Source organism: Drosophila miranda (assembly GCF_003369915.1).
Source record: "Drosophila miranda strain MSH22 chromosome Y unlocalized genomic scaffold, D.miranda_PacBio2.1 Contig_Y1_pilon, whole genome shotgun sequence".
Taxonomy (NCBI): Eukaryota; Metazoa; Arthropoda; class Insecta; order Diptera; family Drosophilidae; genus Drosophila; species Drosophila miranda.
The window spans coordinates 17,359,385-17,431,473 of NW_022881603.1; the positions used below are offsets into that span (position 1 = coordinate 17,359,385).

Below are 72,089 nucleotides of genomic sequence, written 5' to 3' on the forward strand. Positions count from 1 at the left end.
TGCCAGTGAGATCTTGCTTGGTATGTTTAAGCTATCTGAATCGAGTGCCTGAGCTGGTTGATCAGCTATTATCTGTGGTAATACGAAAGCTTCAATTCTTTGCGTAAAACCATTGTGAAGGGATTTCATGAGCACATTTACTCGTGCTCTGCTGGTCTTTGATTGACCTCCAATTCCTTCGATCCGTAATGTTGTGTCTTTTAGTTTGAGTGAAAACATTGATGCCATTCGTTCAGAGATCAAGTTTCTCTGTGATCCTGAATCTAGCAGTGCTCTGAAATTAGCAACCTGCCCGTTGTTGGCTTCTACTGCCACCTTTGCTGTGGCCAGAAGATTGTAACTATTGTTACTTGCTGCACCAACCGTCGGGCCTCTTGATTCTGTAGCTGCGCCTGATGCTGTTTCCAAATGTAGCATCGTGTTGTGCTTCTTGTCACACTTGAAGCAGTTTCGACCAGGGCATGCGTTTGTTTTGTGATTTGTTCTAAAACAATTAACGCACATTTTTTGTTTTTGTACCCAATTTAGTCGTTCTGATGGAGATTTGGAGCGAAATTCTTCGCATCCGTAGAGCCAATGGCTTGCTTTTTTGCAGAATGTGCATAAGGGTGCTCGCGTTCTCCCTGTGTTTTCTGACGCACATGTCGTGCCTTTTGGCTCTCTCCTTGATGCTGGTGGCTTCTTACTGGTTCCTAGAACCCGAATTCTTTGCTCCAAGAACTGAAGCATCGTATCCAGCGCCTGAATGTTCTTTGAGCTTCCCAATGATTGCTCATACAAGGCCTTATTTGTTACATCCAGTTTGTTTCTGATAATGGCAATCAATATCGGATCCCATGTAGATATATTGATGCCCAATCCCTTTAGTGATGCAAGGGATTCTATGGTTGTTATATACAACTCTTTTAATGACTTGGGATCGTCATTAATTGTTTGGTGATTGAGAAAGCGGTTCAGTACCGTGTTCGAAACATCTCTGGGATTGTTGTATGCGTCAACTAGTATTTCCCAAGCGGCTTCATAATTTTCTTCCTTTAGATCGATATGTCGAATCAATCTTTCTGCCTCGCCGGTAACGGTGGTTTTAAGATACCACATCTTTTTCACCGTAGGCATGTTGGTCTCATGCACTATGCATGAGAACAGATCGAAGAACTGGGTCCATTTTAATAGATCCCCATTAAACTTTGGGATGCTGATGCGTGGAAGATGCACGTTATCCGTGTTTGGTGTGGCTGATTTTGTCAATGCTCTTTGGACCTTACTTTCCAGTGTTAGGTAGGATTCCATGTCATATCCTCCTTCCACTGGGTCCTCGTAATTGTGAAGTGGACTTGGTACTTGGCAGCAATAAAGTAGATAGTTTATTGCTTGATCCCTTTTGGTGGGTTCGAGTTTACAAGTGCTATTGTCTATTCTTAGTTGCTAATGTATTTTTCGTGTCGTCATATTCAGTTACATGAAATGACATGGACAATGAAATTTATGAGTATTTTTGTATGAGATTGAACTGTATATTCCTAATATTCATTAAATACATGTCTGTGGCTGAACAAGTATCCTTATTTTCTTCACGACAATTATCTGGCTGATCAGCTTTTTCACAATCCTTACTCTCATTCGGGATATATAATTCCTTACTATCATTCAGGAAATCAGTTTTTCTTTTCCTACTTTCATTCGGAAAATTCAGCTTTTCGCATTCCTTACTTTCATTCAGGATTTCACATTCCGTACTTTCATTCGGGAAATTAAACTGATCACATTCCTTACTCTCATTCAGGATTCCACATTCCGTACTATCATTCGGGAAATAAAACTGATCACATTCCTTACTCTCATTCAGGATTCCACATTCCGTACTATCATTCGGGAAATTAAGCTGATCAGATTCCTTACTCTCATTCAGGAATTCTTGTTGACTTCTTTCCTTACTCTCTTTCGGGAAATCTGTTTCAAATTTTACTTCTCTAGAATAAAGCATATAAGTCCTGTATACGACAACATCTCTTGCAACAATAACTTTTCCTTTAATGACATCCCACAATTTGAGTCCATTTTGTTCATACCCTATCAAGATAGCTTTGAATGATTTTTCATCAAATTTCACTTTTCTAATTTTGTTGTTCACATACACGGTTGAACCGAACACTCTTAAAAACTTTAAATTGGGCTTTCTATTGTGCCACAGCTCATATGGGGTCATTTTACAATCACCAAGTGCTTTGCTTGGAATTCTGTTGATTAGATATGTTGCAGTTAGCACAGCTTCACCCCAAAAACTTTTGTCTAATTTTGCACCATTTACCATAGCACGAGCTTTCTCTGTAATGGTTCTTATCATTCGCTCCGAAACACCATTCAACTGAGGTGTATGTGGCACTGTCAAATGATAACTTATTCCTTTATTAACGCAGAACTCACGCATTTCATTCGACAGGTATTCTCTACCGTTGTCAATGTACAAATTGACAATCTTAAAATTAAAATGAGCCTCGCTCTTTGCTACAAAATCCTTAAATACATTAAATACATCTGATTTATATTTTAACAAATAGGTTACACAATATTGTGTAAATTGATCTACGAAGATCACAAAATAATTTTTATCGTCTAGTGTAACTGGTTTAATGGTGCCACATACATCTGAATGTATTACAAACAAGGGTCGTTTTATATAACTTGTATCTTTACATTGCTTAAATGGCAACCTAACCTGTTTCCCATTTAAACATGACTCACAAACTTCATCTGATATTTTTAAAGTAACAAGAAGATTACTGTCATTAAATAAATTATTATTCTTTATTTCAAGCAATTTTGCATTGCTTATATGCCCCAACCTCTAATGCCATTATCGATAATTATTTTTGTTCCTAGCATCTACACTGTTTGCTTGGAATTTGACTACAGGTATATCCAACATACCTGTATATTTAAAAACAATTACTCCATTTTTTGATATGGAGACACCACCACAGTCAAACTTAATTGACATCCCTGCCGGTTGCAGACGCTTGACAGACATGAGGTTTCCTGCTGCCTCCTTGCAGTAGAGCACATCCTCCAGTGTGATATTGTGTCCATTGTGCAGCCGCAAAATTCCACGCTTAGTGGCATATAAAAACTCGCCTTCTTTTGCCACAGAGATTTTAATTGGCTGCTCCAATTCGATGCAATCGGCGTACAGCGAGTCATCATTGATCAAATGATCCGTTGCACCAGAATCGAGTATAAACCCGAGTTCATTATTTATTTGATCACTCTTTGTCATTTTCCGCATCATAAATGCGAACCCGTGGTCCGATGCTGCAAGCTGAGCTTGTTTATTATGTTTATAATTTTCTTTATTTTGATTTAACCTTATAAACTGGTAACAGTCTTTTTTCATGTGCCCTTTTTTGCCACAGTGATGGCATTTAATGTTACTTCTAGCTTTTCCCTTAAATAATATCTTTTGCCGTTTGTTTCTAGATCCAAACTTTTTACGAATATTAAAATTGTTATTATTTCTTACAACTGCCTTCATGACTTTACTACTTGTATCAGTACTTTCATTTCTTAATTTGGTCTCGTAGTCGAGCAATTTATTTTTTACAAACGCTAATGATAGAGTTTCATCTGACAAAGTTTCGATTGCCGTGATGCAGCAAATGTGCCACTTTGTCCATCTCATCCATTTTAGCGCCCGCCCCTAACAACTCACTCACTGTTTCATCAAAAATAACAAAATGACTCGAAAGTGTCATTTCACTTGAGAGTTTGAGTGTTATTAAACGTTTACGTGCAGCTAATTGCGACGCAAGGCTTCTACGCTCATATATGGCGTCTAAATTCTTCAGGATATCACGTGCCGAAATGTCGCCTGCCTCGAAGTTTAGAAATGCGTCGCCTAAATATTGAATTAAAATGCTCTTCGCACATCGCTCTGCCTTTTTCCAATTATCATCTACTTCGTTAGGCATTATGTTATCGATTACTTGGAGCACCTCTAATTCAGCAAACAAAGCTCTGATTCTAAATTTCCATATACAATATTTCTCGCCACAAAAAGTCTTAATATGTTGCTAATTTCTTTCCATTTTCTATGTAGGTATATATTATACACACACACACTACAAAAAAAAAAAATTAGCAACATTTACCCAAAAAAAAAGTAACCACCGAAAAAGTAAGAAAACAATACGTAGTACATATATTGAATGAGGGGGAACGTTGTGAGTTGCTGCGGACACCGCTACTCTACAGTTATACCCGATACTAAGTCAGTATGGCTCTCCTCCGGCAGACGCAGCTAATGTTAAACGACACGACAAAGAGTGCGTGCGAGAGAGACAGAAAATCAGTCTGAGCGTGACGTCGGGCGCTGCGAAGCCAGTTCAAATTGATTTGTTCCTTTTGGCTATAAAAATTATCTGATCTGGTCCAGATTCAGCAATCTGATAGATATGATCATTATCTATGATTCTGCGTTTTTAGTTTTCTCAAATGTGCAATATTGTGGATGCAACAGATTTTCGTCCTTTGTGGGGGCGGAAGGGGGTGGGGCGAAATTCTGAGATATACGTTTTATAGTGAGATCTAACAGAAGTGCGGATACCAAATTTGGTTACTCTAGCCTTAATAGTCTCTGAGATTTGTGGATGCCCCAGTTTTTCGTCCTTTGCGGGGGCGGAAGGGGGTGTGGCGAAATTTGGACACGAAACGGTCAAGGACCGATATCACAGGAGTGTGGATACCTAATTTGGTTGCTCTGGCTCTTATAGGTTCTGAGATCCTTGAACTCATATTTTGCAATTGGCAAAACCGACCATGAAACCTGTGTGTTAGAGAGAGACAGAGCGAGAAAGAATGAAATTGTTTTCTTGATTCTGGCTATAATAATTATACGATCTGGTTGAGATCTTACATTCTAAAACATATAGTCATCCTCTACGATTCTATTGGCCACTTCATTACAGGAAGGTTGTCTTCCTTAACCAAAACTAATAATCCTTCAGGTACGTTTGGTGAAGCGGTCTTTCATTTATGCCGAGCTCGCAATTCTTGGAGGTATTCTGTAGACCATTGTTTCCAGAATGAATGCTTTAGGCGCGATACCAATTCCCAGCGCTTGACCAATGTTCTTCCTTGATGATCAGTATTGACGTCAGGAGGCGTTGTCAATGGTTCACCAATCAAGAAGTGTCCTGGGGTGAGCGCTGTTGTATCAGTGGGATCATTTGACATTGGAGTGATGGGTCGAGAATTGAGAATTGCTTCAATTTCGATTATCACTGTGTTTAGTTCTTCAAATGTCAATGAGGCTGTGTTGGTGGTTGTTATCAACAGCTTTTTTGCTGATTTTACAGCCGCTGGGAGGAATGAATTTAAAATCCACTTGCTTTTTGTTGCAATGATTCGTGATCAGAGCACTTGCCTTTGAGCTGAATATAGAGTCTTCTAATTCTTTAAGCTGGTTGTTTGCACCCACAAAGTTCGTTGCATTGTCGCAATGAATAGTTTGGCACCTCCCACGTCTGCTTAAGAATCGACGCAGGGCGGCCAAGAATGCATCTGTGGTCAGGTCGCTTACCAGCTCCAGGTGTACTGCCTTTGTGGAAAAGCAGCAGAACACGGCGATGTACGCCTTATCTGGTCTTTTGCCTCGGATCTTATGGTGGATCGAGATTGGTCCACAGTAGTCGACGCCTGCATTAAGAAACGGGCGTGCTTGTGTGACTCGTTGTGCTGGGAGATTGCCCATGATCTGGTGCATCAGCTTTGGTCTAGCCTTGGTGCATCTAACACAGCTGTGGATGATGCTTCTAGCCATTGTATTGTCATTGATAATCCAATATTGTTGTCTTGCGATTGCCCTTAATGCTTGAGCACCACAATGCATGTTCTCCTCATGTAGCTCCCGCAAAATCATTTTGACGATTGGGTCATTGTAAGGCAGCAAAACTGGGTGTTTTGCGTTGTATGGAAGTAGAGCTTCTTCAAGTCTACCACCAACTCGGATGAGCTCATCGTCTCCTAGGAAGGGAGATAACGATATGATCGAGCTCTTTCTATCCACAGTCTTATAGCGTTGGAACTGTTTTAACTCTGCTGTAAACTCGACTTGTTGTATGGTTCGCAGGATTATAGTGCGGGCGTGAGTCAGTTCTTCTGCGCAGAGCGTCGTGGTGTTCGCTCTGTTGGTTTTGTAGCAGAAGCGTAACATATATGCCACAATGCGTTGCAATTTGTGAAATGAGTTGCTATGTCTGCAAGTATATAATTCATCCCCAAGTGCGCTAGGTGTGATTGGCAAGCTTACATGTTTAGCTTTTCTCTCAAGATTGCTGGGTTCTATGTTGGGTGCCTTCGTCCAGTTGTCTCGAGATCCGTGCAGGAATAATGGTCCATATAACCACAGATTGTGATCTGCCAGTCTGCTTGCTGCGATTCCTCTCGACAGGACATCGGCTGCGTTGTTGGCCGATGACACGTGACGCCATTGTGACTGGTTTGTTAATGCCTGGATTTTGGCTATTCGATTTGCCACAAAGGTATGGTATGTTGATGACGATGCGTTTACCCAGGATAACACAACGGTGGAATCACTCCAAAACCATCCTGAAACCGTGTTAATGTCCATGTGCAGATCCTGTCGGACTCGGTTTGTGAGCTCGGCACCGAGGACTGCAGCACAAAGTTCTAACCGTGGTAGCGATTGTTTGGCTGTCGGCGCCACACGTGATTTCGAACAGAGCAGTCTTACTGACACTTGGTTGTTTTTGTATGTAGCGCGTACATATACTGCTGCGCCATATGCTCGTTCTGATGCATCTACAAATGTATGGAGTTCTTGGGTAACTGGAATTTTACCATCGTAGATATGCCGGGGAATTTGCATTTTGTTCAATGTTTGTAAGTCGTCCCGGTATTCTTTCCATTCGATTTGGTGTTGTAATGGTAATTCGTCATCCCAGTCCAGTTTGAGCTCCCAAAGTTGTTGCATGAAGATTTTTGCCTTTACTACCACCGGTGCAAAGAGTCCTAGTGGGTCAAAGATTTGGGCCAGTTCGGAACATACCACCCGTTTGGTGATGCGTGTAGCCTGACTTTTCTGTGTTCGTCCACACAATGTATCCTTCTTCGGCATCCAGATGAGACCCAGAGTTTTCACGCTGTAGTGCTCTAGTGTCTCTCCTAATTTTACATCGGTTACAATATCCTCTTTGGGGATTCCTTGGAGAAGTTGCTCATTGTTGGAGCACCACTTGCGCAATTTGAATCCGGACGGTAGCAATATCTTATTTAGTTCTTGTCGAACATGAATTGCCTCTGAAATCGTGTTTGCTCCAGTTAGACAGTCGTCAACATAGAAATCTGTTTTTAATGTTGTTGATCCTACTGGTAGTCTGTCATTGTATTGTATTGCCAAATGATCCAGAAATTTCGTTGCTAGGAACGGAGCAGCTGTTGTCCCATATGTTACTGTTTTCAGGCGATAGTCCTTATCTCTTCGGATGGATTGTTTCTCCAGACTATCGTCTGATGGAATTGATCCTCCGGATTCATCCACACTTGCCGGTACATCTTTTCTATGTCCGCTGTGAATACGTACTTATGAATTCGAAATCGTAGCAGAATGGACATAAGTTCGCTCTGAACAGTGGGTCCAGCCTGCAGAATGTCGTTCAAAGATTTCCCGATTGTTGATTTGCATGAGGCATCGAATACTTCCCGAAGCTTTGTGGTGGTGCTCTCAGGTTTGAGTACACAATGATGTGGAATGAAGTAGTGCCTTTTGGGAACTTTTGATGCTGGCACAATATTCATATGTCCTAGTCCTTCATACTCTTCCATGAAGTCCAGCTCTTCCAAGTTTCTGTTGAGCTTCGCCGCTCCAACGCTAGGAATCTTTTTGTTGCGGTTTCCAACGACTCCCACAGGGCTGAAGGGTGTTCGGAAAATGGGAGCTTTACAATAAAACGGCCGTCTGAAGCTGTCTGAAGATTTTCTATAAAATGAGCTTCGCACCGTGCTTCCACTGGAGTGCGTGGTTTGTCTTCCGTCTCTAGATTGTCCAGAGTCCAGAATCTTTCCATGAGCTCGTTTACTCCCGTTGCACAAATGGGTGAGGAATTGTGGGCAGATTTGACTTTTCCTGCCACAATCCATCCCAGTTTCGTGTTTTGTAGCAACGGGCCTCCTGTCCTTAGCTGCTGTTGATCTGGTAGCAGCAGCGAGTAGTAATGCTCGGCTCCGATTAGCATGTCGATTTTGCCTGGCTTATGGAAGTTTGGATCTGCCAGTGAGATCTTGCTTGGTATGTTTAAGCTATCTGAATCGAGTGCCTGAGCTGGTTGATCAGCTATTATCTGTGGTAATACGAAAGCTTCAATTCTTTGCGTAAAACCATTGTGAAGGGATTTCATGAGCACATTTACTCGTGCTCTGCTGGTCTTTGATTGACCTCCAATTCCTTCGATCCGTAATGTTGTGTCTTTTAGTTTGAGTGAAAACATTGATGCCATTCGTTCAGAGATCAAGTTTCTCTGTGATCCTGAATCTAGCAGTGCTCTGAAATTAGCAACCTGCCCGTTGTTGGCTTCTACTGCCACCTTTGCTGTGGCCAGAAGATTGTAACTATTGTTACTTGCTGCACCAACCGTCGGGCCTCTTGATTCTGTAGCTGCGCCTGATGCTGTTTCCAAATGTAGCATCGTGTTGTGCTTCTTGTCACACTTGAAGCAGTTTCGACCAGGGCATGCGTTTGTTTTGTGATTTGTTCTAAAACAATTAACGCACATTTTTTGTTTTTGTACCCAATTTAGTCGTTCTGATGGAGATTTGGAGCGAAATTCTTCGCATCCGTAGAGCCAATGGCTTGCTTTTTTGCAGAATGTGCATAAGGGTGCTCGCGTTCTCCCTGTGTTTTCTGACGCACATGTCGTGCCTTTTGGCTCTCTCCTTGATGCTGGTGGCTTCTTACTGGTTCCTAGAACCCGAATTCTTTGCTCCAAGAACTGAAGCATCGTATCCAGCGCCTGAATGTTCTTTGAGCTTCCCAATGATTGCTCATACAAGGCCTTATTTGTTACATCCAGTTTGTTTCTGATAATGGCAATCAATATCGGATCCCATGTAGATATATTGATGCCCAATCCCTTTAGTGATGCAAGGGATTCTATGGTTGTTATATACAACTCTTTTAATGACTTGGGATCGTCATTAATTGTTTGGTGATTGAGAAAGCGGTTCAGTACCGTGTTCGAAACATCTCTGGGATTGTTGTATGCGTCAACTAGTATTTCCCAAGCGGCTTCATAATTTTCTTCCTTTAGATCGATATGTCGAATCAATCTTTCTGCCTCGCCGGTAACGGTGGTTTTAAGATACCACATCTTTTTCACCGTAGGCATGTTGGTCTCATGCACTATGCATGAAAACAGATCGAAGAACTGGGTCCATTTTAATAGATCCCCATTAAACTTTGGGATGCTGATGCGTGGAAGATGCACGTTATCCGTGTTTGGTGTGGCTGATTTTGTCAATGCTCTTTGGACCTTACTTTCCAGTGTTAGGTAGGATTCCATGTCATATCCTCCTTCCACTGGGTCCTCGTAATTGTGAAGTGGACTTGGTACTTGGCAGCAATAAAGTAGATAGTTTATTGCTTGATCCCTTTTGGTGGGTTCGAGTTTACAAGTGCTATTGTCTATTCTTAGTTGCTAATGTATTTTTCGTGTCGTCATATTCAGTTACATGAAATGACATGGACAATTTTATTTATGAGTATTTTTGTATGAGATTGAACTGTATATTCCTAATATTCATTAAATACATGTCTGTGGCTGAACAAGTATCCTTATTTTCTTCACGACAATTATCTGGCTGATCAGCTTTTTCACAATCCTTACTCTCATTCGGGATATATAATTCCTTACTATCATTCAGGAAATCAGTTTTTCTTTTCCTACTTTCATTCGGAAAATTCAGCTTTTCGCATTCCTTACTTTCATTCAGGATTTCACATTCCGTACTTTCATTCGGGAAATTAAACTGATCACATTCCTTACTCTCATTCAGGATTCCACATTCCGTACTATCATTCGGGATATAAAACTGATCACATTCCTTACTCTCATTCAGGATTCCACATTCCGTACTATCATTCGGGAAATTAAGCTGATCAGATTCCTTACTCTCATTCAGGAATTCTTGTTGACTTCTTTCCTTACTCTCTTTCGGGAAATCTGTTTCAAATTTTACTTCTCTAGAATAAAGCATATAAGTCCTGTCTACGACAACATCTCTTGCAACAATAACTTTTCCTTTAATGACATCCCACAATTTGAGTCCATTTTGTTCATACCCTATCAAGATAGCTTTGAATGATTTTTCATCAAATTTCCCTTTTCTAATTTTGTTGTTCACATACACGGTTGAACCGAACACTCTTAAAAACTTTAAATTGGGCTTTCTATTGTGCCACAGCTCATATGGGGTCATTTTACAATCACCAAGTGCTTTGCTTGGAATTCTGTTGATTAGATATGTTGCAGTTAGCACAGCTTCACCCCAAAAACTTTTGTCTAATTTTGCACCATTTACCATAGCACGAGCTTTCTCTGTAATGGTTCTTATCATTCGCTCCGAAACACCATTCAACTGAGGTGTATGTGGCACTGTCAAATGATAACTTATTCCTTTATTAACGCAGAACTCACGCATTTCATTCGACAGGTATTCTCTACCGTTGTCAATGTACAAATTGACAATCTTAAAATTAAAATGAGCCTCGCTCTTTGCTACAAAATCCTTAAATACATTAAATACATCTGATTTATATTTTAACAAATAGGTTACACAATATTGTGTAAATTGATCTACGAAGATCAAAAAATAATTTTTATCGTCTAGTGTAACTGGTTTAATGGTGCCACATACATCTGAATGGATTACAAACAAGGGTCGTTTTATATAACTTGTATCTTTAGATTGCTTAAATGGCAACCTAACCTGTTTCCCATTTAAACATGACTCACAAACTTCATCTGATATTTTTAAAGTAACAAGAAGATTACTGTCATTAAATAAATTATTATTCTTTATTTCAAGCAATTTTGCATTGCTTATATGCCCCAACCTCTCATGCCATTATCGATAATTATTTTTGTTCCTAGCATCTACACTGTTTGCTTGGAATTTGACTACAGGTATATCCAACATACCTGTATATTTAAAAACAATTACTCCATTTTTTGATATGGAGACACCACCACAGTCAAACTTAATTGACATCCCTGCCGGTTGCAGACGCTTGACAGACATGAGGTTTCCTGCTGCCTCCTTGCAGTAGAGCACATCCTCCAGTGTGATATTGTGTCCATTGTGCAGCCGCAAAATTCCACGCTTAGTGGCATATAAAAACTCGCCTTCTTTTGCCACAGAGATTTTAATTGGCTGCTCCAATTCGATGCAATCGGCGTACAGCGAGTCATCATTGATCAAATTATCCTTTGCACCAGAATCGAGTATAAACCCGAGTTCATTATTTATTTGATCACTCTTTGTCATTTTCCGCATCATAAATGCGAACCCGTGGTCCGATGCTGCAAGCTGAGCTTGTTTATTATGTTTATAATTTTCTTTATTTTGATTTAACCTTATAAACTGGTAGCAGTCTTTTTTCATGTGCCCTTTTTTGCCACAGTGATGGCATTTAATGTTACTTCTAGCTTTTCCCTTAAATAATATCTTTTGCCGTTTGTTTCTAGATCCAAACTTTTTACGAATATTAAAATTGTTATTATTTCTTACAACTGCCTTCATGACTTTACTACTTGTATCAGTACTTTCATTTCTTAATTTGGTCTCGTAGTCGAGCAATTTATTTTTTACAAACGCTAATGATAGAGTTTCATCTGACAAAGTTTCGATTGCCGTGATGCAGCAAATGTGCCACTTTGTCCATCTCATCCATTTTAGCGCCCGCCCCTAACAACTCACTCACTGTTTCATCAAAAATAACAAAATGACTCGAAAGTGTCATTTCACTTGAGAGTTTGAGTGTTATTAAACGTTTACGTGCAGCTAATTGCGACGCAAGGCTTCTACGCTCATATATGGCGTCTAAATTCTTCAGGATATCACGTGCCGAAATGTCGCCTGCCTCGAAGTTTAGAAATGCGTCGCCTAAATATTGAATTAAAATGCTCTTCGCACATCGCTCTGCCTTTTTCCAATTATCATCTACTTCGTTAGGCATTATGTTATCGATTACTTGGAGCACCTCTAATTCAGCAAACAAAGCTCTGATTCTAAATTTCCATATACAATATTTCTCGCCACAAAAAGTCTTAATATGTTGCTAATTTCTTTCCATTTTCTATGTAGGTATATATTATACACACACACACTACAAAAAAAAAAAATTGGCAACATTTACCCAAAAAAAAAGTAACCACCGAAAAAGTAAGAAAACAATACGTAGTACATATATTGAATGAGGGGGAACGTTGTGAGTTGCTGCGGACACCGCTACTCTACAGTTATACCCGATACTAAGTCAGTATGGCTCTCCTCCGGCAGACGCAGCTAATGTTAAACGACACGACAAAGAGTGCGTGCGAGAGAGACAGAAAATCAGTCTGAGCGTGACGTCGGGCGCTGCGAAGCCAGTTCAAATTGATTTGTTCCTTTTGGCTATAAAAATTATCTGATCTGGTCCAGATTCAGCAATCTGATAGATATGATCATTATCTATGATTCTGCGTTTTTAGTTTTCTCAAATGTGCAATATTGTGGATGCAACAGATTTTCGTCCTTTGTGGGGGCGGAAGGGGGTGGGGCGAAATTCTGAGATATACGTTTTATAGTGAGATCTAACAGAAGTGCGGATACCAAATTTGGTTACTCTAGCCTTAATAGTCTCTGAGATTTGTGGATGCCCCAGATTTTCGTCCTTTGCGGGGGCGGAAGGGGGTGTGGCGAAATTTGGACACGAAACGGTCAAGGACCGATATCACAGGAGTGTGGATACCAAATTTGGTTGCTCTGGCTCTTATAGGTTCTGAGATCCTTGAACTCATATTTTGCAATTGGCAAAACCGACCATGAAACCTGTGTGTTAGAGAGAGACAGAGCGAGAAAGAATGAAATTGTTTTCTTGATTCTGGCTATAATAATTATACGATCTGGTTGAGATCTTACATTCTAAAACATATAGTCATCCACTACGATTCTGCGTTTTTGGTTTTATCGTATCTTTAAAAATGTGGATGCCACAGATTTTCGTCCTTTGTGGGGGCGGAAGTGGGCGGGGCGAAGTTTTGAAATATTTTTGTAGCAGTGACATATCACAGAAGTCTGGATCCAAAACATCGTTGCTCTAGCTCTTATGGTCTTTGAGCACTAGGCGCTGAAGGGGACAGACAGACGGACGGACGGACAGACGGACAGACAGACAGGGCTCAATCGACTCGGCTATTGATGCTGATCAAGAATATATATACTTTATGGGGTCGGAAACGATTCCTTCTGGACGTTACACACATCCACTTTTACCACAAATCTAATATACCCCAATACTCATTTTGAGTATCGGGTATAAAAAACTACACAAGAACGCACGCGGAACTAATTTCACAACTATTTGTTATTAATTTAATTTATTTAAATTGGCGTGGACTGGGCCCATAACCTATTGGATAACTAGCTATGACAATTAGTAAACGAATGACAGTACCAAGTTATATTTTTCTTTAAAGATTATTTATGTATTTCTTGATTACTTTTTCACTGCAACACCGGTACCAAGTACATTCGATTCGTGATCAGAAAGGAAAGAGGAAGTGGACACTTCAAGTGTGACCAGACTAACTTTACATAATAATACTTAATATATCGATAGTACTATTTAATAGTATTTAATGTTATTATTTGAATGTGGGAATAGGCGTATTCCAACAGGGGAAGGCCACGAAGGCTACATGGTATTAATTTTATATATTATACGGACCGAGGGGTCTCTAAGCCCCACGTAGCTTATTATCTTCTTTAAAGATAACGACAACGACGCAGCAGCAGCCAAAGAGGGAGAGGAATACACCAAGTATCGAAATCCAACGGCACCGACACAGCAACGGGGAGGAATACACCAAGAATCGAAACCCAACGCCACCGACACAGAAACGGGGAGGAATACACCAAGAAACAAAACCCAACAACAACAACGCAGCGGAAGCCAAAGAGAGAGAGAGAGGAATACACCAAGAGCCGAAACGGTAGCCAACAGCATAAATTCAGCGACGGCCGAAGACGAGAAGCGCCGAAAAGATAAGCCGCCAGCGTCGACGCAGCAACGAAGCGCCGAAACGGTATGCCCACAGCAGCAACGGCAGAAGAGAAACGCGGAAAACTAAAGCGAAGTAACGACGCGCCAGCAGCGAAAAGGAGAGGCAAAAGTCACCGGCGCAGCGTAGACGCCGAACGACGGCGCCAGCCCTCTGCCGCCGCGAGAATGACGACGCTGGCCGCCCACGCTGGCGCTGGATCGGGAGAGTTCTGAGGCTGGAGAAGCAAAACGTGGATGAGAAAAATTCGATTGGGAGCAGTCGTAGGAGTCGGACGTGTTCGCGGAAATATTCGAGTGGCTTGGAAAAAGTAAAAACACGTGGCGGCCCGGATCCACGCAAACGCTATCAGTGACACGGGGAAGATCCGGCATCGACGCTGCGCTTACGGGGAGAAGACTCTGCATCGATACTACACTTACGGAGAGGAGATCCTGCATCTACGCTGCACCCACGGGGAAGAGGAGGCTTTCGACGAGTACAAGCGTGGGAGTTCAGGGATAAGCTAGTCTCTAGACGTGTATACGGGCTGCTGAGCGGTGCGATAGGTAGGGAACCAAGAGAGAATAAAGTGAAATGTAACGAATATAACATAAACATAGCCCGACCACCAACTATCTATACACTAGGGAACCTGGAGGCCCGGGGCTTCATCTTCTCTGCCCTTCCTCCCGCCTCTTGCCCGAGCCTGAGTGCTTCCATCCAGTAGTTCGTAGCCCGACAGTATCCTGAGGCCGCTGTCCGGCGATTGACTAGGCGTTCTCGGTGACACCTGTCGGCGTTCCCTCCGCATGATTCCCTCCCGTAGTTTGTGACCTCGCAGGGTCCCGAGGCCGCTATCCTACGATCGTCTAAGCGTCCCCGGCGACGCCTGTTGCTGTCTCGCCTGATCCCCGTAGTTCCCTGGGTCCCGAAGGGGCTGTCCGGCGATTGCCTAGGCCCTCTCGGCGATACCTGCCCTGTATGATAAAGACTTTCGCAGTAATGTTTAGCCCGATAGTGTCCCGTGAGTGCTATCCGGCGATTGCCTAAGCACTCTCGGCGATACACGTCGGTATTCTCGTACTCGTAGTAATTCTTAGGCCGACAGGGTCCCATAAGTACCGTCCGGCGATAGCCTAGGTACCCTCGGCGACACTTGTTGGTATTTCCGCATAGCAAAGTCGCCCTTCCCGCTTCGTAGTAACTCTCAGGCCGGCAGGGTCCCGTAAGTACTGTCCGGCGGTAGCCTAGGTACTCTCGGCGACACCTGTCGGTATTATCGCATAGTAAAGACCTCCGTATTTATTCTGAGTTCGGTGGGGTCCTGAAGGCGCTATTCGGCGATAACCGGAGTGCTCTCGGTGAAACCAACTGCCACGTCCCACGCTACGATCGCTCCCGTCCGCGGGACTGCTGCCCCGTTCCCCATCGTCGGTCCGAAATACGGAGTCCCGGCAAATTATAAATATTACTGTAATTTCGACCCTGGAGTAGACTGAGATATGTACCCCAGCCCAGGATCGCTTCCTTACAGATGGCGCCCGAGCAGGGACTCCGGGATTCCGTTATGGGGCGCTAAGTGGAACAGTCGATCAGAAGAAAGAGTAGCAGGGGGAATCGGGACTGTACCATGCGCAAGCACGGCCAGTCGGAATCATTAGGACAAGAATAGCTGTATATCTCTGTAAAAAAAACCGCACGTGAGGTCGCCCATTATTCACGTACAGCCGAGGCTGGCTTCCCTAACCTCCCTAGCAATAGCGTCAGCACGTGACCGCTGCGCCCACATGAGGAGGAGAGCGCCGCGGCGAGGCGGCAGAGAAAGAGAACCGAGCCGAAGCTGGGCAGAAATCGCTAGAGAGAGAGCGACATGTACGCGGCGAGCAGCGCGTCGTGGGCGGTAGAGGCCGAGCGAGCGTCGGAATCCTCCCGAAGACCAACCAGCCCGGCTATATATTTCGTACTCAGACCCAGAAGAGGATAGTCAACGCCCGGCCCTCAGCGAGAAGAGTCAATGCCCGGCCCTCAGCGCGAGCAGTCATTCAATGCCCGGTCTTCAGCGCGATCATTCAATGCCCGGCCTACAAAATAATAGCCGATAGTCAACGCCCGGCCCTCAGCGAGAAGAGTCAATGCCCGGCCCTCAGCGCGAGCAGTCAACGCCCGGTCTTCAGCGCGATCATTCAAGGCCCGGCCTACAAAACGATAGCGGAGAGTAAACGCCCGGCCTTAAAAGTGATCAGTCAGCGTTCAGCCATCAACACGGGACGAGATCCAACGCTTAAATCAACGAACACAGCACGACCAGGACCACAAGGACAATTCCAAGGACAACGATAGCAAGGACTATCGACCAGGACCCCAAGCAGCAAGGACGCCAAGGACGCCTCCACTGGACAACCGAGTTAACCGTACATACGCCGTGCTTCCGTGACTAGCCCCAAGGACTCCGGTATTCAGTGCGTGACCTAAGAAAAGATTCTACCGGAGGCTCAATACGTGATACTGCCGTCGGAAACGCGAAAGACCTCGAAGTGCCAGTTCGACCACCGTGCTTCGACATGGGGGCACAGTGGATTTCGTATCGGCGCAAGGACGAATTGCAGGCCATCGCCGCCGAATTCGGCCTCGGTGAAACCGGGACAGTGGACGAACTGCGCAGCCGGATCTCGGCCTTTATCTCGCGCGGTGAGCATCCGACTGGGATCGAAAAACGGATCAAAGAACTCGGAATGGTCTTCGACAGCGCGCCCAGCCCGAGAAGCCCGAGGAACACGTCCCCGTCGCCGGGACCGAGTCAGCGAGAGCGGAAGGAAGGGATCTGTGCGGAGCAGCCTCTATCTATCATAATTCCCGAGTTCCCGCGCGCAGCTCACGGCGACTCTGGCCGACTTGAAACCACGACTGACCGGCGACATGGTGACAATTACCACCAGCACCGCTTCCCCGAGGAAGCCGGAACTTCGCGACCCGGAAGGGAAGAAATTTCCTTCGCCGCCCTGGCCGATAAGCTGCGCAATTGGGGTCTGAAGTTCGACGGACACTCGTATGCGCTGGCTTTCATCGAACGGTTGGAAGAAAGGGTCGACTCATATGGCGGAAGCCCAGCACAACTGCCGCGAGCCATCTCCGGGCTACTAACTGGCAAGGCAGAAGGATGGTTTAGGACGTTCCAGATGAAAGGCAAGCCATGGACCGAGTTCCGGAAGGAGTTTTTGGAGTTCTTCCTACCTCCGCGATACTTTCAGCGCTTGGAAGATACGATCCGCTCCCGTCGCCAACGACCCCGAGAAGCCTTTCAGGTCTACTTGATCGACCTCCGACTCATGATGCAACGAGCTCAGTATACTCCAGACAGGGAGCTGGACAGGATCTACGAGAACCTTCGGCCGGAATACCAACTGTTCACCCGTAGACATGAGTTCGAGACGTTGCGAGAACTGACCCAATTGATAGTAGCGTACGAGACAACGCGGGACCGCGAACAAACCCACCCAGCTAACGACCGCCCAAATAGGAAAGCCAGAACGCCATCATACCAAGGACCCGGATTATCCACCCCACAGCATGCTCCTCCAGACGACACCGGGCCCTCCCGGAGCGCCGAGACGGCAAGCCGCGTAGTGACCCAGGGTGGAGACCGGCCGGTGAACACACGCCGGGCCTGCCGTAATTGCGGGGAGGAAGGTCATTTCAGCAGTTCATGCAGGAATCGGCGAGTGCTATTCTGTTGGGAGTGTGGCCGCCGCGGCATCCGGACGATCGACTGCTGTAGGCTATCCGAGTCGGGAAACGGGCCGAGTCTCCGCTCGTCAGGGAACCGATCGGAGACATACCTCCAGGGCCCACAGGAGTAGCTCATCCCTTAAGTTTGGAAGGAGGCAGGATCGCCGCGCTAGTAACCATCGAAGGAGTACCGCTCACAGCTACCCTCGACACGGGAGCAACGCGGTCGTTCGTCAGTCATCGCATCGCTCATGAAGTAAGTACCGGAGGGAACACACGGAATATAAGGACCTCCGTCCGCCAGGCGGACGGTACAGCAAAGGAGGTGACGCAAGCAGTTTCGGTCAAGGTACGTCTGGATCAACAGGAAACGCTGGTGATTCTAGTAGTCCTACTCATGGTAGTGGACGACATCATACTGGGGCTCGATTTCCTTTGCGGCGTCCAGGCCATAATACAATGCGGACGAGCGTACTTGCAGTTGAACCAGCGGGCGATCCGGGAAACCAACCCGATCCCCACATCATCCTCGACTCGGCCCCGCATGGTTACTTTTAGTGACGAAAATCCCGCGACTGCATCCGCTGGTCCTACCCACTCGACCAATCCAACGGCGACACACCGGACGAAGACAACGCACCAGAATCCCAACCACGGCAGACCCAGCAACGTACCAGTGACAACGCACCAGAATCCCAACCACGCCAGACCCAGCAATGTACCAGTGACAACGCACCCGAATCCCAACCACGCCAGACCCAGCAATGGACCCACGACAACGCATCAGGATCTCGAACACGCCAGACCCAGCAACGCCACCCGAACCCAACCCACTATTCGATACGACCGCGCCAGAACCATCAACGAAGATTTGACGGAGACGACTGCGACACCGCTGGACACACCCAGGGCCAGTCCGTCCGCCTCGAAGAACACCCAAAGCAACGAAGATTCGACGGAGACGACTGCGACACCGCTGGTCACTCCCAGGGCCAGTCCGTCCGCCTCGAAGAACACCCAAAGCAACGAAGATTCGACGGAGACGACTGCGACACCGCTGGACACACCCAGGGCCAGTCCGTCCGCCTCGAAGAACACCCAGAGAAACGAGGATTCGACGGAGACGACTGCGACACCGCTGGACACACCCAGGGCCAGTCCGTCTGCCTCGAAAACCACCCAGAGTATCCCTACCAAGACAACGGAGCTAAGCCACGACCACGCCAGAACCAGCAGTAACCTCAGGACAACGTTTCTAAGTTTCGACCACGCCAGACTCAGCAGCAATACAAGGACAATGCATCGAAGCCTCGACCACGCCAGACCCAGCAGCAATACAAGGACAACGCATCTAAGCCCCGACCGAGACGGACCCGGCGGCGCTAAAATTATAACACGATCGACGCGAGCAAATCAGAAATGCACAGCAGTGCGGCTCAATCAGAGCGAACGACCCCACGGGAAACCAGCATCGATCTACCAGATCTGGAAGACCACGGCCCCGAAGGACATAGGCGGGTCAAGGTAGACCAACTCGCACCTAACCCCCAAACGAATTATCAACTCGCCCCGTTAGCCGATGCCGCGGCCGGTCGACAACGCAACCCTTTTCGAAGATCAGACTCGACTAACCCAGTTACCGTGAACCTCGACTACAGGTTCATCAAGGCAAACGAAGGAAAACTGCGAGTTTAGCCGACTTAAAGGCGTTCCACGGAGTGGACCACCCCGAGGAGAACCCAACGACGTTGGAGAGACCTGAATGACCTGCCGACTTCGCAAGCGCCACTTCCTCGCACCGTAAGGGGCACGACCCACGAAACCGTAAGCTACGTATACATCCCCTTATGGGATTAGATAAGTACTACACCCAATGTAAACATCTTCTTACTCGCACCGCTCAAGCAGGATAGGGGGAGGGTATTAATACTTCTAGTTAAGACAGGCAGGTTCTAACCGACAGGCATTTTCTCCCTAGAATCGACTGAAGACATGAAGCGTCTAAGAGACGGAAGGCAAGCTCGGCCCCTAGGGGCAAATGGTGACACGACGGAACACCCTAGCGGAGACCAGCAGCCTGAAGTCCCGGCACCTGCCGACGAACCAACGACACACCGGACTCGCGGCTGGATCGTCGACCCCAATGGGCCATCCGCCTCCCGTCAAGCCCAGCTGAGGCGGGTCGGAGAGGCGACACTTCGACAACAGGACAGGATGCCATGGTGCCGGCGCGCGGCAGCCATCCAAGGGTGGATCGACCAACAAACCCAGGGCCCGGGGACCGACGTCGAAGAGGAAGTAGAGCCCGATGGCCGCTTCGCAGCCGCAGGTGTCCGCTCGGCGCCCAATCACGACGTCGCCGCCCTGAATCGCCGTTGGTTCGGGAGTTATGGGGCTGCCATCGACGACGACAACGCGACCACGGACACCGACGAGCACGAGACGATAATACGCGACGCTCAAAGCCTGGCGTCCACGCTGCAGGACGAAGGGAACTGACACCCACTGGCTCGCGGGAACGAATGGGACTCACCCCTTTGGGCCGAGTGGAACCTGGCCGGTCAAGGTCGGGCAGCCACCCCTCTAGCAGTACACGACCCGCCGCAGTTGAATGCGAGCATCACGCGAATGATGCCACCTTACAGACACACGTATAGAACGTATCTTATCGGGTTTCCGATAAAGAACTCTTGTTTCCTCTGAATGCAACTCGATTTGAACTGTAATTATGGGAAAACGTTTCTCTTGTTTCGTGTCGTTTGCAGCCTGACCGCTATGTGCCCGGCTCCCCCATTTTTCGCGACAGCAGTCCAGCGCGCCCCGCCACCTCAGCCTCAGGGGCGCCTATAACAGCTTCTTCTTGTGACAGTTGAGAACCTTGACGGCACTGGCGTTCCTTACACAGGAGTCATCACTGTAGCCGTCCTAATAGGTGCAAACATAGCATTCGAGTGCTGCAAGAGAGGGAGAGAGAGAGTGAGAGAGAGAGAGACATAGAGAATATTGAACGAGGTCATGACGCTGCTATGCCTTTCGCTTTCGTTTCGTTGTTTTTCAACGAATGAGCATCAAGGGCAGAGTCTGCTTCATTAAATGTCGCCTTTTGCTGGATACAAATCCACACCGCAAATATCTTGTATGGTAATCCATGAAAACTCCTTTCACACACCATATGAATGTCAAAGGGTGTTCAGGAGGTAGTCTTTCTTTCTGGTTTTCTTTGAAGAAATTCCCTGAGCGCGCAAAGGGAGCAGGCTGGCGGTAAATAAGAACAAAGTGAACCACAGCCGTGGCCACCCATTCCTGGGGGCCTCCGTTGTTTATGGCCCGCTGTGGTGGCCAACTGTCAAGTGAGCATCGCCTGCACCTACACGCCCCACCCCACCCACATCGTGGCACCTCAGCGGGACCGCCGACTGGAGGAATGCTTTCAACATTTCTTTGGGTGACTCGCAATTGGGATCAAGTCAATATTTGCAGAGTAGAAATAAAAATTACTTCCGCCCGAAACCCGAGAGTTTCTTAAGTATGTCACATCCACCACTCTCCACCTGAATGGATGACCCGCCGCTTGGCGCCGCTGTGCCGAGAGCAGTGGAGTGGTGGACGATTGGTCGCCAGTCAGGATGGATAAACAGGATTATTGGCTCTGGAAACAAAAGGAAAGTGCCAAAACAGAGACATTTGTTAAGCTGATTCAGTGCTGCAAAAGGTTTGGAAAAAGAGTGTTGTAAATCGCAATAATTGGAAAATATTCTGTTCTTCAAAATCGCAATTAAAGAAAGCCTGTTTAAACAAAGTACGGGAACGGGAGTACTCTTCAAATAATCCATGAAAAATGGCACACGACCATCAAATCAGTCTGCTCTCTAATGAATCCCTGTCCTCACCTCTGTGCTGTCCTGCAGATTCATGTCGGCCCTCGGCGGATAGCGCGAGCAGCTCGTTAGTTCCAGCTCAGTGCCGCCGCCTCTGCGTCCATTGGCAGAACCACAACCGCCCATCTCGTGCTCGGAATCGATTTGAATGGCGGTGAGCAGGGGCTCCTCCAGTGAACTGAATAGCGGCTCACTGGGACCAGAGTTGTCGCCTAGTCGAAGGAGAGCGTATAACAAAAGATGCAAAGCAGGGTTGAGTTGGAGACGGGGACCAGTCGCGAATGGGAATGGTTTTGAATAATTTTCATAGGCATTTTTGCAAAATTTGCACTTGAATTTTCTTGTTTTGCCGCACTTTATCAATGAATTAAATATGAAATAAAATTCCTGGTCTCATTTCGACGGAGGAAACGATTCGCTAGTTGTCCCACCAGTAAATAGACGTTCCGGACCTCCGGATATTGCCACCACAGGTACTAGGCCTGTGGTGACTAAACCACTGGTGGGAGTCCCACCAAAACGACAAGTTTTTGGTTCACGGCTGGCCCCTGACCTCACATCTAATGATGTAATTGCTTTCATTCAAAGCAAAATAAAAGCCGTGGGTTTAAAGGTGGAGAAATTCAACTTCTCTTATGCCAGGGAGATAGCCTCGTTTAAGATAAGCATCTCCCCAACTCAATTTGACACCATTTGCTCCGCCAAATTTTGGCCGGAGCATTTGGTGGTGAAGGAGTTTAAGGCTAAGAAGAAGAATAGGCCCCCCATATCCCTTCCAAATCTTTCCAGTGTGCCACCCTCAACCTCAACTTCCTCTTCCTCAACTTCCCGTCTTGCTTCCACCTTTCCAAAAAACTAACTTCTCTTTTAGTAACCTATCAGAATGTAAGAGGCTTGCGTAGGAAGCTCAGCATTCTTTTCCGGGATAGGGTTGCATTTGCTTCCCACGTTATTGTGTTTACTGAAACCTGGTTAAAGCCGGACATTCTTAGTTCCGAGGTTTTGGCAGGTCGGTACACAACTTTTAGAAAGGACCGTTCGTCTCGACGTGCAGGGGGGATTCTAATTGCAGTGGACTCTTACTTCACGTCGGAACACTTCACAGTCCAAGTTCAACAGGAACTGGAGTTCCTGTGTGTAAAACTGATTCTTCCCGCTTTCGCTATATTCATTAGTTGCTCGTATATCCCACCTTCTTCGGATATTTCAATTTATGAGCAGCACTTGTCCGCTTTAACCGCTGTTTCTTCCTCGCTATCTGATAAAGATCGTATGATAGTTCTTGGTGACTTCAACTTGCCAGGAACTGTTTGGTCTTCGGTAAACGAGTCTAGTATCCTAGTGCCCATGTCACGACATGACTTTGTTGACGGCTTGCTTGACCTATCCCTGTCTCAAGTCAACCATGTGAAAAATTCCTTGGGTCGATTGCTTGATCTGTGCTTTGTATCGGATCCGACCATAGTGTTGTTAACCCGAGCCCTTCCGCTCACTATACCTGAAAACGCCTACCACCCTTTCGAGGTGTCGCTAGATATAGGACCAATTGTATTTAATCGGTCGAGTAGGCTGCCCGAACGTGTCCGCTGCTTTCGTAAAGCCGAGTTTGCGAAGCTTAATAACCTCATTAGGGATTTTGATTGGTCCGCTTTGTACTTGTGCACTGATGTCATAAAAGGCACAAACATTTTTTACAATGCTCTTGGCACATTTTTTGATTCTTGTGTCCCGCTTTCTTGTCCGACTTGATCTGGAAAACCCCCTTGGTTTACCAAAGAGTTATCCAGTCTAAGATTAAAATCAAGACTTTATAAAAAATTTCACTTCTCACTCTCGCTATGTATTAGCTCGGTCAAACTTTTCAGTTCTTAATGCTCAATGCTATAAGAACTACCTATCTCGATGCAGGATACGTTTTTCTCAGGACCCTAAACAGTTTAACAGCTTCGTAAACAGTAAGTCCGCACACCCATCCTCGCTATCATTTTGTAATACGTCGGCAAATAATGATCAGGCAATTGCCGATCTTTTTGCCCAATTCTTCCAAACCACCTATTCTGAGGAAAGCTACTCTGGTCATCCGTACCCATACGGTTTACCGAGGTCGAACGGCATTTTCAGTCCCTTGTTAAATGAATGTTCCCTACTTCATGATCTTTGACTAGTTAAGCCGGTGTTTTCACCGGGTCCAGACGGGGTTCCAGGTTGTGTACTCAGGTACTGCGCCGAGGCTCTGTGTGGACCTTTGCTTAAACTATTCAACCTGTCCATTGATTCTTCTTGCTTCCCCCCGATCTGGAAGGAATCGTTTATAATTCCTCTCCATAAAAAAGGTAGCAAGTCTGATGCAAAAAATTATAGAGGTATAGCAAAGTTATCCGCTATTCCTAAAATGTTTGAGAAGGTTTTAACTCCGCACTTGCAACATCTCTGCAAGTCACTTATATCTCCAACTCAGCATGGATTTATAAGGCGGCGATCTACCACCACGAACTTGTTAGAGTTTACCTCTTTCATTATTAAAGGCTTTCAAGGTAACTTACAGTCGGATGTTATTTACACCGACTTTAGTAAAGCATTCGACTCTGTAAACCATTCCCTTTTAGCGCATAAACTTGACCTTTTAGGGTTTCCGCCCAACCTCCTGAGATGGATTTCTAGCTATCTTTGTTCTAGGTCTCAAAGAGTCCTCTTCAAAAACTCCCTCTCTTTACCAGTAAAGGTTTCTTCGGGAGTACCACAAGGCAGCCATCTAGGCTCCTTACTCTTCACACTCTTTATTAATGACTTACCTTCAGTATTAACATACTCTCGAGTACTTATGTATGCGGATGATGTTAAACTCTGTGTCCAGTACAAGGACATTTCATTTCATTCTCGCTTGCAATCCGATCTCAATAACTTTCAGTCATGGTGTTGTGCAAACTTGTTACACCTTAATGCCTCGAAATGCAAAGTTATGACATTTCATCGTTCTAGCCCTTTGTTGGCTCCCTACACCCTATTTGGTGGTTCTCTTGAGAGAATTACCCTGGTGGATGATCTGGGTGTTATGTTAGACCCCAAGTTAAGTTTTTCCGAACACATTATATAAATAAGGCCATGGGCGTGCTTGGGTTTATAAAGAGGTGGTCAAAGGAATTTGACGACCCCTTTATAACAAAGACTCTCTATACCTCGCTTGTTCGTCCGATCTTAGAATACGGCTCCTGTGTATGGTGCCCTCAGTACAAAGTACACCAGGACCGTATAGAATCAGTACAGAAAAACTTTTTACTCTTTGCTCTGCGGGGCCTTAACTGGGATGCGGGTGTAAGACTCCCATCTTACTCTAGTAGACTACTATTAGTAAACCTCCCATCCTTAGTTAACCGTAGAAAAATGCTTGGTGTTATATTTCTGCACAACTTGATCAGGGGTGACATAGACAGCCCTGATCTGTTGAGCCGCATAAACTTCACGATTCCTATTAGACTGACTAGAAATTTTATACCGTTGTTCCTTCCACTTTGTAGATCGAATTATTCCTTGCATGAACCGTTTAGGGTCTTATGCTCGGATTATAATTCCCTCTACCATATTATATCCACCACTAATTCTCTTCCTCTTATTAAATTATTAATCCTTACACACCTTTCTATTAATTAGTAACTGTAGTGGTATTTGTATTTCGATTGCATGCTTAGTTTCTTAGTAAGTTTAGTACTAATTTTCCTCGAATGTTAGTCTAATAGCTATCTTTCTTGCATGTTCGCGTTTGGTTCGGCTACGCACCGCGCGTCAAGCGGCAGCGCCCCTCGGTCGCCGCCTGATGACGCCTCTGTTCCAACTGCTATGACGTCAACGATTGCAACGTTCTTCAGCTGTGCAGCCAGTGCATCCCGTCTCGGCCGGATTTGTCTGCGCCAAAGTTCAATGCTGTTACACATCGTTCTGCGAAACGAAATCCAGTTAATTAAAATGTGGCAAGCAAATAATCAACAAGCAATTCAAACTAGAAAAGACCACAATTCTGCTTCCTCTCTGCCTTTGCCTGCCGTAAATGGCCGTCCAATTGGTAATGGCTCGACAAAAATCCCACATTCATATTTACCAAATATAAATATGGACTCGTACTACCAAAAAAAGGAAAGGAAAAAAATAAAAGGAGGTTAACCAATTTGTTCGCTTGCGGCTGCTGTAAGTGACAACAAAAGAGGTGGTGGAGCCGGTCAAGGCATTGTAGCTTTTTACAAATGAGTTTCCGTATTTCATTCGGATTCCATGCATATTGCATTTTCTATAAATACAGTATTTGCCAACTGTTCTTTTTTATTTTCACTCTCAAACTGAGTCAATGCAGTGCGTGGGCGGAGGTGCAGATGCAGCTGCAACAGCAACAGCAATAGCATCGGGGTGTCAGCATCAGCACCGAAAATAAATTTCAAATATGTCACAAGCAAAATGAGATAGAATTTTTAGGCGAATATTCGCTGTGCCATGCTGCGTGGGCAGCGATGGCCAAATGCAGGGGAAGTCAATGCGCTCTAGCCGAAAAAGTGAAAGCCAGCATCAATCATGTGAGCAGGCGAGGGGATATAGTTGTCAATCGATTCGCAAGAAGTTCAGGGTTGCCTACTGAACTGAACCGTTCGACAAAAGTTCTCTACGATCCAAACCACAAGGTGGCAAAGCAATAACACTCCCCCACACACCAGACGTGCGATGTCTCAGCTAATTTTCATTGCCACAAGCGCGGACGGGCGTCCTTCAGGGCCTGCCAAATTCTAAATTTTGGCTAATTTGTCAACAGCCCCCCAGCATTATCCGCACATATCCGACAATTTGGATAGAACCAAACATCTAACAAAAGCTGTACACATTCGCTACTTACACTATATGGATAGTACGGATTGAATTACTGGAACCATGTGTCCGCTATAGAGAGCTTAGCTTGTACATACATAAATGGGCACCTAGCACTATTATATTTTGCATGCAAATTCCAGGACACAAGTGTGTACCCTCACGTAAAGATGATGCCAGAAATTCCAACTGACGAAGTAGATATGCGATACACTGCATCAGCAGTAACCCACCAAGATGAGGCTCCTCCGTGCTTAGCCGCCTCCTTTGGCACTGACACTTGGCATTTCGCAACCTTCTCGAGCCAAGGCGAGCACTTCAGAAAATTGAAACTTTCAGTTTTATGCCACTATCGAGCACACAGCACAGTACTTTTACATGGCCAAGTGCAACTCTTTTGGCTGACTTTTCAATTTTCTAATATGCTTTAAAGCTTCTGCTTGATGCTGTTGGGAGCGGCGCCTATTGCTTAATTCGATTTTGCTTGACTTTGATGCTGGCAAACTTCATTTGTCCGACTCTAAAAGCGTGAAATAGGATTAGGCCGACGGAAATGCATTCAAGCTGACTTAAATCGATTTCTAGTTGGGCAACGATACAAAGTACCAATTAATAATCTATAGGAAATCACATTTGAGAGGAGTTAGGGAAGAGAGAGTTGCAGTGCACGCAGTTTATGGAAGAGATCCAAATTAAATTAAGACTGCCAGAAGTATTCCACAAATAGCCATGACCAGAATGAAGTTACTTTGGGCCAAAACGATGACGGGTCAATACTTTTTTCCAGGCTTGTGGATAGATCAGCGTCAGTGCGGCGCCTTAATGCAAGTCTGTGAACGAATTGTATTTGGTAAATTTTCTTTACAGGAATCCGAAAGGATCGAACAAGGTGAAAATGAGCAGTGTACGAATTAAACATTAAACATTAAACCATTTGGTAATTTGGTAAACCATTTTTTTGTGAAGCTCAAGACTCAAGCCACGGAGTACCATTAATAATACGAAAATGTACAGTAATTAGTATCTGATCTACATCCATACAACATTGAAATGCAGCCCTGAATATCGCTCCGATTATAATCGGGAGACAGCTCTGCTTTTCACTTTGAATTCCGGTTTGAGCAGGCGACGACTTTCAGTGTGAAAATCCGAACAGTCATCCTTTCGAAAATTGTGCCAGCGAGCGGAGCTCATGTAAAGTGGAAAATTAAATATAAAAATTAAAATTCCTCTCAGAGTCGTAGTGAGAAGTGTCGAACAAAATATTCTAAAACTGTATTTAGCACGCGCGTGTTCTCAAGTAAGTTCATACATATTTAAAGTGAAAAATTTCGCATTTGCCGCACACACGAACACACGCACGCACACACAAACGCCGGTTTTGTGAACTCACTTGACGAAAAGAAAGAGCGAGAAGAAAAAAGTTGCCAAATCAAAATGGTCACCGAGCCGAAGTCCGTTGAGCCCAAGGTCAGCACCAAGGAGGAGCAGTGCCAGTCATCGGACTGCGAGACTTCCCAGCAGGAGCCGGTCTCGCAAGTAAGCAGCCCGAAGGGCGCCCGTGTGGGGATCTTCAATGCCGAGGACTTCTTGTCGCGTGCTCAGATGAACGACAAAATCAACAACATCTTGCGCTCGCCCACCAAGCCGCCCAACGGGGTACGCCAGCGCTCCGGCTACACCAACAACCCATCGCCGGTAAGTGAAATTCCAAGCAATAACGTGAAGGTTTCCTCAATTTTCAGACATTTTGTTTTACAAAACTGCCGCATCATCGCGCTAGCAGGGTATCAACAGCGAGTTAACAGCCTCCGCAGTCTTCACAGCTCGGCAACAGCAGTATTGCCACATCACCTCATTGCCCTCTCCTGTTATTTCAGACCTTCTTATTTTCCGTCTCGCTCTTTTCCACCATTGCTCTCTTACTTTCCGACTTTAATATTCGAATTTTCCTTCTCTATTCCCCCCTCTTCTCTTCTCTTCTAATACTATTCAAAATAGTTTGGTTAATTTCTATAAAAATCAAATGCAAATTGGGAAAAACGCACACACGTATGTAAATACATATATGTATGTATGTATGTATATGCATGCGTTAACAGAATGTCGACAGAATGTTAGCAACAGTTGCAAAGTCATTCGATTTCTGCGCTGCTGACACTTTCTCTCGTATCTGTCGTTTTCTCTCCTGCCGGTATTCAATTATTTTCTGGCACTTTCACTTCCTCACCTCTTCATTTCCTTCCGGATCTAACTTCCGCTACTACCTCTCGCCTTCTCATCCCCCCTCCCTTAGCAAGCAAGCTTGCGTGTCGGCATGACTGGGGGGCAGCTGTCCCAACGCATGAGCAACATCTCGCTGTCCTCCGGCATGGACTCCGTGGGCCACATGGATCGCGGCAGCAGCTCCAGTCTCGCTAGCAGCGCCACCTTTGGCACCAACACCATCACCAGCGGCATTTCCAAGGAGTGCGCCAATTACCCCGTCGGCAGTCAGTCGGCCCGTCCATACGTCCAACTGCCGGGCATACACATTTCCAACCCTCCCCAGTACGGGCCAGGGAATATGAAGGAAATAGACGCTGGCAAAATGGCGCACAACGGCAAGGCACTCACAGGGCGCTACAATGCCACGCCCACCTATGGCTTCGACAACGAGCAGAACTACTGCCAGGTAAGGGGCTCCTGCATATCTGTAAATCTAGCCGATTCTATGCTCAATCTCAGAATTCCCAACAGTTGCCGTCTCCAATGCCCCTCCACCATACGCCTTGGCACGCGTGAGCAGCACACGCAACTTCGAGCTCGAGAACCACACACCGCCGGCATGTCCCGGCTCTGGACCCATTGCCATGACAAACGGCACCATCCAGTTGCGCCTCCGCGATGGCGTGCGGTGAGTGTGGACGCCCCCAGCCCCTTGGCTCTTCTTTAAGACCGACCCCTAATGTTAATACCTTTCTTTGCATGGGGCAGCATTGACATGACTCTGGACAAGGCGGTGCGCGTGCTCAATCAGCGCAGCAATCAGTTGCTCTATCACGCAACTGCAGCAACTCGGCTTTGATCCACCCCAATGGACGCATCTTGCAGAGCGGCGCTAAAGTCGAAATAGTCACCTACGACGGCATGAAGGGCAATAACTTTGTGTGAGTGGGAATGGCCCTTACCCCAACGTGGCATCTTTTGAATCCTTTGAATTATCTTCACATTACAGTCGCTATGCCAAGATGTGGTACAAGGGTGTGAGCTTCACCAGCGAGGCGTGCGCTCTCATCTACCTGGTGGACACAGCCGGGACGCGCACCACAACCGACACTTTCACCGATCTGACCAAAGACTACACCCTGGCAGTGTTCTATGAGTGAGTCCCCCCGGCCAATTGCATCGCTTCTTATTTGGCTAATTTCGATTTAATTCCCGAACTTCCCGCAGCGACTCGCGGCATGGTCCCTCTTATATGGCTGAAGCCCATGACGTGATTGCCAATTCAGCTTACACCTGTACCGAGGATGGCACTGAGATCTATGACATAAACGGATTTCGCATCACCCAGGCAGCCGATGGCCTGGTGAAGGTCACTCGTGTGGACAACAAGTGCTTGATTCGCACCAGTCCCGGCAATGGATCGGCCACTTCGACCACACCTGGCATCCATTGCACTGCCTCTCTGGGAAAGACCTCGCATCTGTTTGTTCGGTGAGTGTCAAACCGATGCTCTCAACCTCCCCCTCCCCCGTCATCCTGCTCTGATAACTTCCGTTCTGTTCTATCCTTTGTAGTCACAATGAGAAGCGCATGCACTTCGATGGATCCTGTTTCATTGTACGCAACGCCAAACACTCCGCCGGCTTCAATGAGAAGAACCTGCTCATTGTCTACTGAGCGGCGTTCGTAGTCCGGAGATAGAAACGGTGCAGTGGTAGCCCATGCCAGACGCACACACTCACACATGTCAACACATTTCACCTGGAACACATACATAGACACCTACAGCAGCACACTTGAGGGACCTTGACGTGGAGAGAGGGATTCAGTTAGGATCCCGGAATTTAGGAATATCAAAAGCAATTTGGGAAATAAGTTAGAAAGCAAATATGTTCGTACAAAAACCAGCACCACACCACACCACACACACACACCCCAGCGAAGGAACTCAGCCCAGTCCTATCTGGGTTCCGATTGCTCGACATGGGCGCAACACAACCACACCACCAACCCCCAGGGAATACTAGTTGTCTTTCGTTTACCATTGCCTACATATATATCATGCCGTATATATGCGTGTATTACTAGTTGTTATTGCAAATCGGGAGCGCTTTCCTGCTTCCCCAAATCAGTTGGCCAAATCAGACCGATCTCAAGCTGAAGCGGAACCAATCAGAGCCGAATCGCATCGAACAGGGCCGTGCCAGCGTTCGGTGTTCAAAAAAGAAACATCGTTTTTCTACTCGTTTCCATTTCGGCTTTTTCAGTTCTTCTAAATTGTTTCTTTTACGCAGTTCAGTTCTAAATTTTGTTTGATAGACTTTAAAAATGGCAAAACTCAAGAAAAAAAAATTTTAAGAAATATCACACAAAAAAAAATTTACAAAATTATGCGTCTGATTAAGCAACGTGTATTCAACAATTATAGTAGATCAGAGGACTAGTTCTCTTGGGCGTTACGTTTAGGCAACGTAACGCCAGTGCCGATACATTATTTCTAAGCTACCAGTTCTTTCAATGCAATCCAATAATGTTCATCCACACCCGTAGCATACAGACACTCGAACACGTAACCCATAATCACACACACCGCACACTCTTTACAAGAGGCAAAAGAAAGTGAATTATTTGCAAGTGGCACAGCGCCAGCCACAGTTAAAACAGCCACAGGACACACATGAAAGATAGAACAGATCCTGTGAAAGGTAGAAAGTGAGAGTTTATTAAATTAACCCCTATTGTAATTTGATTAAAAGACACTTGTCCTGTGAGGAGGACAATGAAAGAAACCCCCATACAAACACAAAACATAGGCTTAATATATACATAAATACGATGGGATGTCCAATTATAATACAAAGTTAAGCCCAGTGTGAAAAACCGGGATTAGCCTTACGTCAATCTCCAACACCTAAATTTTCTATCATGTAAAGGGAAATTCATGTGCCCCAAAATCAATACTATGGAAGTATAATAAATTTAAAATGCAATCTGTTCATTCAATAAATTAATTTATTCCTCCAAAAGAATGGTGGAGCAATGGAGCTCGTTTCGTTTCCTACCCTCCATCCTTTGCTAATTTCTTGGTGGAAAGAAAATGTCGACTGCCTCCTGCCCTCCTGGTTCGGTTTCCCATCTTTAAGAGCACTTGGAATTTAATCATTTAAATTTCTGTGAGGATTTCCAAGAAAATAAATTTGAATATCTGCCGCTATAGAGTTTATATTTAAATCCGATTTAATGTTAAAGCGAATTACGCTCTTCCATTTTGAAGGGACTTCGGATAAGCTCTATCTTCGGAGACATCGGGATATGGAAGACCTTTTTGATCTCCAAAACCAAGCTTCGCGGGGATACAAATATTTCGTTGAATTTTTAATCGCACATTTACGACACAGCTGTTTTTATTTTATCGTAGCGTGACAACCCTGGGCGGCCAGTGTGTACACTCTTTTGGACTACAATATTGTTTGTCCTGCTGTTGACAGCGGTAAATTAGGCAAATGGAAGGAAAAGTACATTGATATTTAATTAGTAAAATGTCTTGAGCCTTGTAGTTACCTGCAAACAAATCCAAATGCACAGGGATATCGGATCGACTGTCATGCAGACTAAAGTTTCCAACAAACTTAACCTGGAGCTGGAGGTGGAGGTAGGCGCGGCGCGGATGCTACAGCGCTGGCTGTGGCTGTTGATAAAGATTATTGGATAATGTCTTGGCGGAACTATCTGCCACGTCTGTCTCTGTCATAAGAAGAAAGTTGTTCCATGGTTAGAGATACACAAAGAGAGAGAAAGAGAGATGCATACGGAAAGTGTGTGAAAGCGTGGAGCAGTGAGAGCGGGTGCGGAAGCCACAGCGTGGATACAGAAGCAGCGGTAAGTTCAAATAGCCCAACCAGGGAAGGATCAAAATATTGATGTCTGGAATGGCTTTATTCAAGTGTGAGAGCCTAACTGGGACTCGTGCGAGCAAAGGACCGACCCCACATATGTATCTGTGGTATATTCAATGCTCACGCTTGTGTGACTGCGCCCCTGCGAGTCCTTGTCTGCATCCATTTGCCGCTCGCACCCGTGTGCCCAACATCAAAAGCTTTTCACACTTAATTGGGCGTAAAATTAAATCAGAATTGATTAGAACACTTGAATGACAACAGCCGTGGCCGTGTTGCTGATGTCAATGGCATCAGAGAGAGCCGCATCCTGCCAGCATCCAAGCCCCCACGCCTCCCAGCTCCCAGCTCCCACTCCACCTCCTGCCAGCAATTCCGCTGGCATTCTAAGCATAAGCAAACTTTTTGGTTTCGATTTTCCCCAGCTGACGCACGGCACGGCAAGGCACGGCACGTCGGTGACTTCGGCCACGTTCCTGCGGCTTCTCGGGGCTCCTGCCACTTCCGAAGCCGGGCACTCCCGAGACAGAGCGCACTAATTGCTGCTGGGAACTTCCCTGGGGAGGCTCCCCCGCAACCCTGTTTTTCATCGGAAAGTTTATGAAATTAAATTTCCCCCAAAAATGGGGAATGGAATGGAAAAAGGCCGGGCATCAGTTTTCCTGCATTATCGTTTAATGAGCCGACAATTATGCGAGGCCCCTCTGCCTCGGCACCATGCACGTCTATAGATATTCAATTAACTTGAATTCACAGCCATAACTCTCCGAACGAGTTCATTCCACATGCATTTGGCCAGGGCATAGGGCAAGTCAACTCGATTTCCGGCTATTAAGACATGGCTGAATTTCAGACGTGGAATGCAACGCCATGGAGTGCCGAGTCCAGGCAGGATAATTACATTTTAACCGGATGATTCGAGCGGAGAGGAGAGTCGACAGCAACGTCAACGGTAATGGATAAATGCACATCTTCCGCCGCCCTGGGGGTCCTGGGAGCCGTCCTGGGGCACGGCACATTTAATGGGAAATTAATGGCAATGTTGGAGGTAGAAATTATGAAAACGTTCCCAGGGGTAAGTTGTACGAAAACCAGCACGAAGTGCCCTCCATAATCTTCCACTTAAAGTTGATAAAAAATGTAAACGACTTTCATTTCGCCCGGGAGCGATACCTCTGACGAGGACTTCAAAGGACAGCTGGAAGACCCAGGACAAACTCGAGGCGAAAGTGAGTAGCTCATTGAATTGGATGGATTGTCATCCCAGTCGGTGACAGCAATCAAATCAATCTCACCAGCCTCCACCTGAGTAGAGCAGGCAGGTCAAAGTGCGGCAGCCTTGGAGGATAAAGAATGGACCCCTTTTCTGACATTTGGTGATGTTTTGCGATGCAGCAAGAGGGAATTCCTACACCGATTGGGGCAAAACTTGGGCTAGGTACAGCTGGCAAGGCCGATAGCTTGATCCGATTCATAAACGAGGGGGAACGTTGTGAGTTGCTGCGGACACCGCAACTCTACGGTTATACCCGATACTAAGTCAGTATAACTCACCTCCGGCAGACGCCGCTAATATTAAACGACACGACAAAGAGTGCGTGCGAGAGAGACAGAAAATCAGTCTGAGCGTGACGTCGGGCGCTGCGTAGCCACTGAAAATTGATTTCTTGCTTTTGGCTACAAAAATGATCCGATCTGATCCAGATTCAGCAATCTGATAGATATGGTCATTATCTATCTGCGTTTTTAGTTTTCTCGAATGTGCAATATTGTGGATGCAACAGATTTTCGTCTTTTGTGGGGGCGGAAGGGGGTGGGGCGAAATTCTGAGATATTCGTTTTATAGTGAGATCTAACAGAAGTGCGGATACCAAATTTGGTTACTCTAGCCTTAACAGTCTCTGAGATTTGTGGATGCCCCAGATTTTCGTCCTTTGCGGGGGCGGAAGGGGGTGTGGCGAAATTTGGACACGAAACGGTCAAGGTCCGATATCACAGGAGTGTGGATACCAAATTTGGTTGCTCTGGCTCTTATAGGTTCTGAGATCCTTGAACTCATATTTTGCAATTGACAAAACCGACCATGAAACCTGTTTGTTAGAGAGAGACAGAGCGAGAAAGAATGAAATTGTTTTCTTGATTCTGGCTATAATCATTATTCGATCTGGTTCAGATTTTGCACTGTAGAAGATATGGTCATCCTCACCGATTCTGCGTTTTTGGTTTTATCGTATCTTTAAAAATGTGGATGCCACAGAATTTCGTCCTTTGTGGGGGCGGAAGTGGGCGGGGCGAAGTTTTAAAATATTTTTGTAGCAGTGACATATCACAGAAGTCTGGATCCAAAACATCGTTGCTCTAGATCTTATAGTCTTTGAGCACTAGGCGCTGAAGGGGACGGACAGACGGACGGACGGACAGACGGACAGACGGACAGACAGACAGGGCTCAATCGACTCGGCTATTGATGCTGATCAAGAATATATATACGATTCCTTCTGGACGTTACACACATCCACTTTTACCACAAATCTAATATACCCCAATACTCATTTTGAGTATCGGGTATAATAATATACAGCTAAGAGTACTATATGTTTGGATTCATTGGGAATCCGTGCGTGGTTATGTCTAATGCAATTTGCGTAATTGAAACCCACTCGAAAGCAATTAAATTTCCTGTGGTGGGACCACTCTCCGGCAATGAGATTCGTTGGAGTAATTGCAATCGAGATTCCCAACTAATCTTCAGGTAAAACAATCCATAATGGAGCAGAAGTTTTGTTCGCACTCGGCATTTATCAAGTTTGAAGTTTTAATTTGCTTTCGCCCCAACAAAAACAACTACAGAATACAGAATAACAAAAGTGTCAACACGATTATAATTGAGTTTAATTAAGCCGCAAAGTAAAGCCTCTCAGCACTCTTGTCTGTGGACCGACCAACAGAAATTTAAAATATTTGCGCTAATCCACTTGGCAACGGCCTAACAGAAATGAACAGCTGGTGCCAGTACAGGCCTCTTCAATGGGCCAACTTTCGGATAAAAGAGGTATTTGCTGGGGCCAAAGTACGTACAATAAACTCGAAGCAATCCGAAGAGCAAAGTTGAGATCTGGAAATTTATGGATGGCGAAGGCCAAAATGTTTTGCTGCCCAAAATCCAGGCTGAACCCATTTGTTGGCCCAGCTCTGAAAATGTCACATGCTCCTCACACCCACAGCTACACCCACACCCTGTGTGGTCTGGGTCTTGGCCGTCTGGGTCCGTCTCGGCCGGATTTGTCTGCGCCAAAGTTCACTGACACTTTCATGAGTTTTCTTGGGTCGACGAAAATAGTTTTTCCACATTTCGCATTCGACCGAGTGGAAATGAAATCCCCTTGGAGCATAGATAGAATATTTCAGAGCAGTGCTTGCTGCCAAAAGCTTACTGTTACACATTCGTTCTGCGAAACGAAATCCAGTTAATTAAAACGTGGCAAGCAAATAATCAACAAGCAATTCAAACTAGAACGACGGGGAACGTTGTGAGTTGCTGCGGACACCGCAACTCTACAGTTATACCCGATACTAAGTCAGTATGGCTCTCCTACGGCAGACGCCGCTAATATTAAACGACACGACAAAGAGTGCGTGCGAGAGAGACAGAAAATCAGTCTGAGCGTGACGTCGGGCGCTGCGTAGCCACTGCAAATTGAGTTGTTCCTATTGGCTATAAAAATGATCTGATCTGATCCAGATTCAGCAATCTGATAGATATGGTCATTATCTATGATTCTGCGTTTTTAGTTTTCTCGAATGTGCAATATTGTGGATGCCACAGATTTTCGTCTTTTGTGGGGGCGGAAGTGGGCGGGGCGAAGTTTTGAAATATTTTTGTAGCAGTGACATATCACAGAAGTCTGGGTCCAAAACATCGTTGCTCTAGCTCTTATAGTCTTTGAGCACTAGGCGCTGAAGGGGACGGACAGACGGACGGACGGACAGACGGACAGACAGACAGGGCTCAATCGACTCGGCTATTGATGCTGATCAAGAATATATATACTTTATGGGGTCGGAAACGATTCCTTCTGGACGTTACACACATCCACTTTTACCACAAATCTAATATACCCCAATACTCATTTTGAGTATCGGGTATAAAAAGACCACAATTCTGCTTCCTCTCTGCCTTTGCCTGCCGTTAATGGCCGTCCAATTGGTAATGGCTCGACAAAAATCCCACATTCATATTTACGAACCATAAATATGGATTCGTACTACCAAAAAAAGGAAAGGAAAAAAATAAAAGGAGGTTAACCAATTTGTTCGCTTGCGGCTGCTGTAAGTGACAACAAAAGAGGCGGTGGAGCCGGTCAAGCCATTGTAGCTTTTTACAAATGAGTTTCCGTATTTCATTCGGATTCCATGCATATTGCATTTTCTATAAATACAGTATTTGCCAACTGTTCTTTTTTATTTTCACTCTCAAACTGAGTCAATGCAGTGCGGGGGCGGAGGTGCAGATGCAGCTGCAACAGCAACAGCAACAGCACCGGGGTGGCAGCATCAGCACCGAAAATAAATTTCAAATATGTCACAAGCAAAATGAGATAGAATTTTTAGGCGAATATTCGCTGTGCCATGCTGCGTGGGCAGCGATGGCCAAATGCAGGGGAAGTCAATGCGCTCTAGCCGAAAAAGTGAAAGCCAGCCAGCGCTCCGTCTACACAATCAACCCATCGCCGGTAAGTGAAATTCCAAGCAATAACGTGAAAGTTTCTTCAATTTTCAGACCTTTTGTTTTACAAAACTGCCGCATCATCGCGCTAGCAGGGTATCAACAGCGAGTTAACAGCCGCCGCAGTCTTAACAGCTCGGCAACAGCAGCATTGCCACATCACCTCATTGCCCTCTCCTGTTATTTCAGACCTTCTTATTTTCCGTCTCGCTCTTTTCCACCATTGCTCTCTTACTTTCCGACTTAAATATTCGAATTTTCCTTCTCTATTCCCCCCTCTTCTCTTCTCTTCTAATACGATTCAAAATAGTTTGGTTAATTTCTATAAAAATCAAATGCAAATTGGGAAAAACGCACACACGTATGTAAATACATATATGTATGTATGTATGTATATGCATGCGTTAACAGAATGTCGACAGAATGTTAGCAACAGTTGCAAAGTCATTCGATTTCTGCGCTGCTGACACTTTCTCTCGTATCTGTCGTTTTCTCTCCTGCCGGTATTCAATTATTTTCTGGCACTTTCACTTCCTCACCTCTTCATTTCCTTCCGGATCTAACTTCCGCTACTACCTCTCGCCTTCTCATCCCCCCTCCCTTAGCAAGCAAGCTTGCGTGTCGGCATGACTGGGGGGCAGCTGTCCCAACGCATGAGCAACATCTCGCTGTCCTCCGGCACGGACTCCGTGGGCCACATGGATCGCGGCAGCAGCTCCAGTCTCGCTAGCAGCGCCACCGTTGGCACCAACACCATCACCAGCGGCATTTCCAAGGAGTGCGCCAATTACCCCGTCGGCAGTCAGTCGGCCCGTCCATACGTCCAACTGCCGGGCATACACATTTCCAACCCTCCGCAGTACGGGCCAGGGAATATGCAGGAAAAAGACGCTGGCAAAATGGTGCACAACGGCAAGGCACTCACAGGGCGCTACAATGCCACGCCCACCAATGGCTTCGACAACGAGCAGAACTACTGCCTGGTAAGGGGCTCCTGCATATCTGTAAGTCTAGCCGATTCTATGCTCAATCTCAGAATTCCCAACAGTTGCCGTCTCCAATGCCCCCTCCACCATACGCCTTGGCACGCGTGAGCAGCACACGCAACTTCGAGCTCGAGAACCACACACCGCCAGCATGTCCCGGCTCTGGACCCATTGCCATGACGAACGGCACCATCCAGTTGCGCCTCCGCGATGCCGTGCGGTGAGTGTGGACGCCCCCAGCCGCTTGGCTCTTCTTTAAGACCGACCCCTAATGTTAATACCTTTCTTTGCATGGGGCAGAATTGACATGACTCTGGACAAGGCGGTGCGCGTGCTCAATCAGCGCAGCAATCAGTTGCTCTATCACGCAACTGCAGCAACTCGGCTTTGATCCACCCCAATGGACGCATCTTGCAGAGCGGCGCTAAAGTCGAAATAGTCACCTACGACGGCATGAAGGGCAATAACTTTGTGTGAGTGGGAATGGCCCTTACCCCAACGTGGCATATTTGAATCCTTTGAATTATCTTCCCATTACAGTCGCTATGCCAAGCTGTGGTACAAGGGTGTGAGCTTCACCAGCGAGGCGTGCGCTCTCATCTACCTGGTGGACACAGCCGGGACGCGCACCACAACCGACACTTTCACCGACCTGACCAAGGACTACACCCTGGCAGTGTTCTATGAGTGAGTACCCCCGGCCAATTGCATCGCTTCTTATTTGGCTAATTTCGATTTAATTCCCGAACTTCTCGCAGCGACTCGCGGCATGGTCCCTCTTATATGGCTGAAGCCCATGACGTGATTGCCAATTCAGCTTACACCTGTACCGAGGATGGCACTGAGATCTATGACATAAACGGATTTCGCCTGGTGAAGGTCACTCGTGTGGACAACAAGTGCTTGATTCGCACCAGTCCCGGCAATGGATCGGCCACTTTGACCACACCTGGCATCCATTGCTATGCCTCTCTGGGCAAGACCTCGCATCTGTTTGTTCGGTGAGTGTCAAACCGATGCTCTCAACCTCCCCCTCCCCCGTCATCCTGCTCTGCTAACTTCCGTTCTGTTCTATCCTTTGTAGTCGCAATGAGAAGCGCATGCACTTCGATGGATCCTGTTTCATTGTACGCAACGCCAAACACTCCGCCGGCTTCAATGAGAACAACCTGCTCATTGTCTACTGGGCGGCGTTCGTAGTCCGGAGATAGAAACGGTGCAGTGGTAGCCCATCCCACACGCACACACTCACACATGTCAACACATTTCACCTGGAACACATACATAGACACCTACAGCAGCACACTTGAGGGACCTTGACGTGGAGAGAGGGATTCAGTTAGGATCCCGGAATTTAGGAATATCAAAATCAATTTGGGAAATAAGTTAGAAAGCAAATATGTTCGTACAGAAACCAGCACCACACCACACCACACACACACACCCCAGCGAAGGAACTCAGCCCAGTCCTATCTGGGTTCCGATTGCTCGACATGGGCGCAACACAACCACACCACCAACCCCCAGGGAATACTAGTTGTCTTTCGTTTACCATTGCCTACATATATATCATGCCGTATATATGCGTGTATTACTAGTTGTTATTGCAAATCGGGAGCGCTTTCCTGCTTCCCCAAATCAGTTGGCCAAATCAGACCGATCTCAAGCTGAAGCGGAACCAATCAGAGCCGAATCGCATCGAACAGGGCCGTGCCAGCGTTCGGTGTTCAAAAAAGAAACATCGTTTTTCTACTCGTTTCCATTTCGGCTTTTTCAGTTCTTCTAAATTGTTTCTTTTACGCAGTTCAGTTCTAAATTTTGTTTGATAGACTTTAAAAATGGCAAAACTCAAGAAAAAAAAGTTTAAAGAAATATCTTCCAAAAAAAAATTTACAAAATTATGCACAGTTGGTGCGTCTGATTAAGCAACGTGTATTCAACAATTATAGTAAATCAGAGGACTAGTTCTCTTGGGCGTTACGTTTAGGCAACGTAACGGCAGTGCCGATACATTATTTCTAAGCTACCAGTTCTTTCAATGCAATCCAATAATGTTCATCCACACCCGTAGCATACAGACACTCGAACACGTAACCCATAATCACACACACCGCACACTCTTTACAAGAGGCAAAAGAAAGTGAATTATTTGCAAGTGGCACAGCGCCATCGACAGTTAAAACAGCCACAGGACACACATGAAAGATAGAACAGATCCTGTGAAAGGTAGAAAGTGAGAGTTTATTAAATTAACCCCAATTGTAATTTGATTAAAAGACACTTGTCCTGTGAGAAGGACAATGAAAGAAACCCCCATACAAACACAAAACATAGGCTTAATATATACATAAATACGATGGGATGTCCAATTATAATACAAAGTTAAGCCCAGTGTGAAAAACCGGGATTAGCCTTAAGTCAATCTCCAACACCTAAATTTTCTATCATGTAAAGAGAAATTCATGTGCCCCAAAATCAATACTATGGAAGTATAATAAATTTAAAATGCAATCTGTTCATTCAATAAATTAATTTATTCCTCCAAAAGAATGGTGGAGCAATGGAGCTCGTTTCGTTTCCTACCCTCCATCCTTTACTAATTTCTTGGTGGAAAGAAAATGTCGACTGCCTCCTGCCCTGTGCCTTTATGTGTTCGAGTATTTATGTACCTTCTGTCATACATGGCCGGGGGTATCGTAAATTTACAACAAAATTGTTTTATGGCCCCACTCCATGGGCCCTCCTGGCCCCCTCAGGCGGAGCTTGGCGTTTACGCCGTCACCTGAAGTGCCATCAGGAGTTGGACAATTTCAGGCCCTAGACGACAGTTTGGTTCGGTTTCCCATCTTTAAGAGCACTTGGAATTTAATCATTTAAATTTCTGTGAGGATTTCCAAGAAAATAAATTTGAATATCTGCCGCTATAGAGTTTATATTTAAATCCGATTTAATGTAAAAGCGGCTGGCGAAAATCCTCTAGCTGAACCCTCCACGAGGGTGCCGGCTGGGCAATGGACACTGCATTACCCGGGACAAGGGTAATGCACTGTCGCTTGCTCTGTCCGGGGTAATGCAGTGTCTAGGTAAGGCTATGGTCGGCGTCTTCCCGATTCAAAGTCGGGGGAACCGAACCAGGGCCATGGCTAGAGGTGCCTGGCGGTCAGGCCTAAAACGCTAGGGGGTGGTCCCCCCGAAAAATATTAACCAGTATGGACCCTCGGGCCAAATATGGAGGCGAAGAAGGAGAAAGCACGGGTTGGGATGTCAACCCAAACGTCGGTGGGAAGCGTGACTGCTACCACCGGCGGGCACGGGGAGGAGCAATCCTCTCTGCGTGTCGCCAGCGGTCACACCTCAGACTTGGCGGGAGCAGGCCAAGTCAGTTGTAAAGCTACTGCCACAACAACAACAACAAAAACAACTCACTCCGCAGCCTGCAAGTTGAGCCGCACAGATGCCGTAGTCGACACAGACACGGATCTGGAGAGCGTGCTCTCTATGAGCAGGACGGAGGAAGAGAGCCTTCTCCGCTCACCGGAACCAGGCACCAGCTCCCTGCGTAGGGAAGGGCTGTATCGTCCAGGGAGGGGATGAAGGCCAAAGCACAATACAAAGCGGCCCTCAATATCAAAAGCCGGCTGCAAGGTAAAGTAGACATCTCCCAGGAGGAGAAGGTCAAGCTAGCCTGGGCCGAGCAGCGAGTAGAGGAGGGCCGACTACATTACGCCCAGATGCCACAGATGAGGGCGTCGAATGGCGAATATGCCAATAAGGTGGAGGAGATGATGGCCAGATGAGGCAACGCTCGACTGAGAGTGCCATTAAAGACACTCCGGCGAGCAAGCGGCAACGCGGGCCCAAGAGTGCAGCCCCTCCACCGAAAGTGGCCAAGAAGCCATCGAAATCGAACGCGAAGGTCAGCGATGTGACCAAACGACATTTGATCGTGGCACTCATCGACCGGAGCGAGGAAAACGGCAAGATGTCAGCGGCACAGTGGAAGCTTGTGCACGCGCGTCTCGTCGACGCACTGTTTGCACACATGGAAGAAGACCCCGCGGCCCCTATGCCCACGTTCGATGGTGCTGGGTGGCTAAATGGGGTTCAGATCCTAAAGTGCAACGACGATCCAACCCTAAGGTGGCTGACGCGTACGGTCTGCCAACTGGAGGCGATGTGGGAGGGGGCCAAGCTGGAGGTTGTGGACCGGGAGCTTATCCCGTCCAAGCCTAAGGCGAAGGTACTCTTCCCCATCACAATCCAGGGAGACCGAGCGCTGAAGCTCCTTCAGCGGCAAAACGCGGACGTGCCAACGACCGATTGGAGGATCCTACACATTGGTAGCCCACTACCCAACGAGGGGGGCCAATGTGTGATCCTCCAAATAAACAAGGAGGCAGAGGATCTGCTGTATCCCAAGTTCGGGAAGATGGCGTGGGGCATGGGTAGCGTCTACCTGCGCCTCAAAAAGCGCCACCCTGAGGACAAGGACGCGCATACCCTGCAGGTAGGCGAGGTGGAAAAGGACTTAGGTCTCGAGTCCATCGTGGAGGCCGCCCAGGGTCTTGCGCTTGAGGACGAAGACGAGGAAGACGGTGACCTGACGTTAGTAGTCAACCCGTCGGATGCAAGTGAGCCAGCCGCCCATGCTGAGTGTGCTGCAGCTAAACTTGCATAAAAGCAAGGTAGCGTCGGCGGAGCTCCTCATCGCCATGGAGCAAGGGCTCGCCGACATAGCTCTAGTCCAGGAGCCCTGGATTGCGACAGGCAATTCAGTGGCCGGACTAAAGTCCTCAAATCACAAACTGTTCTACGCAACATCGGTAAGCAGGAACAGAACCGTCGTACTCGTACGAAAGGGAATCCATGCTTACCTTATGTCTCATTACAGCACGGATGACCTGACGGTTGTGATGCTGGAAAGCGAGGAAAAGCGCATTCTGGTGGCTTCCTGCTACATGGCTCACGACCGACCCGCACCACCCGACGAACTCAGGAGCCTGGTGACAGAAGCCGGCACCAAAAACTATCAACTCGTCATCGGGACGGATGCCAATGCCCACCACAATGTGTGGGGAAGCACCGACATCAATGATAGAGGAGAATCACTCTTAGACTTTATACTTTATACTAATCTATATATAGCAAACGTCGGGGAGGAGCACACCTTCGTGGGTCCGACTTCATCCAACGTGCTAGACCTAACACTAGCAACGGGAAACAGTACTACGGTATCTAGCTGGAGGGTCCTTGAAAGACACTCCTTCTCAGATCACAAGTACATTCAGTTTAAGTGCGACTTCAAACATTCTTCGAAGGTAGTCTATAGAAACCCCCGGAATACAAACTGGGAAAAGTTTAAAAAGACAGTTACTTCGAAGCTCGCGAGGCCGGGCACAGTGAAATCCGCGGAGGACATAGAGAAGTCTCTAGAGACCCTATCCAACGCGTTGCTGGACGCCTACCACACATCGTGCAAACCCTCGAGGACGAAGAAGAGGTCCAAGCCACTCTGGTGGAGCCGGGATCTCTCTCTTCAAAGGGACAACCTCAAGGAATTCTTTAAGATCGCCAAACAAGCGAACGAAGGGATCGTCTACTCAGGAGCTACAAGAAGGAAATACGTAAAGCACAACGGAACTCGTGGAGGACCTTCTGCTCCAACATCGAGAAAGTACCAGAAACCGCACGGCTACGGAAGCTGCTCTCTAAGCAGCCTACCATACAAAGCCAATTAAAGCTATATGACGGACAGTGGACAGAGGGCAGTGACGAAGTTGATTAGGAAAGGACTTAAGACATATGATAAAGAAATTAATTCTATAGGAAAGATATTACTTAATATAACTGTATATGTTTATATGATTTTACATTTAAAGTCAAATTTAATTGAAGTGCAAACACAAGAATGCAAGCAAAAGAAAAGAACAAGACAAAGCAAAGAGAATGTGTGCATACGCACGCATATGTCCGAATTCTCTTCGAACGAAAGCTCGCTCTTGGCGTGTGAGCTATCACGCTCTCCCTTTCATTACGCTGCACCGCTGCTATACCCTGCTATTTCGCGGGTATGTTCGTACTCACGAATCGATGATCACATGTTGTCCACGACACAGGCCCCCCTAGATTCCGATTCCTGATCTTGTATTCACATCTTCTGCACAATTTTAGCTGACATAAATTTCCACTTTAATTCCTAGGCGTTGTCGATTCCGCATCAAGGATGTTGAGTTGCATCTCGCAAGATACGCATAGAGGGCATTCAAAAGTTGATACAGATCGTCCGTACAACGGAAACGCTGGTAATTCGAAGCGGCCAAAAATAAGACACTGGAGGTTGCGTGGGGGGGTTAGGCGTGAGAGCGCCAAAGCACGGCAGACCTCCAGTGACCAAGAGATTCCGTAATAGATTCGGAATTCAGTGAATGTACCAAACCTGCTTTCCTCTATAATCACCTTCTTTTTCTCTACGTAGCACTTTGCACTTTCACCACACAATATAGCTTGATCTTGCTTTTTAGTCGATTCTCCGCCGACTTGCAGTTATGTAATTTGGTATGTATTATGTAATACAGGGACACGTGAACTTCCACTAGAGTTTGGCACTATTGGCACAGGCACAGCCGAAGTGTTTTGGGAGAAAAATGGAATTGATCCGCGTGTTCACCGTCGCTGTCGGCTTAAGCGGCATAGACGAGCTTTAACGGGACCCTTCCATGGAATTCGGTCTCGAGAGACGAACAAGAACATTCGAGCAATTAAAGCTCCATATTCGAAGTAGCTGTTTTTAAAGCCTTGGTGTTCGAACTAATCAAGTTGGCGCGTGATTTGAATCTGATTTATATCTGGGAAATTATTAGGGAATTTAATCTGGGTTTGCTTCACTGGCCACTACACTCTTCACCACCAGATTATGTCCCGGAGTGATCGACAGGGATCGTAATCGAAAAGAAAAGAAGGACAGTGAATTAGCGGGTTTGAATATCCTTTACGGGGTATACTCCCATTTTCTTTCCTTTCTCGTTCGATAATTCGTAATAAACAGGACTTAGCTGTTTCGTTACTGTTGCTGTCACAAACACCTGCGCTAATTTATGGCTGAATTGGTTAGACGCGTTGCTTTGGGAGAAATTGCGAACGTAAACCTGATCTCCGACGTTGAATTGTATGTTTCTACTCCTCAAATTGTATACCCTCGCGTTGGTTGCATCAGCCTTTGCATTGTTGACCTTTGCCGCATACCTTGCCAACTGCAGAGCATCGGGGTAATTAACTCTAGAATCATCTGATAGCAAGTTAAGTTTCCTGAGCAATTCGTAATCCTTGCCATTCAAACTCATGTTTTGCCCAAACGTAAGGAAGTAAGGAGAATATCCGGTGGTTGTATGTAGACTGGATCGAATAGCACCGTTAATCTCATTCAGTCGTTGATCCCAGGTAGTGTGATCTTTCCCCACGTACGCACGGATCGCCGCCAAAACCGATCGGTTTAAGCGCTCGCTTGCATTCGCTTGAGGCGAATAAGAAGCGGTACAAATATGTTTAATTGAAAATCGAGTTAGAAAAGCCTCAAAGAATCCTGATCGAAATTGAGAACCATTGTCCGTTAAGATGGATTCCGGCACTCCAAACGTACAGAAAATGGAATTTTCTAAGTACTCGCAAATCTTTCCGGAAGTAAATCGTTTCAATGGACAGAGGAAATGGAATTTTGTACAATGATCCACGATTATTAATAATCCGATATTCCCTGCCTTTGAACGAGGGTATGGACCTAACAGATCCATGTAGAGTCGTTGAAACGGTCTCTCTGATTGCATTGGCTTTCCCAATGGTGGTCGTAATACTATATTGGGACTTTTGGTCTGTTTACAAATGACACAATTATTCACATACTCTCGGATTTGAACCAACATCTTGGGACAGAACAGGTATCTCTTAAGTTTTTCAACGGTTTTACCCATCCCGCCATGTGATGCGCTAGGAGAATCATGGGCTTGTTTGATAACACTACTGACTAGGCCAGAGGGTACCCATAATTTCCACGACAGGTGGTCAGATTCAGAATCTCCAATCGAAGCTTCGGTGCGTTTGTATACATAGCCATCTGTTATTTTTAAATCTGGAAGTTTCTCTTGGTTCTGCTGAATGCGTTCAATTAAATCAAGATATTCCAACGAAGTGAAATGCTCGGACTCTAAATCGATGATCGGCCCTAGATCTATAAACTCATCTACCGACGATTCATTTTGCCTTGACAGAGTGTCAGCAATAACATTTTGTGAACCCTTCCGGTGTTCAATGCGAAAATCAAAACCCTGTAACTGTATAGCCCATCGCGCGAGCCTTCCAGACAAATCCTTTTGTCGCATCAACCACTGCAATGCTGCATGGCCGGTTATTACTAAGAATTCCTGGCCTTCTATGTAAGCTCGAAATTTCTTAATTCCCTTAATAACTGCTAGACATTCTAGTTCTGTAACGGAATAATTCCGTTGAGCTTTGGATAACTTAACCGACATGTATCCAATTGGCATTTCGAAGCCTTCTTCATTCTCTTGAGCTAGGACGCACCCGAGACCAAAAGAACTAGCATCACACAATAAGATGAATTTCTTAGAAAAATCAGGAGTTCTGAGGATTGGAGCTGATGTTAATCTTCGTTTCAATTCTTCAAAAGCATTGGTTGCGGTTTCATTCCATATTAAGGAAGTATTCTGTTTCTTAAGCATCTCGGTCAATGGATAGCTCACGGAGGCATAATTCTCGACGAAACGTCGATACCATCCGGATAAACCGAGAAACCGTCGTAACTGCTTTACCGTTGTTGGAATTGGGAAGTCGTTGATTGCCTGAATCTTAAATGAATCAGTCTTGATCTGACCATCCGAAATTATGAAACCGAGATATTTAATCTCTCTCATGCAGAACTTAGATTTTCGAACGTTGATAGTGATATTCGCTTTTCTTAAGCATAGTGCGATTTCTTGCAAAAGAATCAAGTGCGAATCAAAGTCATCCGATAGAACAAGCAAGTCATCGAGATATACTAAAACTCGATTCCGTAAATGTGGGGGTATGACATGGTCCATTAAGCGGCATAAGGTCTGAGGTGCATTTGTCAGACCAAATGGCATGACCTTATATTGGTACAGTGGACGATTCGGAACGGTAAACGCAGTATACGGTCGTGATGGCTCGTCCAATGGTATTTGCCAGAAAGCATGTTTCATATCAAGATCAGTTATATACCGCGCTGGAGGTAAGCGGCTTAAGATCCCGTCAATATGTGGTAAGGGGTAAGCATCCTTCCTCGTGTATTTATTGATCTCGCGAGAGTCTAAACACAACCGAACCTTATCACCTTTTTGAACAAAACACAATTACTACTCCAAGGACTGCAAGAAGGTTCTATGATATCGAGAGCTAACATGTTATCTACCTCAGCCAACATAAGTTTTTCGCGCGCAGGGGAGATTGGCCAGTGTCTTTGTTTAATCGCCTTAGCATCACCTACGTCGATCGAGTGCGAAATAATGCTGGTTCTGCCCAATCCGTCTCGTTCGTACGAAGGAAAAATTTCGACGACACCTTGCAGTCTCTCCTGCTCTTTACTAGAAAGTTTGTGTAACTTGGGTGAGCTTTCCTCATCCTCCGTGGGACCCATATCTAACTCAGAGACACTTTCGCTCATGAGTCGATCAGCAAGTTTAAATTTCCTAAAAAAGTCAATTCCTAAGTAAACCTCTTGGGTTAAGTTTGGTATGATGAAAAAATCTATACTTTCCGTGAGACTACGATATGTAATAGTCGCTGTGAAAATGCCCTCAACCGAGCATTTGGTTCCGCTGGCTGTTTAACCCTTCCCGAACACTTACGTGATTTCGGATGGTTAAGGAGAGCACGGGCGGCATTGTTGCCAACGCAACTAACCGACGCTCCAGAATCTAACAAGGCTTTGTAAACCTTGTCTTCAATCGTGATGGGTGTGTACAGACGGTTATCTCCCGTACTGAATATGGAAGCAATTAAGCATTGTCGAGTGCTAACAACTGTTTTCCAAAATTTGCGTAATCGAAGGGTAGATCTTTTAGATTTTGTCGTAGTTGATATGGTACAAAGATCGCCAAATATCCTATTTCTAGCTTTCTTGTAATTTGACAGTCTTACATGTAAGGGTAAATATCTAGTTGGTCGTTTATCCGATAAAAATCCTGAGTCCATAGCGGTTTAAGCTAAACCCTCATCTATAGTCTGACTGATGCTTTCGCTATGTTTTGGTACGGATGTGCCTACAGGGGGTTCGTTGACACATCCCGCAGCCGGTTTTCCGAAGGATGGCACTTAGAGCAACGTGGCTTGTAAACATTCTTGGTTCCACAACCGTAACAAAATATGCTTCTAGGTTCCACACAATCATCCCATCTATGCCCTATCTTATCACAATTCCAGCAGGACATCTTATTACGCATGATCGCTGATATTATTGGTTCGGGCTCCTCAAGGTGTTCCCTCTCCGGAGAGATCTCGGAGATGTTGCGCCGGTTTACAAAAGGCGTTTTGTAAGAAGGGTTTCGAAGTTCCGAATAAAATTGTTCGTGCTTTTTAACCTCTAAAAGTAATTTCTTTATCGAAGTGATATTCAAATGTCGTAACTCGTGATGAAGTGTACTTTTCGAATTGTCAATCAACAGCTTAACAAGGTCGCATTCTGGTAGGCTACGCTCGAGTCTATTCACCAACTCTTCTATACTATTCTGATAGGAATCAAAAGGTTCATTTTCCCCTTGCTTTCGTTTCGCGATGCTACGCCATATGTCGACATCCGTGGCAGCATCGTCATATTTATCCCTAAATGTCAGACAAAAAGTCTCCCACGCGAACTCTTCATGTTTACGATGGAACTGCCAGAACCAATCACCTGCTTTTGTGGATAACAATAAGTGCAAATGATCGCAAACCAGCTGGAAATTGTTTCCCAGGGTCTGTGCCGTCAAGGAACGTACCCGGTAAATAAATTCTGTGGCCGATAGACCGTCCTTACTACCGTCAAACTTTACCTTCCAGTTTTGAATAACATGTCCTACGTTTTCTGGTGAAATTGAAACTGAAGATCGATTGCTAGTATTCCTTAAGTCTGCCTCTTGGCTTGCTCTACTCCTAACGTCTGCTGGTACATGCTGATAATTCGAAGCCTGCTCCGCAAGTCCCGATCTCAATTGAAACGAACTCAGCTGATGGCTCAATGCTGTCTCTATATGGGCGTCTTTTGTTGGGTGCCCATCATTGACCTTACCAAATTAACAATTTCACTTTTATCCATGGCGTTAGATGAATTCAGCGATTGGCTAGTTGGGTCTGTAGGGGTACGATTTCCCTCCCTTTGCTTAGATCTCGTTACTATATTTGACTTGGGAATAGCGCCTCTGCCTCTACCTCGAAATCTACTCCCACTTGGCCCTGGCGCATCGAGAGGAATTCCTTCAGTGTTCGAATCTCCTACCTCTGCAAGGTCCGCGTTATTTAATTCCGTCACCAAATCAACATTTCCCCGAACTAACAATTCTGTAGTGCATAGTCCGCGACAGGTTGGACAACTCGGTGAACTCTTAAGCCAATCGGTCAAACAGGAATGGTGAAATTGATGTTGACACGGTGTCGTGGCAAACAATTGATCTTTCTCAAGTTTATCGTGGCAAATGCGACAATAGCCATGCTGATTTAATGCAGTTTCAAAGCTATTATCTTCTCTGGCCATATTTCCTCTTAATTTTTTTTTTCCAATCAGCAAAATATTTTCTTTCTTTTCCACAAATGCCAATTCTACATCGATGTGTAACTCCTCTCTTCTGCCTCTATGATTATTGAATTAAATGGATATTAAAGGTTCCTATTAGACTATGTCTGATACTCGTCGGGAACTCAAAGTTTCTCTAAGACCCGCCATTCCAAGTACCGAACAAGTCAGGTTCCTATAAAGTTGAAAGTGGTCGTGCGTCTGGTTGGGTCGATCAATACAAAATCCTGAATTGCAATCGCAAATTCCACAGCTCAGATACACGACACTAACATCTTTATTCTACTAAAATATTTTCTTCAGACATATATACAGTTCACGCCGTCATTTCTTGGTAGACCAATCCCTACTCAGTCGAATTGAAATCTCCATTCCAAAAGCTGACTACACGTCTACACGATATACCGAATTTTCTAATTAACAGGCTAATGGATGTATTAACAGAGCTTAACCGTGAAGCACGAAGGTTACTCCAACCGTTCGGAATTATCCTCATCTGGAAATAATCGTATCTTTTCTACACTTTTCCGATTATAACACGTCGTTTCGTCCTCGGGCCCCACGTTGGGCGCCATTTTATAATGTTACGGCTACGGGCTGGCTAAATCTTGTTGGCAATGCAGCCTCAGCAGGAAAGGGAATCGGGGTTAGTGCACTATACTGCGCTCTGGGCTCAGCTCGCCGGATGGGGTCGGGGTCTTTCCTATCCCTATACTTCCTTGTTCTCGCCATATTATAACAATTTAAGTGCACTGACACAGAATCTACTTTGATCAAAACAAAAAAAAAAAAAACAAATGTAATCAATCCCCGGTCGGCATAGATGGCAAGAAGGAATCCGGTAGTCGCGTATTTAATTTAGTGATCCTAGGTGTAGGAGATCACTAGTTCCTCTATACCCTCCCTACTTTCGGCAATGCATGGAACGATGTTGGCATGGCCCCTAACGTAACTACCGCTGCATTATTACACTCGATGCATCATTGGCATTATGTACTTAGACAGAATGGTTGTTATTTATTCCAAATTCATGTTAATTCAAAATAGTTATATTAATCAAGATTCAAAAGATTCATATATAACAAAAGGTTCATTAACTTAAGAATATAAAATACAATTCATAGCAAAACTGAGCCTTTTTACTCACGAAGGTCAACATTTCCATTCAACACGAAACTAATGATCATTACCAAATTCAAACACTTTCCTTGACGAGCTCGTTGGGCCCAATGAACTCCTTCGGTAGCTGTGGAACAATATTAATTATATAAAAATAGTAAAGAATTAAAGAATGATATTTTGGCCGACATTGCCAGAGTGAATCAAGGCTTAACATTGAGTTGATTAGGAAAGGACTTAAGACATATGATAAAGAAATTAATTCTATAGGAAAGATATTCCTTAATATAACTGTATATGTTTATATGATTTTACATTTAAAGTCAAATTTAATTGAAGTGCAAACACAAGAATGCAAGCAAAAGAAAAGAACAAGACAAAGCAAAGAGAATGTGTGCATACGCACGCATATGTCCGAATTCTCTTCGAACGAAAGCTCGCTCTTGGCGTGTGAGCTATCACGCTCTCCCTTTCATTACGCTGCACCGCTGCTATACCCTGCTATTTCGCGGGTATGTTCGTACTCACGAATCGATGATCACATGTTGTCCACGACACAGGTCACCCTAGATTCCGATTCCTGATCTTGTATTCACATCTTCTGCACAATTTTAGCTGACATAAATTTCCACTTTAATTCCTAGGCGTTGTCGATTCCGCATCAAGGATGTTGAGTTGCATCTCGCAAGATACGCATAGAGGGCATTCAAAAGTCGATACAGATCGTCCGTACAACGGAAATGCTGGTAATTCGAAGCGGCCAAAAATAAGACACTGGAGGTTGCGTGGGGGGGTTAGGCGTGAGAGCGCCAAAGCACGGCAGACCTCCAGTGACCAAGAGATTCTGTAATAGATTCGGAATTCAGTGAATGTACCAAACCTGCTTTCCTCTATAATCACCTTCTTTTTCTCTACGTAGCACTTTGCACTTTCACCACACAATATAGCTTGATCTTGCTTTTTAGTCGATTCTCCGCCGACTTGCAGTTATGTAATTTGGTATGTATTATGTAATACAGGGACACGTGAACTTCCACTAGAGTTTGGCACTATTGGCACAGGCACAGCCGAAGTGTTTTGGGAGAAAAATGGAATTGATCCGCGTGTTCACCGTCGCTGTCGGCTTAAGCGGCATAGACGAGCTTTAACGGGACCCTTCCATGGAATTCGGTCTCGAGAGACGAAAAAGAACATTCGAGCAATTAAAGCTCCATATTCGAAGTAGCTGTTTTTAAAGCCTTGGTGTTCGAACTAATCAAGTTGGCGCGTGATTTGAATCTGCTTTATATCTGGGAAATTATTAGGGAATTTAATCTGGGTTTGCTTCACTGGCCACTACACTCTCCACCACCAGATTATGTCCCGGAGTGATCGACAGGGATCGTAATCGAAAAGAAAAGAATGACAGTGAATTAGCGGGTTTGAATATCCTTTACGAGGTATACTCCCATTTTCTTTCCTTTCTCGTTCGATAATTCGTAATAAACAGGACTTAGCTTTTTCGTTACTGTTGCTGTCACAAACACCTGCGCTAATTTATTGCTGAATTGGTTAGACGCGTTGCTTTGGGAGAAATTGCGAACGTAAACCTGATCTCCGACGTTGAATTGTATGTTTCTACTCCTCAAATTGTATACCCTCGCGTTGGTTGCATGAGCCTTTGCATTGTTGACCTTTACCGCATACCTTGCCAACTGCAGAGCATCGGGGTAATTAACTCTAGAATCATCTGATAGCAAGTTAAGTTTCCTGAGCAATTCGTAATCCTTGCCATTCAAACTCATGTTTTGCCCAAACGTAAGGAAGTAAGGAGAATATCCGGTGGTTGTATGTAGACTGGATCGAATAGCACCGTTAATCTCATTCAGTCGTTGATCCCAGGTAGTGTGATCTTTCCCCACGTACGCACGGATCGCCGCCAAAACCGATCGGTTTAAGCGCTCGCTTGCATTCGCTTGAGGCGAATAAGAAGCGGTACAAATATGTTTAATTGAAAATCGAGTTAGAAAAGCCTCAAAGAATCCTGATCGAAATTGAGAACCATTGTCCGTTAAGATGGATTCCGGCACTCCAAACGTACAGAAAATGGAATTTTCTAAGTACTCGCAAATCTTTCCGGAAGTGAATCGTTTCAATGGACAGAGGAAATGGAATTTTGTACAATGATCCACGATTATTAATAATCCGATATTCCCTGCCTTTGAACGAGGGTATGGACCTAACAGATCCATGTAGAGTCGTTGAAACGGTCTCTCTGATTGCATTGGCTTTCCCAATGGTGGTCGTAATACTATATTGGGACTTTTGGTCTGTTTACAAATGACACAATTATTCACATACTCTCGGATTTGAACCAACATCTTGGGACAGAACAGGTATCTCTTAAGTTTTTCAACGGTTTTACCCATCCCGCCATGTGATGCGCTAGGAGAATCATGGGCTTGTTTGATAACACTACTGACTAGGCCAGAGGGTACCCATAATTTCCACGACTGGTGGTCAGATTCAGAATCTCCAATCGAAGCTTCGGTGCGTTTGTATACATAGCCATCTGTTATTTTTAAATCTGGAAGTTTCTCTTGGTTCTGCTGAATGCGTTCAATTAAATCAAGATATTCCAACGAAGTGAAATGCTCGGACTCTAAATCGATGATCGGCCCTAGATCTATAAACTCATCTACCGACGATTCATTTTGCCTTGACAGAGTGTCAGCAATAACATTTTGTGAACCCTTCCGGTGTTCAATGCGAAAATCAAAACCCTGTAACTGTATAGCCCATCGCGCGAGCCTTCCAGACAAATCCTTTTGTCGCATCAACCACTGCAATGCTGCATGGCCGGTTATTACTAAGAATTCCTGGCCTTCTATGTAAGCTCGAAATTTCTTAATTCCCTTAATAACTGCTAGACATTCTAGTTCTGTAACGGAATAATTCCGTTGAGCTTTGGATAACTTAACCGACATGTATCCAATTGGCATTTCGAAGCCTTCTTCATTCTCTTGAGCTAGGACGCACCCGAGACCAAAAGAACTAGCATCACACAATAAGATGAATTTCTTAGAAAAATCAGGAGTTCTGAGGATTGGAGCTGATGTTAATCTTCGTTTCAATTCTTCAAAAGCATTGGTTGCGGTTTTATTCCATATTAAGGAAGTATTCTGTTTCTTAAGCATCTCGGTCAATGGATAGCTCACGGAGGCATAATTCTCGACGAAACGTCGATACCATCCGGATAAACCGAGAAACCGTCGTAACTGCTTTACCGTTGTTGGAATTGGGAAGTCGTTGATTGCCTGAATCTTAAATGAATCAGTCTTGATCTGACCATCCGAAATTATGAAACCGAGATATTTAATCTCTCTCATGCAGAACTTAGATTTTCGAACGTTGATAGTGATATTCGCTTTTCTTAAGCATAGTGCGATTTCTTGCAAAAGAATCAAGTGCGAATCAAAGTCATCCGATAGAACAAGCAAGTCATCGAGATATACTAAAACTCGATTCCGTAAATGTGGGGGTATGACATGGTCCATTAAGCGGCATAAGGTCTGAGGTGCATTTGTCAGACCAAATGGCATGACCTTATATTGGTACAGTGGACGATTCGGAACGGTAAACGCAGTATACGGTCGTGATGGCTCGTCCAATGGTATTTGCCAGAAAGCATGTTTCATATCAAGATCAGTTATATACCGCGCTGGAGGTAAGCGGCTTAAGATCCCGTCAATATGTGGTAAGGGGTAAGCATCCTTCCTCGTGTATTTATTGATCTCGCGAGAGTCTAAACACAACCGAACCTTATCACCTTTTTGAACAAAACACAATTACTACTCCAAGGACTGCAAGAAGGTTCTATGATATCGAGAGCTAACATGTTATCTACCTCAGCCAACATAAGTTTTTCGCGCGCAGGGGAGATTGGCCAGTGTCTTTGTTTAATCGCCTTAGCATCACCTACGTCGATCGAGTGCGAAATAATGCTGGTTCTGCCCAATCCGTCTCGTTCGTACGAAGGAAAAATTTCGACGACACCTTGCAGTCTCTCCTGCTCTTTACTAGAAAGTTTGTGTAACTTGGGTGAGCTTTCCTCATCCTCCGTGGGACCCATATCTAAGTCAGAGACACTTTCGCTCATGAGTCGATCAGCAAGTTTAAATTTCCTAAAAAAGTCAATTCCTAAGTAAACCTCTTGGGTTAAGTTTGGTATGATGAAAAAATCTATACTTTCCGTGAGACTACGATATGTAATAGTCGCTGTGAAAATGCCCTCAACCGAGCATTTGGTTCCGCGGGCTGTTTTAACCCGTCCCGAACACTTACGTGATTTCGGATGGTTAAGGAGAGCACGGGCGGCATTGTTGCCAACGCAACTAACCGACGCTCCAGAATCTAACAAGGCTTTGTAAACCTTGTCTTCAATCGTGTTGGGTGTGTACAGACGGTTATCTCCCGTACTGAATATGGAAGCAATTAAGCATTGTCGAGTGCTAACAACTGTTTTCCAAAATTTGCGTAATCGAAGGGTAGATCTTTTAGATTTTGTCGTAGTTGATATGGTACAAAGATCGCCAAATATCCTATTTCTAGCTTTCTTGTAATTTGACAGTCTTACATGTAAGGGTAAATATCTAGTTGGTCGTTTATCCGATAAAAATCCTGAGTCCATAGCGGTTTAAGCTAAACCCTCATCTATAGTCTGACTGATGCTTTCGCTATGTTTTGGTACGGATGTGCCTACAGGGGGTTCGTTGACACATCCCGCAGCCGGTTTTCCGAAGGATGGCACTTAGAGCAACGTGGCTTGTAAACATTCTTGGTTCCACAACCGTAACAAAATATGCTTCTAGGTTCCACACAATCATCCCATCTATGCCCTATCTTATCACAATTCCAGCAGGACATCTTATTACGCATGATCGCTGATATTATTGGTTCGGGCTCCTCAAGGTGTTCCCTCTCCGGAGAGATCTAGGAGATGTTGCGCCGGTTTACAAAAGGCGTTTTGTAAGAAGGTTTTCGAAGTTCCGAATAAAATTGTTCGTGCTTTTTAACCTCTAAAAGTAATTTCTTTATCGAAGTGATATTCAAATGTAGTAACTCGTGATGAAGTGTACTTTTCGAATTGTCAATCAACAGCTTAACAAGGTCGCATTCTGGTAGGCTACGCTCGAGTCTATTCACCAACTCTTCTATACTATTCTGATAGGAATCAAAAGGTTCATTTTCCCCTTGCTTTCGTTTCGCGATTCTACGCCATATGTCGACATCCGTGGCAGCATCGTCATATTTATCCCTAAATGTCAGACAAAAAGTCTCCCACGCGAACTCTTCATGTTAACGATGGAACTGCCAGAACCAATCACCTGCTTTTGCGGATAACAATAAGTGCAAATGATCGCAAACCAGCTGGAAATTGTTTCCCAGGGTCTGTGCCGTCAAGGAACGTACCCGGTAAATAAATTCTGTGGCCGATAGACCGTCCTTACTACCGTCAAACTTTACCTTCCAGTTTTGAATAACATGTCCTACCTTTTCTGGTGAAATTGAAACTGAAGAGCGATTGCTAGTATTCCTTAAGTCTGCCTCTTGGCTTGCTCTACTCCTAACGTCTGCTGGTACATGCTGATAATTCGAAGCCTGCTCCGCAAGTCCCGATCTCAATTGAAACGAACTCAGCTGATGGCTCAATGCTGTCTCTATATGGGCGTCTTTTGTTGGGTGCCCATCATTGACCTTACCAAATTAACAATTTCACTTTTATCCATGGCGTTAGATGAATTCAGCGATTGGCTAGTTGGGTCTGTAGGGGTAGGATTTCCCTCCCTTTGCTTAGATCTCGTTACTATATTTGACTTGGGAATAGCGCCTCTGCCTCTACCTCGAAATCTACTTCCACTTGGCCCTGGCGCATCGAGGGGAATTCCTTCAGTGTTCGAATCTCCTACCTCTGCAAGGTCCGCGTTATTTATTCCGTCACCAAATCAACATTTCCCCGAACTAACAATTCTGTAGTGCATAGTCCGCGACAGGTTGGACAACTCGGTGAACTCTTAAGCCAATCGGTCAAACAGAAATGGTGAAATTGATGTTGACACGGTGTCGTGGCAAACAATTGATCTTTCTCAAGTTTATCGTGGCAAATGCGACAATAGCCATGCTGATTTAATGCAGTTTCAAAGCTATTATCTTTACTGGCCATATTTCCTCTTAATTTTTTTTTTCCAATCAGCAAAATATTTTCTTTCTTTTCCACAAATGCCAATTCTACATCGATGTGTAACTCCTCTCTTCTGCCTCTATGATTATTGAATTAAATGGATATTAAAGGTTCCTATTAGACTATGTCTGATACTCGTCGGGAACTCAAAGTTTCTCTAAGACCCGCCATTCCAAGTACCGAACAAGTCAGGTTCCTATAAAGTTGAAAGTGGTCGTGCGTCTGGTTGGGTCGATCAATACAAAATCCTGAATTGCAATCGCAAATTCCACAGCTCAGATACACGACACTAACATCTTTATTCTACTAAAATATTTTCTTTAGACATATATACAGTTCACGCCGTCATTTCTTGGTAGACCAATCCCTACTCAGTCGAATTGAAATCTCCATTCCAAAAGCTGACTACACGTCTACACGATATACCGAATTTTCTAATTAACAGGCTAATGGATGTATTAACAGAGCTTAACCGTGAAGCACGAAGGTTACTCCAACCGTTCGGAATTATCCTCATCTGGAAATAATCGTATCTTTTCTACACTTTTCCGATTATAACACGTCGTTTCGTCCTCGCGCCCCTCGTTGGGCGCCATTTTATAATGTTACGGCTACGGGCTGGCTAAACCCTGTTGGCAATGCAGCCTCAGCAGGAAAGGGAATCGGGGTTAGTGCACTATACTGCGCTCTGGGCTCAGCTCGCCGGATGGGGTCGGGGTCTTTCCTATCCCTATACTTCCTTGTTCTCGCCATATTATAACAATTTAAGTGCACTGACACAGAATCTACTTTGATCAAAACAAAAAAAAAAAAAAAACAAATGTAATCAATCCCCGGTCGGCATAGATGGCAAGAAGGAATCCGGTAGTCGCGTATTTAATTTAGTGATCCTAGGTGTAGGAGATCACTAGTTCCTCTATACCCTCCCTACTTTCGGCAATGCATGGAACGATGTTGGCATGGCCCCTAACGTAACTACCGCTGCATTATTACACTCGATGCATCATTGGCATTATGTACTTAGACAGAATGGTTGTTATTTATTCCAAATTCATGTTAATTCAAAATAGTTATATTAATCAAGATTCAAAAGATTCATATATAACAAAAGGTTCATTAACTTAAGAATATAAAATACAATTCATAGCAAAACTGAGCCTTTTTACTCACGAAGGTCAACATTTCCATTCAACACGAAACTAATGATCATTACCAAATTCAAACACTTTCCTTGACGAGCTCGTTGGGCCCAATGAACTCCTTCGGTAGCTGTGGAACAATATTAATTATATAAAAATAGTAAAGAATTAAAGAATGATATTTTGGCCGACATTGCCAGAGTGAATCAAGGCTTAACATTGAGTTGATTAGGAAAGGACTTAAGACATATGATAAAGAAATTAATTCTATAGGAAAGATATTCCTTAATATAACTGTATATGTTTATATGATTTTACATTTAAAGTCAAATTTAATTGAAGTGCAAACACAAGAATGCAAGCAAAAGAAAAGAACAAGACAAAGCAAAGAGAATGTGTGCATACGCACGCATATGTCCGAATTCTCTTCGAACGAAAGCTCGCTCTTGGCGTGTGAGCTATCACGCTCTCCCTTTCATTACGCTGCACCGCTGCTATACCCTGCTATTTCGCGGGTATGTTCGTACTCACGAATCGATGATCACATGTTGTCCACGACACAGGTCACCCTAGATTCCGATTCCTGATCTTGTATTCACATCTTCTGCACAATTTTAGCTGACATAAATTTCCACTTTAATTCCTAGGCGTTGTCGATTCCGCATCAAGGATGTTGAGTTGCATCTCGCAAGATACGCATAGAGGGCATTCAAAAGTCGATACAGATCGTCCGTACAACGGAAATGCTGGTAATTCGAAGCGGCCAAAAATAAGACACTGGAGGTTGCGTGGGGGGGTTAGGCGTGAGAGCGCCAAAGCACGGCAGACCTCCAGTGACCAAGAGATTCTGTAATAGATTCGGAATTCAGTGAATGTACCAAACCTGCTTTCCTCTATAATTACCTTCTTTTTCTCTACGTAGCACTTTGCACTTTCACCACACAATATAGCTTGATCTTGCTTTTTAGTCGATTCTCCGCCGACTTGCAGTTATGTAATTTGGTATGTATTATGTAATACAGGGACACGTGAACTTCCACTAGAGTTTGGCACTATTGGCACAGGCACAGCCGAAGTGTTTTGGGAGAAAAATGGAATTGATCCGCGTGTTCACCGTCGCTGTCGGCTTAAGCGGCATAGACGAGCTTTAACGGGACCCTTCCATGGAATTCGGTCTCGAGAGACGAAAAAGAACATTCGAGCAATTAAAGCTCCATATTCGAAGTAGCTGTTTTTAAAGCCTTGGTGTTCGAACTAATCAAGTTGGCGCGTGATTTGAATCTGCTTTATATCTGGGAAATTATTAGGGAATTTAATCTGGGTTTGCTTCACTGGCCACTACAATTTGCTGGCTCTGGATTCTGCTGTACCGGTGGTGCTCTTGGACATACATTTTCGTAGGCCTCTGATATGATGCTGAATGCCGTTGTATAGTCTTCATCAAAGCGAAAGGCCACTTCGCTGGACACATAACTATGCGTACTTGGACATCGAAGTATTAGTAAACGTTGATGATTTTGCTCAAATTCACCTAAGAACCGTTGCAAAGTTTGTAAGCGCGTTTGAAAATAAGCTTTTGTTTTCCGATCTGCGCCATCCTTTCTGAAATTACGCACCGTTTGATAAACCCTCGCAATGAGATTTGTCTGCATAACACTGAGATGGTCGATCTCCACCTGAGGATCGGCTTCGAGGTCGTGGGACTCGGCTGTTGACATGTTGCTGTTATATGTGTATGTACCTTTCTCACCCTTAGTTGCACTCTCTTTGACCTTGTACAAAATACCCACAACGAAACACTTACTCTGGTACTCGGGAGTGCTTCGCTTTGCTTAAAGCGTAGCTTAAGAGAACTTGCGAGTCGTTGTTGTTGGTGTTGTCCGAGCGGAGAGCAGAAACTGTGCTACTGTGAGCGTTGAGTTGAGGCCTTGTGTCTAGAGATGATGTGCAGCAACAGAACGCTCGTTGGTCTCTTGGTCTCTGCTTTGCACGAGAGAGAGGCTGCTGTCTAACCGTCGGCTTGTGTTGTTGTTGTGTGCTACTGTCCAGGCGCAGAGCTATCGTCTGGTCTTCTTTGTCCCTGCTTCGTGCGAGAGATAGCGGCTGTTGGATAAACCGTTGGTTTGCGTTGTGTTTGCCGTTTACAGTTGCAGCCGGTAAAATATGATTTTATTTGTACATTTAACTGAACGCGGAACGAGGTAGAATCATATGCGTATAGTACGAATTAAACGCGGTTCCCCTCATGGGCCACCAAAAATGTTGTGAAATCCTCGATACGAGATTTCAATGTTGAGCAAAAATGCTCTGGGGAATCTTTGCGTTTAATAATGTACTACACGATATAGACAATTCGAGATTTATTCATTTGGACTTCAATCAACTTAAACTTTAATCTTAATCGCGTATAGAGTACAATGTAATGGGTAATACGGGTTTAAGCGCGGCCGGCTGCAACTGCTAATTGTCGTTGTGATTTCGTCGGCACGCAAACGTGGTGATCATGGTGATCGGAGACGAGGTTACGCCGCCCTAGCATGAAACGACGCCGTTCTCCGAGTGGGCAATCGCAGTTAGAGCGCTCTCACTCTCTTTGTAGTTTAACCCTCAGAAAACCGTCCATCCAGAGAAATGTCAGAGAAATTAAAATAAAATAAAAGAAGTGCATTTCATATTTTAATTAAATATATTTCATAGTTAAATTAAATACATTTAACAGTTAAATATTATATATAATATATTATATTTAAATTTTTATTTCCTACAAATTTAATATACCATATTTAATGTTTATTAATAATATAGTTGAGGAAAAGAATAAAAACTACGTAAATGATGGTTAGAAAGATGATTAGATGGAAAAGGTAATTGAAATATCATCCAAATGGTATTCCAATATTATAAACTTTTAGGTGGAAAAGAACGCTTTTCTGTTTCTGAAATTCCAGAGATTTTCTAGCTGTCTTTATTGCTCTCACAGCATTGGGTCAGATTTCATTCCCGGACCAGGGATGACCCTACGCCTTACTGGGAGAATCCATGTGATTGTAAAACGACAACTTTTGGCAGCAAATGTCCATTAAATTTGTCCCCAAGGAGGGAGCCGAAAGTACACAGGAAAGTCGAAAACAAGTCAAAGGCCAAACGTTGGGGGTAAAGTTTTGGCTTTCGGCTGGGTCTGCATGGATGCCCAGAATGGGGGCGTATTTCAGTTGAGGAGCCCTCCTGGGGGGAAAAAAAGGTTGAGGACGCTGAAAGTGAAACATAATTTCCGACACACAATTAAAATCATGTCCCAATGGCTGTGTCCCCTTGGCCCTCTGACAATGCCTCACATTCCAGCCACAGGCTGCTTGACTCTGTCCCCGTCGCAGCTCCTGTCTCCGCTCCTGTGGCTGCTCTTGTGGCGTATGTTGTTGCCATTTTAACTGTGCATGTGCGCCCCAAGGCTGACGGTGGGAGGGTGCGGCCGCAGAAAGAAGAGGAAACACACAATGAAATTTAAATGGCCTCCGAGTAGCCATGCCCTGAGTGAAAGGACTATTTAATGCAGCAAAATTCTGCCATCTGACAAATGTGGCGAGGGCACACGACCGAGCCATGAGATACATCTACCTCCCAACAGGTGGAAACTTTGATAAACGCTTGAATACCAGAACAGTTTGCTGGCTGCCAGCTAAATGCCTAGCAACGGCTTATCATATTTGATACACTGAAATTCCATTCAGACACTGCATTTCCTTTGAACTCCACTGACTGCTGGCTCTTTATGGGGAAATTGACAACGCACCAGTGACCTCTACTGATTCCAATCTGCGTCCAAGAGTTGCAGAAAGAGCAGTCGAGAGGAGGATAGAACGGATACCAAGGTCACTATGGACATTCAGCTCATCATATCACAGGCCACTGCCCTCTCTTTTCAGAGGAAACTCAACTTATTTCGATAGAATTATCCCTTTACCCTCCACACAACACACTTTACCACCACTAAGGTTGCGAATGCCCAGGTGTGGCCATATACCGAGCATTCATTTTAATGCCCTTCCACTCGCTGCTCCTCAATAAAAGAGCAAAGAAATAAAATAAACTTTAAGGACCGCAAACAAAAGCTGAAACAGCTGATAATCATGATTTATGGGAAATGAGTAGCGAGGTGGCAGGCCAATGACAGCAGTCGACTCGAAAAGAGGCCAATAAACACGGCCATAAAAACACCCACTCCAGCACCCTTGGCTTTTCATCAGATCAGGGAAATGTAGGAATGAAAGAATGAATGTGGGGAAGCCATTGTAAACGAAATCATTTTCTGGCTTTGCTATTTAAAAAACTTTTTTGCAGATTCATCATTGTTGGACGAGGATATGTGTGTGGTGTGTGGAGTGTGGAGCGGGGCGTGTGGCGTGTGGCCTGGTGTGCTTTGGTCCGCTTCGAAAGCAATTTGCCAGCCAGCCATAGAAGCAATTATTTTCTCATATTACGTATACGCAACGCGTGCCCAATGCGCTGCTAACAGATTTATTCTTTCATTAGAAGACAAACAACCGCTTTCCATTACGCTGCTGCCGTTTCTTATTAAAACTCAAACAGAAGCGAGAGACCAGCTGCAGAAGCCATCGCAAATTGCGCGCCCAGCTTTATTTACATTATTTTTTCTTAAGGGACAACAGTGGCCCCAAGAAACGCAACAAAATTCTCATTAAAAGCCAGACTGTACGCCCATTTAGCTTGGGGCCAGCTTGGCAACCATGAGAGTGGGTCCAAGAGTCCTAGAGTCCTGCCAAGTGTTCCGAAAAGCATTGCCGGCCTGGACAGTAGTATCGCCTCCAGCTCGAATTTGCATTCATATTAAACATTGCTCGGTCGTAAGCTGATTATGTGCAGAAATACATGTAGCACTTAAATCACCTGTAATTGATTTCTACCCTCCATTCGCACTCCATCACTCATACGCAGCGTTGCCCCTGGCAGCCCTGTAAACCCTCATCACGACCGCTGACAGGTAAATAATCACAATCACAATCAAAATGGTCATCATCGTGATGAGCAGCCTCGCAATTACCCCCCACAGCTCCACGGATTCTCCCCAGCTTCCGCCCACATGTGGATCATCGATTATTTCCCATTGGTTTTGATTGATGTCTGCTTCCGCAGACCGATAATGATTATGTTTATGATGAAGCCACTAATTTATAATGCGGCGAAAACAAAGCCACCGTACCTGGCCAGCTAATAAATCAAAATCGAAGTTTTCATGGGGATGCCATTTTCAAGAGTTCCGGTGGAACGGAAGCATTATTTGTGTTCATGGCTGAATAATTTAATGGAAAATGCGATTGAGTGGCCTGCAGTTATAATTGAATGCCGTTTTTTATGTTGTACATTATAGAAGCCTGCCTCCTATGGATTCGAATGAAAATGTAGCTTTGATTTCGCCGTATCAGGCAATTAAAATCAGGGCATGTTCGCGATTGGTTTTCCGCTAATAAATTGGAAGCGTGCCATGGGAAAGGATGCGAGCTATCCACCAACAGCACCACAAAAACTTTAACAATGAGAGAAACAATTTCTTCGAACTGTTGCATATTTATATTCATCCGAGTACAACATCTACAATTCCTCTGCAAGTACTGGGTACACTCGAATTGGCAAGAATAATTAAATTCAGCAAAAGCTCATAAAAAATATATGTGGGGCCCTAAAAGGATTCCAAGAAACCACCCTCAAGCCGAGGGGTGGAGCTGGTGGCGGCTCTTTTCAGCTTGAAACTGAACTTTGATGACAGCTGGGGCTCGGACCCCCCCCCACCAAGTAATAGCCACTTAATTAGCAGTATATAGGCCAAGCTATGCCGGCTCTGTTCGGGGGCAAAGTAACTTTATTTGTTCGACAAGAGGGTAGCGGTTTCTAAGGGATAAACCGAGCCAAGTGCTGAAACAAAACAGACTAGTGAGACACAATAGTAGCAGGACCAGTGGCAGTGCCAATCCAAGGGCCAGGGCCAGGGCCTCCCCACGCCCGAGTCAAAGTCCCACTCATTCAACATCAAACGCATTCGGTAAAGGCGAAGCGTTGTTTGTGCGAATGAGTTCCAGTTCAATGAATGGGCCAACATATCGGCAGCAGATACCGCACTCACAGGCACACTCCCCCGTAACAGTACCCCACACAGAAAGGAATCCTCGTGGGAGGGATGGGCCGGCTAAGATATTGGTCCCTCCCTCCCAAAGTGGTTTAGAGCTCGATGCATAAATTCCGGCGAACTTCGAATTGATTCATAGAAATTTCTTTATTAGACAGTTGGTAAGCCACATCATCGGGAGAATGACTGGATCTCGCCCAGGAAAAACGAATTTCGTTGCCCCAGCAACAGAACGGGGGCAGAGTAAGCCGCATTGAATGAATCTGTCAGTCAAGGAGAGACGAGCATTATTATCCACAGCCTTGCGGGGCGTTTCCACATTTGCCAGCCATTCGAGGACACAATCCAGAACGGCTTAACCTACATTTGGAGAGAATGCTTGACCCGGCCCGCCAGAAGGATACCTGGACAACAGGTTAGAGAAGTCCTCAAAGACCCATTCAATCTGTATCTCTCTGTGTCTTTGGCTCCGGGCTATATTTGCCGCTTGGCTATGGGTTTAATCAAGCTTAAAATTGTCTAATGTCGGTGGGAAATGTGCAGGGACCCCATGATTGGGTTGTTGACTCGACATCTGTGGATGTGTGTAACGTCCAGAAGGAATCGTTTCCGACCCCATAAAGTATATATATTCTTGATCAGCGTCAATAGCCGAGTCGATTGAGCCCTGTCTGTCTTTCCGTCCGTCCGTCTGTCCGTCTGTCCGTCCCTATCAGCGCCTAGTGCTCAAAGACTATAAAAGCTAGAGCAACGACATTTTATATCCGGACTTCTGTGATATGTCACTGCTACAAGTATATTTCAAAACTTTGCCCCGCCCACTTCCGCCCTGTGAGGGAGCGTATGCTCCACCCACATTTTTCCGCCGATCAACTCGCCGGCATTTTCCCATTGGAGGGACCCGGACCTACATTATTTGAATTAAGATTTTGACTTTTCTTCGTTTTCTAGGTTTAAGCATTGACTTTTCAGCTTTAGGTTAAGGGGGGAAGGGGGAAGGCCACGAAGGCTACATGGTATTTGTTCGGGCCAGCCGCTGAAGAATAACCGTAACTTTAACATTATTATTGTATGATCAGAGAGAGCCGCCTATGTTGTAAAACGTTGACGTTCTGCAGAGCTGCTGCGCTCTCCCGCTAAAGGGGCTCTCTGCCCCCGCCACTTCGGCAACTACTTTGATCTGCTGCCGCCACTTCGGCAATCACTTTGATCTAACGCCGTCGTCTATAGTTTAGTTCTATGCTAACCCCTCTGCGCATTGGTTGCATATCGATCTCGCATAAAGTTTATCTGGCAATAGCAAGCAATCTGCTTCCGCTAAGCCACCAAGATTAAATACGAATTATAAAGTTTAAACCGAAATCTCTTTTCATTTTTGAAACACATAGGTGCCAAAAAAGCTTGGCATCTCAAACATTGGTGACCCCGACGTGATATAAGACCATTGCTTAATCGCGTTCCGTTAAAACACTTATTATTTATACAATATTTTGTTGTTGGGTAGTTTAACTACCAACAAATACATTTGGGTGCACGTTGAAAAACAGTTTAAAGTGCAAATTCAGTGAGAGTGCGGCTGGAATATTTATAGACAAATTCCGGTACTTTAAGCGTCGAATCTCTCATTCTCTGCGCAGCTGCAGCCGCGGTTCTTGACTTTTCGTGTCTTGCATTCTCGCTCTCGCGTCTATACATCGTCGCTTAAGCGGTATTTCATTTTCCGTTGTTGTTTCGAAATTCACAACGGTTAACATGGACATCCATCCGAATACAGGCGCGGGCGGAAATATTGTGGTGTCCGATTCCAGACTGAGTCTGTATAAGCGTAAAAGTCAGTCATTATATGATCGATTGCACAGGCTTGGCGAATCCTTCGCGGGGAATAAAATCGATAAGCTGACCGCCGCGGAAGTCGAGGTGCGCCTTGATATGTTGGCAGAAATTCGAGAGGAATTTAATAAGGCCCATAATGAGTTGGAGGCTCTCGATCAAAACGAGATTGGGAGTGAGCTGCGCGAAATCTTCGATTCTCTTTTCATATCGTTGAATGTAGAGTTGGTGGCTGCTGTTGAAGTAAGCCAGTCACACGCCGCTGCCCATTCTACGACTCTGCCAAGCCATTCCGGACATAGTACCATCATCATGGCTCACAAGCAGCGACTTCCTGAGCTGAAGGTGCCTAAATTTTCTGTTGGATACGTCGAGTTCTCGGATTTTATGGCAATGTTCAAATCGGTGATTGAAGCGGATGCGGATCTCAGTGACATCGAGAAATTCCAGCACCTTCGCTCTTGCCTCGCTGATGCGGCTTTGGATTCGGTTCGATCGTTGGAGCTCTCCAGTGCCAATTATCGTGCGGCTCTGGATATACTTAATAAACGCTTTAATAACAAAGGATTAATAGCGATCAGGTGGGAAAAAACCATTCCTATACGCAGGTTAAGAAAACGTTTGTAGCTTCCAACTCTTCCGCCGACCCGTCTGCATGCGTCTTTTGCCACTCAGCGGGCCATGGAATATACTCGTGCAAGATATTCGGAAATCTCTCACCGTTGCTGCGCCACAAAGAAGTGAAGAAGCTTTCCCTATGCTTCAATTGCCTAAAGCCGGGGCACCGGACCCGCGCATGCAATAGTGGAAAATGTCGAGTATGCGGCGGTAGGCATCATAGTTTGTTGCACTTCGATAGTATACAGCCCACAACACAAGGCTGCCCAGCTATTACTCCTCCCGATCTGGCCGTTCAACCGGACACTCTTTCCGTTGCTCAAAATTCTGCTAGCAGCTCGTCTCTATCTTCGTCTACCTCTCTTGCTGCCCAAGGTCTTCACTCTGATGTCGTGCTTCTGGCTACAGCCGTGGTTCTCGTAAAGAATCGGTCTGGCGTTTTAGTTCCTTGTCGTGCCATCTTAGATTCAGGATCGCAGCTGCATCTCGTCACATCCAGGTTCGCCCAGCAGCTTCAGCTTAGGAGAACTCAATCGTCTGCACTTGTGTCTGGGCTGGGCAATACCAGCGTTTCTACTGAGGGATCCACCATAAGCATTTGTATGCATTCTCGCACATCTGCTTACACAACTACACTTACTGCTCTCATCGCCCCCACGATTACCGATTCTCAACCAAGTATGACAGTAAATGTATCCGATTGGCGTATTCCATCTAACATTCAGCTCGCTGATCCTGCATTTTTCAATCCTCAACGGGTTGATCTTCTCATTGGTGCGAGAGTTTTTAATGATCTCCTCTGCGTAGGGAAAATCAAACTCACCGATGGACTGCCTCTTCTGCAGAAGAACCGGCTTGGGTGGATCGTATCTGGCGGTGGACAGAAGGTATCAAGCTCGGCGCTTTTGGCTACGCACAATTGTCCAGATTCGATAGCTGAGATGGAAGCAAGGTTGGATAAAACTCTTCGTATGTTTTGGGAAGTCGAGAATTGTGTGGAGGCTGGGTTGAATACCAAAGAAGAAGTCGATTGTGAAGCACATTTCGTAAGCCACCTTTCACGGTCGCCATCCGGGGAGTATGCAGTTCGTCTGCCGCTAAATAACAATACTGATCGTTTAGGAGAATCTTATGCTCAGGCTTATCGACGGTTCATCAGTCTGGAGCGAAAACTGGAGCGTAATCCTACACTCAAGGAGCGGTATTCCGCCTTTATGAGGGAGTACATTGATTTGCATCATATGCACCAAGTCAACCCTGATTCCCGTAGTCTCTGCAAATATTTCTTGCCTCATCACTGTGTCCTAAAGGAGGACAGTACGACGACAAAACTCCGTGTCGTTTTCGACGGATCCGCAGCTACATCAACTGGATATTCTCTAAATGATGTGATGATGACAGGCCCTGTTATTCAGCCTGCATTGTTTAACATATTGATTCGCTTTCGAACATATCCAGTCGCTCTCACTGGGGACATTTGTAAAATGTACCGCTGCGTACGAGTGTCTCCACCCGACAATTTGTATCAGTGCATCCTATGGCGAGATTCCATCGAGTCCGAGGTTCAAGTCTACACATTAGACACCGTCACATACGGGACGAGGGCTGCATCATTTTTAGCGTTCCGCGCAATGCACCAGCTGGCCATCGCCGAGGGTGAGTCCTCTTGGCTCAGCTGCTCTGCGGCAGGAGTTTTACGTGGATGACCTTATTTCGGGCGGTAATTCGGTCGCACAGGTCATGGACAAGATGCACCAAACATCAGCTTTACTGTCCCGTGGTAATTTTAGAATTAGGAAATGCTGCTCCAGTCACCAGGAAGTACTTGAGGGAACCCCTGAAGATGACATAGAGAAGTTCCTAAAGTTTAATGATGGAAGCGACATTGCCAAAACTCTCGGCTTAGCGTGGGACCCTGTTTCGGATCAGCTGCTTTTTGCCTTGTCCGCACTGGACACAAACTCAAAGCCATCAAAGCGGTCGGTTTTATCTACGATTGCGCGGTTCTACGACCCTCTTGGATTGATAAATCCAGTCATTGTCAGGTGCAAAATCTTCCTTCAGCAGCTTTGTAGAGAAAATTTGGATTGGGATGAAAGCCTACCCTCAGCGTTGCATTCAACTTGGATGGACTTGAGAAATAGTTTGGCAAGCATTTCTCGGATCTCATTTCCTCGCTTGGTTCTTCGTTCTAGTGTGGCTACAGAAGTTCACGGATTCTGTGATGCCAGCTTAGAAGCATATGGCGCTTGCGTGTATGTCGTGTCCAGGGAAGCCCAGTCTTTGAGCCACGTTTTGTGCTCAAAGTCGCGAGTGGCGCCGCTAAAGACTATATCGATTCCTAAGCTGGAATTAAGTGGAGCCCATTTGCTTGCGAAAATCATGCAGAATGTAAAGGACATGGGAATCTTTCCATGTCGGTTCTATTGCTGGTCGGATTCGTCAACATCATTATCTTGGATTAGGGACGAGCCAGCTAAATTTCAAGTTTTCGTGGCAAATCGAGTGGCATCAATTCAGGAGTTGACGGCAGCCATGGAATGGCGCTATGTTCCCACATCTTTAAATCCTGCTGATATTCTCTCGAGAGGCTCGCTTCCCAACCATCTTATCCAGTCAGAGCTATGGTTTCACGGCCCATCCTTTTTGCTGGGCTCCAAGGATAAGTGGCCTGTATCTCCATCTAACAACATAGCAACTTTGGAGCTTCGCAAGAGAGGATTGCTAATCACGTCTCCACATGCCGATCTCAAGTCCGGATGCAAATTTGCGAATTCATTCTTTCGCATGCAGCGCACATTCGCCTACATGCATAAATTTATACATCGTCTTAGGCATCCAGGACTCACCGTTTCTGATATTCGGCAAGGAACGCATCTTCTAATTCGACACATTCAGCTGGCAAATTTGTGGATGGACATAAAGGAGATTCGGCGCAATGGTCAAGTCATGAAATCCAGTTCTATTAGTTCGCTCAACCCGTTCATCGATCATTCTGGACTACTTAGAGTTGGAGGTCGTCTTGGCAACTCATCGCTAGGATTTGACGCTCAGCACCCGCTCATTCTGCCAAAGGGACATTCCATTACCTTTGCGCTGATAAGATATTATCATGAAAGAAACCTCCATGCCGGACCTCGCGCCTTGCTATCCAAAATTCGGCTGGAATATTGGCCTATTGGAGGTGTTAAGGCAGTGTCAAGGGTCGTCAGCAGATGTGTGAGATGCTTCAGGACTAGGCCGCGCATGGTCGAACACATCATGGGAGACCTACCTAAGGAACGTTTGGAAGGATCTCGAGCTTTTGAAGTCACTGGAGTAGATTACTGTGGGCCTTTTTTCTACCGATCAGAAATCCGCACGAGGCCTCCGATCAAGTGCTACATTAGCGTATTCATCTGCTTCACTTCTAAGGCTATACACATGGAGCTCGTAAAGGATTTGACCACCGCATCGTTTCTAGGCGCACTAAAGCGTTTTACTTCCACTCAAGGAAGGCCAAGTCAAATTTGGTCGGACAATGCGACAAACTTCGTTGGGGCCAAGACCGAGCTACTGGAGCTAAAGAAGCTTTGTCTGAGCGAACCGCATATGAAGGAGGTCCACGAATCCTGCTTGGCTGACTCGATCGACTGGCGTTTCATCCCACCTCGCTCTCCGCATTTTGGCGGGTTGTGGGAAGCGGCCGTGAAGACCGCAAAGTCGCGATCACGGCGTACGCCACTGGCTTCTCAGAACCAAACACAACAACAACGACGCAGCAGCAGCCAAAGAGAGAGAAATCCAACGGCACCGACACAGACACGGGGAGGAATACACCAAGAAACAAAAGCCAACAACAACAACGCAGCGGAAGCCAAAGAGAGAGAGAGGAATACACCAAGAGCCGAAACGGTAGCCAACAGCATCAATTCAGCGACGGCCGAAGACGAGAAGCGCCGAAAAGATAAGCCGCCAGCGTCGACGCAGCAACGAAGCGCCGAAACGGTATGCCCACAGCAGCAACGGCAGAAGAGAAACGCGGAAAACTAAAGCGCAGTAACGACGCGGCAGCAGCGAAAAGGAGAGGCAAAAGTCACCGGCGCAGCGTAGACGCCGAACGACGGCGCGAGCCCTCTGCCGCCGCGAGAATGACGACGCTGGCCGCCCACGCTGGCGCTGGATCGGGAGAGTTCTGAGGCTGGAGAAGAAAAACGTGGATGAGAAAAATTCGATTGGGAGCAGTCGTAGGAGTCGGACGTGTTCGCGGAAAAATTCGAGTGGCTTGGAAAAAGTAAAAACACGTGGCGGCCCGGATCCACGCCAACGCTATCAGTGACACGGGGAAGATCCGGCATCGACGCTGCGCTTACGGGGAGAAGACTCTGCATCGATACTACACTTACGGAGAGGAGATCCTGCATCTACGCTGCTCCCACGGGGAAGAGGAGGCTTTCGACGAGTACAAGCGTGGGAGTTCAGGGGTAAGCTAGTCTCTAGACGTGTATACGGGCTGCTGAGCGGTGCGATAGGTAGGGAACCAAGAGAGAATAAAGTGAAATGTAACGAATATAACAGAAGCATAGCCCGACCACCAACTATCTATACACTAGGGAACCTGGAGGCCCGGGGCTTCATCTTCTCTGCCCTTCCTCCCGCCTCTTGCCC

The 72,089-nt window shown here is 45.5% G+C and overlaps 3 protein-coding genes across 4 annotated transcripts; all 3 read left to right on the forward strand.

The window, feature by feature from the left end:
• The first annotated feature begins 28,313 nt into the window (after nt 1–28,313).
• LOC117191829 lies at nt 28,314–29,832 on the forward strand. The gene is made up of 4 exons (XM_033396595.1): nt 28,314–28,462; nt 29,061–29,438; nt 29,504–29,660; nt 29,741–29,832. Exons 1-3 carry the CDS (start codon nt 28,370–28,372, stop codon nt 29,546–29,548), a joined length of 516 nt encoding a protein of 171 aa, XP_033252486.1. The 5' UTR covers nt 28,314–28,369; the 3' UTR covers nt 29,549–29,660; nt 29,741–29,832.
• Nucleotides 29,747–39,889, forward strand: LOC117191833. Its single transcript, XM_033396602.1, has 5 exons — nt 29,747–29,913; nt 29,982–30,128; nt 30,200–30,341; nt 39,460–39,581; nt 39,665–39,889. Exons 1-5 carry the CDS (start codon nt 29,894–29,896, stop codon nt 39,789–39,791), a joined length of 558 nt encoding a protein of 185 aa, XP_033252493.1. The 5' UTR covers nt 29,747–29,893; the 3' UTR covers nt 39,792–39,889.
• Nucleotides 38,240–38,986, forward strand: LOC117191827. Of its 2 annotated transcripts, none has more exons than XM_033396592.1 (3): nt 38,240–38,577; nt 38,631–38,800; nt 38,881–38,986. In XM_033396592.1, the coding sequence occupies exons 1-3, from the start codon at nt 38,248–38,250 to the stop codon at nt 38,969–38,971; spliced, it is 591 nt and encodes a 196-aa protein (XP_033252483.1). In that variant the 5' UTR covers nt 38,240–38,247; the 3' UTR covers nt 38,972–38,986. The 2 variants fall into 2 exon arrangements, with proteins under 2 accessions (XP_033252483.1, XP_033252484.1); XM_033396593.1 differs by having other exon boundaries at nt 38,643–38,800.
• Nucleotides 39,890–72,089: the final 32,200 nt, after the last annotated feature.

Coding starts and splice junctions, on each gene's coding strand:
- LOC117191829 (XM_033396595.1), top strand. CDS start 28,370: ATGAACGACAAAATCAACAACATCTTGCGCTCGCCCACCAAGCCGCCC. Junction 28,463..29,060: donor ACACCAACAACCCATCGCCG/GTAAGTGAAATT, acceptor CCCCTCCCTTAG/CAAGCAAGCTTGCGTGTCGG. Junction 29,439..29,503: donor ACGAGCAGAACTACTGCCAG/GTAAGGGGCTCC, acceptor AATTCCCAACAG/TTGCCGTCTCCAATGCCCCT.
- LOC117191833 (XM_033396602.1), top strand. CDS start 29,894: ATGAAGGGCAATAACTTTGT. Junction 29,914..29,981: donor ATGAAGGGCAATAACTTTGT/GTGAGTGGGAAT, acceptor TTCACATTACAG/TCGCTATGCCAAGATGTGGT. Junction 30,129..30,199: donor ACCCTGGCAGTGTTCTATGA/GTGAGTCCCCCC, acceptor AACTTCCCGCAG/CGACTCGCGGCATGGTCCCT.
- LOC117191827 (XM_033396592.1), top strand. CDS start 38,248: ATGAGCAACATCTCGCTGTCCTCCGGCACGGACTCCGTGGGCCACATG. Junction 38,578..38,630: donor ACGAGCAGAACTACTGCCTG/GTAAGGGGCTCC, acceptor GCTCAATCTCAG/AATTCCCAACAGTTGCCGTC. Junction 38,801..38,880: donor CGCCTCCGCGATGCCGTGCG/GTGAGTGTGGAC, acceptor TGCATGGGGCAG/AATTGACATGACTCTGGACA.